The 51,429-nt window shown below is 42.2% G+C and overlaps 1 protein-coding gene across 1 annotated transcript; it reads left to right on the forward strand.

The window, feature by feature from the left end:
• Positions 1 to 13,747: 13,747 nt before the first annotated feature.
• Positions 13,748 to 36,069, forward strand: LOC123751155 (zonadhesin-like). The gene is made up of 2 exons (XM_045733255.1): positions 13,748 to 13,834; positions 35,266 to 36,069. Exons 1-2 carry the CDS (start codon positions 13,748 to 13,750, stop codon positions 36,067 to 36,069), a joined length of 891 nt encoding a protein of 296 aa, XP_045589211.1.
• The last annotated feature ends 15,360 nt before the right edge of the window (positions 36,070 to 51,429 follow it).

Genomic DNA, 51,429 nt, shown 5'->3' on the forward strand with positions numbered 1-51,429 from the left:
TGTTCGTGAAAGTTTTTAGTACTTGTCATTCCAGTCCAACAGCGGCATTGGCGTTATTTGGAGAAGACATGGAGCCCGTTGGCCAGACACCACCGCTGGAATACTAACATGGTCATGTCTAGACGATTCGTCCAGTGTATTGGAGGCCCAGGCTGGCTCGTTCTCCATGAAAACAAGATATAAATAAATAAATGAATCTATCTATCTATATGTATATATATGAATATATATTTTAAGATGAATAGGAAAACCAGGGATATACTGAACATCTTGTATCAGAATCTTTACTTTAAAAAACATAACGTTTCGAATACTTCTCGTATTCATCATCAGATCTAAAAGAAAAAACAGAAATCACAATCAAATAGCTGGTAAACAAAGAACTCATACTGAATATAATTGCCTATCAAAGAAAGGAAAATGCTTAAAAAACAAAACACTTAAGCGCACTTAAAGTGATCAATACAAATAAAACTTATTAACTGTCACATATATTAAAACTAATTTAAAATCCTTTAAACTACAAGATGAAATTTACAACTACTAAAACAATCCAATCTATTAAACTTACGTGAAGTGATCAGAAGTGAAACTTGATACCTAACACATAGATACTAAACATTATAACAAATATTTATATAAATACTACAAATCTACAAAAAATGAATGTAAAATACAAACAGAATAAAAAACAATTATAAAGTACTAACCAAAATCTTATAAAAACTCAAATATTAAATAAAATTAAATACCAAAAAATGTATTATATATCCTAAACAAAAGATTATATTAATGTACAATGTTAAGACTTGAAATAAGTAAGAAAGGGCAAAGACATGGTAAACTAAACAAAATTAAACTACCAAAATAAATTAAAAATCAAATTACAGGGCCTACTGTGCACTATACAGTGTACAATTGAACAGCTGAAAGGTTGCTATTTAACAGAGGACGCAGCTCCTTTATATATAAGGATTCCATTACTCTCAAATCTGACTGGCCATTCATACAAGTGTCCAGAATTTTAAAATCAGATTCCAGCAGAGAATGATCAAACTCATAACAATGGTTTCTAATCTCCGAAAATGCTGGTTTAGACAATGGTAATCCAGTCCTAAAAGATAATCCCCGGTGCTCAAGTATCCTAATCTTAAAGTTCCGAATGGAACTCCCGACATATCCAGCATTACAGCTGGAACAATTATACATATATACGACATTTGAGCACAAGGGGGTACGACATATATATATATATATATATATATATATATATATATATATATATATGTCGTACCTAGTAGCCAGAACGCACTTCTCAGCTTACTATGCAAGGCCCGATTTGCCTAATAAGCCAAGTTTTCATGAATTAATTGCTTTTCGACTACCTAACCTACCTAACCTAACCTAACCTAACTTTTTCAGCCACCTAACCTAACCTAACCTATTAAGATAGGTTAGGTTAGGTTAGGTAGGGTTGGTTAGGTTCGGTCATATATCTACGTTAATTTTAACTCCAATAAAAAAAAATTGAACTCATACATAATGAAATGGGTAGCTTTATCATTTCATAAGAAAAAAGTTAGAGAAAATATATTAATTCAGGAAAACTTGGCTTATTAGTCAAATCAGGCCTTGCATAGTAGTCTGAGAAGTGCGTTCTGGCTACTAGGTACGACATATGAAACAGGAATTTCCTTAAGTACTTTCGTATATTAAATACATCTTCAGAAGGTCCCTTCTGAAGATGTATTTAATATACGAAAGTACTTAAGGAAATTCCTGTTTCATTTTTCCTCCGTGGTCTGACATTGTCACATTCTTAATCACGTGTTTATTTTCGTGATATACACACACACACACATATATATATATATATATATATATATATATATATATATATATATATATATATATATATATATATATATATATATATATATATATGTCGTACCTAGTAGCCAGAACGCACTTCTCAGCTTACTATGCAAGGCCCATTTTGCTTAATAAGTCAAGTTTTCATGAATTAATTGTTTTTCGACTACCTAACCTACCTTACCTAACCTAACCTAACCTAACTTTTTCGGGTACCTAACCTAACCTAACCTATAAAGATAGGTTAGGTTAGGTTAGGTAGGGATGGTTAGATTCGGTCATATATCTACGTTAATTTTAACTCCAATAAAAAAAAATTACCTCATACATAATGAAATGGGTAGCTTTATCATTTCACAAGAAAAAAAATAGAGAAAATATATTAATTCAGGAAAACTTGGCTCTTTAGGCAAATCGGGCCTTGCATAGTGGGCAGCGAAGTACGTTCTAGCTACTAGGTACGACATATATATATGTATATATATATATATATATATATATATATATATATATATATATATATATATATATATATATATATATATATATATAAATATATGTCGTACCTAGTAACCAGAACATACTTCTCGGCCTACTATGCAAGGCCTGATTTGCCTAATAGGCCGAGTGATTTTCTATATTTTCAATAAATTGTTTCCAATTAGTTTATTTGAACTATTATTATTATTATTATTATTATTATTATTATTATTATTATTATTATTATTAAGAACATAAATTATTGATCTAATTGTGTTAGTTTGGGCTAGGTTAACATAGGTTAGATTAGGCTTGGTAGGGTTGGTTAGGTTCGGTCATATATCTACGTTAGTTTTAACTAAAATTTAAAAAAAATCTACTCACACATAATGAAATAGCTTTAGTTATTTCATTATGTATGAGTAGATAGCTTTATCATTCCATAAGAAAAAAATGATAGAATGATAGCTTAATCATTCCATAAGAAAAAAATATTGAAAAATATATAAATTCAGGAAAACTTGGCTTATTAGGCGAATCGGACCTTGCATAGTAGGCCGAGTACGACGTTCTGGCTATAGGTACAACATATATATATATATATATATATATATATATATATATATATATATATATATATATATATATGTCGTACCTAGTAGCCAGAACGCACTTCTCAGCCTACTATGCAAGGCCCAATTTGCCTAATAAGCCAAGTTTTCATGAATTAATATATTTTCTCTAATTTTTTTCTTATGAAATAATAAAGCTACCCATTTCATTATGTATAAGGTAAATTTTTTGTTATTGGAGTTAAAATTAACGTAGGTATATGACCGAACCTAACCAACCCTACCTAACCTAACCTAACCTAACCTATCTCTATAGGTTAGGTTAGGTTAGGTAGCCGAAAAAGTTAGGTTAGGTTAGGTTAGGTAGTCGAAAAACAATTAATTCATGAAAACTTGGCTTATTAGGCAAATTGGGCCTTGCATAGTAGGCCTAGAAGTGCATTCTGGCTACTAGGTACGACATATATATATATATATATATATATATATATATATATATATATATATATATATATATATATATATATATAATGTAAAGTAAATATACTATAAAGTATAATGCAAATATATATACTCTTAATGTAAAGCTTCAATGGTCCCCCAAGCCAATACACATCTGAAACCTTTTGACCCCCCTAAAGGATTCGATATCGGCCAGCCAGGGTCTCCGTGGCCCCGGCAGCCTGGAGCTGTTACCACTCAGCCAGCGACTGTCTAAAAGTATTAGGAAGTGGTGAGACCTACATATACCCAACACCCGGCAACACTCGTGGCGTTATTTGGTACAGATATGTGATCCAATCACTCCAACATGCTGGGGCCGCATGAGTATGAAGTGTGCGTAAAGCTTGATTGGTCACGGCTCTGGTGTTCACCAAAGTAAGAAATTATGCTTCATCAATAATGTGATTTGATATGTATTCCTACATATCATATACAAAAGGAGGATGGGCTGGTTAAATAATGACTAGAACAAGAACATATTTCGCTGTTCAGTTCTTTTGACAACCTAAATAGTTTATGGAATAGTGCAGTGGACATGCAACAGTCTTCTCTCTCTCTCTCTCTCTCTCTCTCTCTCTCTCTCTCTCTCTCTCTCTCTCTCTCTCTCTCTCTCTCTCTCTCTCTCTCTCTCTCTCTCTCTCTCTCTCTCTCTCTCTCTCTCTCTCTCTCTCTCTCTCTCTCTCTCTCTCTCTCTCTCTCTCTCTCTCTCTCTCTCTCTCTCTCTCTCTTTCGCGCGCGCTCTCTCAAGTGAGGGGTGTATGGAGGGAGGAGTGTATAAAGGGAGGAGTGTATGGAGGGAAAGAAGTATGGACTGGGGGAGTGTATGGAGGGAAGGGTGTATGACGAAAAAGGTATATACGGTTATACGATGGAACAGGTGTATTGAGAGACTGTTTTTATTAGGTCAATTTTGATGATGAGTTAGCGATAAGACGAGCTTTTATTGACCATTTGCTTACCGACGTTGTCCACAATATTGGGTGTAAATATTTACGTCCCCTTGGCTGACTCTTAGTAGGGGGGGGGTGAAGGGGTACTTGGTTGAGGGAGGGGGTGCATAGTGGGGGGATGCTTAGTGGCTGGGGGATGGTTAAGTAGAGCGGATGAGATCTTATGGTCAATAAAGAGCTTCTGGGGGGTCAGCTGATTATTAATGAAGACTCATGTGTAGTGATCAATAAAGAGAATGCTTTGTGTCAATTGGTCATCAATAAAGATGATCTAGTGTAGCGAGCTGGTGAACAGTAAAGATCAGTAGTACCGGTATAAAACAGTAAATATCAAAAATAATAAAAAAACAGTATCCCATTTTGGTGATCAATTAATTAAGATCTTGTGTGTTGATCAGAAAATATTATCTTTTGTGGTGATCGATTGGAATATCTTACACCGTGAACTGGTGATCATTGAAGAGGAATATATTCAGCTAGTTCATAATCAATAACAATGATCATTTATGATCAGCAAGTGATCAGCCAAGAAGCGTATGTAAGGTGGCCTGTTGATCAATAAAACAAGCACTGAAAATCGTATTGGTGATTGTCTGACGGGAACCTGGTGGATTAATTGTCCACAAGTAATGAGAGTTAATCAGGATCGTTGATCCCCAGTGTGGTTTACTCCCAAATGAGCTGATGAGCAATAAGGTTGTTTCTGGTGAAGGTATTCTCCTTAGTACAACCTACTGGAATTCTCCTATTGGTGATATAATCCACAGTATAAAACCACTGGAATCCTGGTAGTGGAGATATTCTCTACAGTACGAACCACTGGAATCCTGGTAGTGGAGATATTCTCTACAGTACAAACTACTGCAATCCTGGTAGTGGAGATATTCTCACCAGTACAAACTACTGCAATCCTGGTAGTGGAGATATTCTCACCAGTATAAACTACTGCAATCCTGGTAGTGGAGATATTCTCACCAGTACAAACTACTGCAATCCTGGTAGTGGAGATATTCTCACCAGTACAAACTACTACAATCCTGGTAGTGGAGATATTCTCACCAGTACAAAGTACTGCAATCCTGGTAGTGGAGATATTCTCTACAGTTCGAACCACTGGAATCCTGGTAGTGGAGATATTCTCCCCACTGCAGGTCTCACGTCGTCTAAAGCTCCCAACTGCAAGTGACGTGCCTGTTACATACGCAGATAGTCCCTCCCTGAATCACCCCAGAAGCAGAACAATCTCCCGGGACCACCGCCGCTATTCTGATAGACTGTGTTATCCACATGTGTTTCGAGTCGCTTGGTTAAAGTCCCAGGTCAGGTTCTAAAGTTCTTTGTCGACATTGTTTTAGATTTTCAGATATATTAAGTTTCCTTTGAAAGATGGGAATGCTACTTCCAGCGAGAGGTAATATCCTTCCAGTGGTGTGTGTAACACGGGTGCTACTTCCAGGATGAGGAGATTGGCAATATGTTAATATTTTCCAGGATGTTTTTCTTGGTATAATTTCGTCACGAGCTGCCTCGTTGTCCTCTAGAGAGGTTGGCATACAGCCTCGTTAGACCATAACAGGAGGCCTCTGTTCATGTCGAAGTGGTCGTTTTGTTCTACCTCAGAACACACTACTGAAGCAATAACTATTGCCTCGCCTCAGCAACTGCCCACTGAATCAATAGCTACTGCAGCAATAGCTGTTGACTCCTCTCAGCACGGGATACTTCACTATCGTGTCATCAGACTAAAGTTATGAAACGAATGGAGACGACTGACTTCTAGGTTGGAGAGTCTCCAGTTCACTACTAACTTAATGTTATTTTATAATTGACGTGCTTAAACATTTGCAATTTAAGTAATGTTTAATTGATGAGTTTTGGAATTTGAGTCAATATACTTGCAATTAGTATTGTTATTATTGTAGGATTGTCTGTGCAATTATTATATTTCAAAAATTATGAGAATTAAGATTTGTAATTATTATAATTTTCAATTGTTAAAAAATGTTTTAAAAATTTTATTGTTAAATTTTCAATTGATACATTTTAGCATTTATAATGAATATAATTTCAACTATTGGGTATTTACTTTTGTAATTCTCGGTATATATAATTTTCAATTGATGAGTTTGAACACATAAATAATACATACTCTATGTTAGAAATTGTAGGTTGCACCCAACCACAATTTTCTCGAGTGAATAATAAAGCACACAGAACATTTCATCAGTGAAATTGGTGTAAAGTATTTTGGGTATTCAGTTAAAGAGTTTACAAAGGTAAGTGTTATAATTTTGTTATCATTTTTCAGACTGGGATTTTATATATTCAAGAGTAATTTATTGTTACTGCTCCTTGTGTGATAGTGGTGGAGGTTGATAGTTATCAAAATTAGGTCTAGTTAGGCTAGGCTATAATAGATTACCAAAAGTTATGTTAGGTTTGGTCAAATTAGATTAGGTTAGGTAAGGTTGGCTCTTGTTAGGTCAGATAAGGTTAGGTTAGGTCAGGTTAGATCAGGTTATGTGAGCTTTGGTTAGATTAGCTAAAGTTAGGTTAAGCCTGTCCAGGTTAGTGACCAACCACTTGTGGTGGACGGTAGATATACGGTCTTACTTCATGCAGGTTTGCGTTCAATCCCCTTCTGTCCAAGTGGTTGGGTATCGTTCCTTTACCCCCGTCCCATCCCAAATCCTTATCTTGATCCTTTGCAAGTGATGTATAGTTGTAGTTGCTTAGTGCTTTCTCCAGATAATTACCTTACCTTACCTTGTCCAGGTTAGTTTAGGGTAAGCAAGGTTATATTATTTATTATTAGTAGCTTATTCTATATTAGTAGAACAATTAGCTTAATATAAGACTGGAACATGAAAAAGGATATGAAGCACCTATATTTTGGCTGCAGTGATAAAATATTCCCATCCTTAAACCTGATATCAAGACCAATATTTGTAATGTGTAATTAAATTTATGTGACACACGTGTGCTTTCAGTAAAAATTCTTAGGCACAGAAAATTTCTTGCAGCACAATGCAGTTAACATATTCAATATGTAGTATTTCAATTTTCATTTGTTTATTACCACGAGAGTCAAAATGAGATTTGTTAAATATGGCTTCAAATTTAATGATTTTACTAGACACTAGAGAGAGAGAGAGAGAGATAGAGAGAGAGATAGAGAGAGAGAGAGAGAGAGAGAGAGAGAGAGAGAGAGAGAGAGAGAGAGAGAGAGAGAGAGAGAGAGAGAGAGAGAGAGAGAGAGAGAGAGAGAGAGAGAGAGAGAGAGAAGCAGAGACAGATAGAGAGAGAGAGAGAGAGACACACAAACAGAGACAGGTAGAGAGATAGACAGACAAAGAGACAGAGTCACAGAAAGTCAGTCAGACAGACAAACAGACTGACAAAAAAAAATATTGTGTTGACGTAAAAGTGAAAACGAATGCGGGTCAACAAACATATTTCACTTCGTTTGAACAATAAAACGTTCGCTATGTTCGAGGCCGATACAGTCAGTATTGAGGTCAGGATATTGGAATTACTCCGTGACGCAGCTCTAGTGAACAGAGGTCCTGTGTAATAGTCTCAGGCGGTCCAGTGGATTATGGAGTTACATGCCGTCCTGTCATACCACCTCCCACTACACTCGCTTTTTTTACCGAAGGCCAAATATTTCACTGCATTGTGTGCAGTGACTAGAAAAATCCTTCATTAAAAACCTGAATTAGTTTCAGATACTAAATATATATTAGTCTAGTCATAGGCAGCCAATGAGTATTAATTGCTACTGTAGTTGGAGTGGAAATTGGTGAAATATATCCCCTGACTAGACATGTACAAAACGTTGCTTTCAAATGGCAGTTGCATTCATCAACTCGGCGAGGAGCGGATGGGTTCAACTGAACGTATGAGGAAATAGCACTGACAGATACAGATGACTATATAAGAGTGTCACAGGACTCAAACGAATTGGTAAAGACTTAGCTGTAGCACCAGTTATGTACAATCTCCACCAGTTGTGTACAATCTCCACCAGTTGTGTACAATCTCGTCGCTGGAAGGCAGAGGAAGGATTATGAACAAAGCAACAGAGATGCAACAAAAATCATGCAATGGGTAGCCGCCTCTGTACAAGAAAGGGGAGAAACTGTTCAAAGAATGGCAGATGCTCTTCATCGAATGGGAGCAAAACTGCTAATTACAGAAGATTTCAGTCATTGGCACATAGATTTGAAGGTAAGAAAGCCAGGAGGAGAACCTGATTTGTTTACATCAAAGTTGGTTAACTTAAGAGAACATGTTAATGGGATAACATGAGGAGGAGCCCGACTGTACCTTTTCTTCCCTCATAATAAGAATATGCAAGAAAAGGAAAGTTTTGAAAGGAGTCCAGAGAGATGGACTATTAAGTTAAAATATTTACAAAAGCCGAAGTTAAAATAATTCTAGACTAGGACATAAATTCTAGACACTTGGAATAGGTTACAAAAATCCCAAATCAGTTAAAATAATAATAATTTAATATGTCGAGGGACAGGAAGCCAGAGTGTATTGATACGAGTTAGGCTTATATCGAGGTAAAAGGTCGAATTACTGACCCCGCCCAGGATGCAACCCCACAACAAGCTGACTATCTCCTGAGAACCCACATACTGCTAGGTGAACAGATGCATTAGGTCAAAATAAACATGCCCAACCATTTCTGTCTACTTAATGAATAAAAAGCAGTGCTTTAAGACATGAAACCAACACAGAAAGCTTGGAAGAGGTAGAGGAAGTGCAAGAGAGACGAGAACCCCACACAACTAAAGCAGAGAACGAACCAAATATATTAGAATCAGAAGAGTTTTAGAGAAGCAAAACACGAATGATGTAACATTTAGGATAAGAGAACAAATGAAATATTCATATCAGAAGGAGAGCGTCTTTGAACTTTTAAGTATTTAGATTAGGTCATCGATGAGGTAGTTAAGCGGAAACTGAAATGCTCAAGGTACTAAATACACTCAGAAGATGTTCAGAAAACAACTTGAATACCTGCGACAGGTAGAGAGCAGACACCACAGGTAGAGAGCAGACACCACAGGTAGAGAGCAGACACCACAGGTAGAGAGCAGACACCACAGATAGAGAGCAGACACCACAGGTAGAGAGCAGACACCCTAGGTAGAGAGCAGACACACATGAGTGAGATGATATAAACAACAGGGAAGATACAGAAGATTAGAAAATCGTTGGAGCATCGAACCAGCATCCAGAGTCACCCCAGACGCGCGACTTAACCCCTGCACGACGATATGCCTGAGATCTACACAACCTGGAGACCAACAAACCTCATTAGGAATTTAGAGACACGGAAATGGTAACCAGTCGAAATTGCACATGTAGCCCTCAAGCATTCCGGCGCATGTTCGAGCCCACAGTCATGCTCAGAAGATTTTGTCATACGTAAATGTGATTTCATAGTGCACAGGAAATGTGTTTATAAAGGCAGTTTAGTAGATCTAAATGAATTAATATTTAGAGCCACAGACGAATGATTCCATTGGATGCTGTAAACCTCAGGTGAGGTAATTATCAGGATGTAGCTCTAATATAACCAGTCTGATCATATTCCTCTTGAAAGGGACACGAGAACAAGGAGGTGGAATATGAGATCGGGATGAAGGAATAGTGCCCAACTACTTCAACCATCGGGGATGGAACTACCACCCTGTCAGATACACGTCCTACGTTTTAACCACCAGTGCAAATGGATGGGCGAATCTGAAGGTTTGAGTACAGAATGTCTTTAATTTACCTCAAATGTTTCACTAGTGAGACAACACATGTTCAAAATAAGTTCCCGAGGAAGGTGCGCTCACAAAGATCTTCCGCAGTGTCACCTTTGTAAATAAATGGAATGAATGTAGGAGTGAAGTGGCACAGGTATACTTCACACTTTAATTCAAATGAAGATATCACAGTATCCACAGCACTCATGAAAGTCCAGATACAAGAGCAGAAACTCAACCCCCGCAAGCACAAATAGTTGAGTACACACACACACACACACACACACACACACACACACACACACACACACACACACACACACACACACACACACACACACACACACACACGAACAAATGTAAAGTTATGGAAATGGGACTAGAAGATAGGAGACCAAAGGGACAGTACACAATGACGGGGAACAGCCTACCTGTAACGACGCGTGAAAGAGACCTGGGGGTGGACGTGACACCTAATCTATCTCCTGAGGCACATATAAATAGGATAACGACAGCAGCGTACTCTACACTGGCAAAAGTTAGAACATCATTCAGAAACCTAAGTAAGGAGGCATTTAGGGCGCTTTACACTGCCTACGTAAGGCCAGTCTTAGAGTATGCCGCCTCATCATGGAGTTCCCATCTGAAGAAGCATATAATGAAACTGGAAAAGGTTCAGAGGTTTGCAACGAGACTCGTCCCAGAGCTACGAGGGATGGGGTATGAGGAGCGCCTGAGGGAACTGTGCCTTACGACACTAGAAAGAAGAAGGGAGAGGGGGAACATGATAGGAACGTATAAAATACTCAGAGGGATTGACAGAGTGGACATAGACGAAATGTTCACACGGAATAGTAACAGAACGAGGGGACATGGATGGAAGCTTGAAACTCAGATGAGTCACAGAGATGTTAGGAAGTTTTCTTTTAGCGTGAGAGTAGTGGGAAAATGGAATGCACTTCAGGAACAGGTTGTGGAAGCAAATACTATTCATAATTTTAAAACCAGGTATGATAGGGAAATGGGACAGGAGTCATTGCTGTAAACAACCGATGCTCGAAAGGCGGGATCCAAGAGTCAATGCTCGATCCTGCAGACACAACTAGGTGAGTACACACACACACACACACACACACACACAAACACACACACACACACACACACACACACACACACACACACACACACACACACACACACACACACACACACACACACACACACACACACACACACACACACACACACACACACAAACTCACACTCACACACGAAGAATAATGTGAAGTCAGTGGTATCTTAGACGGCGAGAGAATGGTGGAGACTGTAAGATAAGGACAAAGTTGGCGAGGCAAATCCCTTATCAGAGAACAGGAAGGCGCGGCGTCTCAATCTTGACCACCGTCTCCTCCCAGGAGATTGATACTTCCTCAACTGGTGGACGGTGGAATTTCTATTCACCAAGGCATAGAGACTCGTTCGATTCCCAGAACAAATAAAATAGTTCGATTGATATATTAATTAATTACTTCATAAAAGGTCCTCGTCCACTCTGGCGAGTAGGTTCAGCGACGACCTCACTTCATGCAAGACCGGTGTTCGATCCCACGGGACACCCCAGGCACATGCATAACCGAGAAAACCATGATGAGCCTAAAGGTATTTCAACCAGAATAACTACCAGACTACACCTGAGAGTGGTCGTTGGTCTGGGGCAAGGCCAGGATCTCATGGTCGATCCCATTACATTGCCTCAGTGTATATACTCATACACGTACCAGGTTCCTGTGTATTGTTTACAGTGTTCTTATATTCACTCACGAGGTCATGGAAGATAAACTGCATCAATACACAAATTATATACAAGATTCTAATGGTCCCTGAAATAATGATTAAGAGTTTAATGGTCCATGAAGTGATGATTAAAAGTCCAATGGTCCCTGAAGTAATGATTAAGAGTCTAATGACCCCTGAAGTCATCACTGAGAGTCGTACGGTCCATCACCAGTGAGGGAAGCGTCCCACAGTCAATCAAGAAATCTTGTGTTCAAAAATACGGAAATCTTCCCGTTGGGCTGAGAACGCTATTGTGTACAATGTGGCCACGATCAAATCATCATGAAAGCCACGTAAATCATATCATAAAAAAATCATAAAATGCACCAAAAAACAAATATATATATATATAGGATCTTGTGTTCTTGAACATCTGGGCGTTATACATTCATCGATGATCTAATCTGATAAGACATAAGTATATCTACCCAACGCTATTAATTTACAAATATGTGAAGAAAACCAGTTTATAGAGAGAACTATAGAAGATCTTTTGGGCCTGTATGAGACAGCTTCCACTAGTAAAGCTTTCCCCTTTTTCTCAAATCCTCCCTCTCTCTTCCTTCATCCTTCTTCTGCCCTCTTTGCTCCTTCTCTCAGAAAATGTATTAGGTACTAGGTACTGGTTACCTGAGACCTAATAGCCTATTACCGACTGGACAGTGGGTCCAGGCTAGGGTGAATACACATCATACAGACAGACAGACAGACAGACAGACAGACAGACAGACACACAGACAGACAGACAGACAGACGGATAGACCTTCTTATATAGATATAGATAGCACCTAATAATTTTCCTTCTGTTATACACTTTCATTTGCATAGTCACCAACCGCTTGGGCTTGATGGTAGAGCGACGGTCTCGCTTCATGCAGGTCGGCGCTCAATCTCCGACCGTCCAAATGGTTGGGCACCATTCCTTCAACCCCCCCCCCTCCCTCGTCCCATCCCAAATCCTTATCCTGACCCCATCCAAGTGCTATATAGTCGTAATGGCCTGGCGCTTTCACCCCTGATAGTTCCCTTCATTTGCATACTGCAATCATGTCTTCCCTTCGTTTTTCTTGACCTTTTTGCATTGGGTATTATCAATCTATTCTCGCCAGGGATGCTGCTAATGCCCAAGATTAACTATGTCAACTATCTCAGCTCATAACCGCAGGAATCTATAAGACCATTCTATAGCAGGGGGCCCAAAACTGAAGGCCATAATGTACCCGAGGACCATATTTTGTTATTCTCTTACCAATATGAAACACAATGCGGGCGCAATAGTGAATTGGGCTGTTTTGTACCATTGTGTAATTGTTTAATCTGTCCGCGTCTGGCCTAATGGTACTCTTGTGTAGTACTCAGACACGCCTTTAGCGAGGCACTGAGACGTGTAATGGATTTCCCCCTCACGCTGTTATCGTTTCTGACTTTGATCAAAACTTTTTTGTTATTGAGGGATTGGGTTCGTGTGGCGTGTTGGTCTGGTCTGGTCTGGTCCAGGTTCGGGCAGCCTGGTCCACGTTAGAGAAGTCTGGTCCGTTTCCCCCCACAAACAATCATCTGCAATTTTACATATTTTTTTACAATGTAAAATAAATGATTTTGCTAAAACGTTGTATAGTTACGATGTGTGTGTTTGCTAGGTCATGCTCGTGGTGATTGGTTTAGGTCCGGGGAAAGTGGTGTAAATCCGGAGAGTCCGGATCATGTCTGCTCCACATCCGGAGAGTCCGGATCATGTCTGCTCCACATCCGGAGAGTCCGGATCATGTCTGCTCCACATCCGGAGAGTCCGGAGAGTTCAGTCCATGTATGGAATTCGGTTTCAGGTCCGTGTGGTATTGCTCATATCCAGGTCAGATGGTCCAGTCAGCCACCAACATTACCCCGCGGCCAGATGTGAACCGTAGTGGTCAGTGGGTCTCGTAGACGGCTGAATGTCTGTCTGTGTGTGTCATGCGTCAGTGAAGGGGCTGGTTGTGATGGCTCACTGAAGAGACTGGTTGTGGTGGTTCAGTGAAGGGACTGGTTATAGTGGCTGAGTGAAGGGGTTCCTTTTAAACCCTGTCGTTTTTACCGACCAAGCAAACTCTACTGTCATAACTGTCCAGAGAACCTTGTTCCCTCAAACGGACGGGTATACCTTGTTGTTTTGACCGTTTTAAGAAACCTGTTGTCTTAACTGTCCAAGAAAACTGTATTGTTCTAACCTTCTGATAAACCCCGTGTTTACCGTCTAAAGGAAACCTTGTTGCTTACTAAAACAAAATAAAAAGTGGAGTTTTGATAACCTTGAGAGGTTACAACGATAATAAATTTATTATTATCTCTCTTGTCTACCAGTGTGACCACGTGTGGGAGATCAAGTTCCTCTCTCTCTCACACACAAGTAAGACTACTCTCTCTCTATCTCTCCCACACAAACAAGACTACTCTCTCTCCCACAAAAACAAGACTATTCTCTCTCCCACACAAGCAAGACTACTCTCTCTCCCACACAAGCAAGACTACTCTCTCTCCCACACATACAAGACTACTCTCTCTCCCACACAAGCAAGACTACTCTCTCTCCCACACAAACAAGACTACTCTCTCCCACACAAGCAAGACTACTCTGTCTCCCACACAAACAAGACTACTCTCTCCCACACAAGCAAGACTACTCTCTCCCACACAAGCAAGACTACTCTCTCCCACACAATTCTGGTCACATATTCCTGGTAAAATTTGATGGAGTAAATTATTTTTTGTAAACATTCCAGAAAATTAATATTGACTTGTCATCACGAATTTTGCGTTGAGAAACGGTGGCAAATTGCTCCGTTCTTGGATATATTGGTACAGCGATTGCCTCTCTTCTTGCAAGTCTAGATTCGATCCCCGATGTTCCTATATTGATTGGGCACCGTTCCTTCACTCCATCCTCATATTATATACCTTTCGTCATGTTAAGTGCAATACAGAGGAACTGGTTTATGTCTTTCTCGAGATAATTACGTTACCTTCTACATTATCAGTGTGTCCGTTATCAAAGAAAGGCAATTGTTAGGAAGATTTCTCTTCCTTATTAATCATATGTATAAAGCCATGAACAGCATGGCAATTACATCAGTACAATTACAGAGGAAATATGGTAGAAGACTAATCTTCAAAATATATATGAGCTAGATATCTGCCCAAGGTCGGGTAGTACATATATATATATATATATATATATATATATATATATATATATATATATATATATATATATATATATATATATATATATACATATATATATATATATATATATATATATATATATATATATATGTATATATATATATATATATATATATATATATATATATATATATATATATATATATATATATATATATATATATATATATATATATATATATATATATATATGACAATGTCAGACCACGGAGGAAAATGAAACAGGAATTTCCTTAAGTACTTTCGTATATTAAATACATCTTCAGAAGGAATCCTTCCTTCTGAAGATGTATTTAATATACGAAAGTACTTAAGGAAATTCCTATTTCATTTTCCTCCGTGGTCTGACATTGTCACATTCTTAATCACGTGTTTATTTTCGTGATATACACACATATATATATATATATATATATATATATATATATATATATATATATATATATATATATATATATATATATATATGTGTGTGTGTGTGTGTGTGTGTGTGTGTGTGTGTGTGTGTGTGTGTGTGTGTGTGTGTGTGTGTGTGTGTGTGTGTGTTGTGACGGAGTTCCCCCCCTTATAATTCTCCCACGCCTGCAGTAAGAGTCATGTCTACTTTTCCCAAGCGTTCTCTACGTTGCAGGCTACAATTTGATATATGGGAGAGAGTGAAGTGTTCTCGGAGAGCCGAGAAATTTGTGAAATAGTAATGTTTTGGCCTGTGGTTTAGGCCCTTTAGGGAGCCAAGATGGCGCTGGCCTCTCTGATCTCCCGCCAAAACCGTGTGACGTCAGTGGCACCGGATTGGTCACCGACAGCAATGTGGCACCGGGAGCCAATGAAAACTTCCCGTAGCAAAAGTGACGTCACGAAGGAAGGGGGTCCGGCCAGCGCGCCGGGCTGGCGCCATCAGTCATACACGACACGTCATAGAGGTCGGACGTGCGACGAGTGGTCCTGTCTGTCGGACAGCTGTTTCCCACTACCGTGGATTTACGCGTCATCGGAAGTTCGCCAGTACTCTGAGAAGTCTTCCCTAGTTCATGTGTTGAACCAGAAGAGGGAATTGACGGTTATTTGAGCAACAAGTGCTCCAGTCAGGTACTGTGCCAGTAGCAGTGAAGCCGTGCAGTGACGTATGTTGACGTCTGTGGCAATTCACCAGTTCGTGACAGCGTAGTGGCTGACAGAGCCACTGGGTAGCTGAGGAAGAGAGGACTATTTGGGGAAACCGGACGACTGTAGCTGAGACATAGGCGACAGCCGTTGCTGGGAGAAGACGACGGCCAGGAGACCGACTCCAACCTTCAAGAAGTCAAGGAGGAGGACGGACCTGCAGTGAGGAGGCACGGAGACGACGCGCTAAACGGTGGGACGACGAGAGGCTCCGGTAGGACACGACGACGTGTAGTGTGGGGGCGTTCCCGACACGAGGACCAGGAGCTACATCTCGACTCTCATCGGAGGATAGGGTGAAGTAGGTGGTTCTAGTTCCCTCCCCCATTCCCCTTTAGTTAGCTATATTATTTGGCTATATTATCTAGCCTGAAGATTTTATATGTCGTGAGCAAGTCTCACCTATGTCATGGTAAAGCACCAGTGTGCTAGACAGTACTATCAAGAGTACTTGTAATATTCATGTTGATTATTGGTGTGTACAGGCACCAGGAACCAGTGATAAATTTACTGTGTTGTGTATATCTTTCTATAGATTTTGATATGAACATATAGTGGTAAATTATATATAAGATTATGCCAGTATTTGGAGGTTAGGCTATGTGCCCAGAAACTATTTATTTTCCATGTATTGATGATTGATTTATATACCATATATATGTCTATGTTCATTCAGTGAATAATCATTTGTGAGTACAGTGAATTATTGCGTTATCGCCCACGAGAGAAAGTACTGAAAACTCCCGTGCTAATATTTCATAATATATTGTTGGATAAATAACAGTGTAAGACCATTACAGTGAATCATTGTAGAATTGATTGTAGAAAAGACTGTTTGAGCCTGAGTACAGTGTAACTAAGTACTTCGGTTTATTTGTGCCAATATCGAGTGTGCGAGTTTCTAGTAATATTGGAGAATTTAACGAAACAGCGAATCTAGAAAACAAGCAAAGTTCGCGCGGAGTGGCCACGCGATCAGCTGGGTTTTGACACTTGATGAGGAGGGGAGAGTGTTGCCCTCTTGCGGTCGCATAATATCCGTGGGAATTACCGGCCGAGTCAGGATCAGCTGATTTATAGATTATTGTGTGGCCTTGTGACATCTTTCATACATTTTAAGTAAAATACAAAACTATCTTAGTGTTTTTATCATCCCCTCCATTGATCTTGTGGCTATACTATACCTGTAAGCATAGAGTGATAACAATAAGTACCTGCCTGATTCCTGATCTTTAAGTGTGACCTTGCCAAGGCTACCACTGAATACACCAGTCCACTGAGGGTGTTACTGGCCACCTTAAACACCAGTTGGCGATCTTGTGTTTAACCGTAGAGCCCTATTGTTGGGGAGGGCACACGACAGTCGAGGTGAACGAGTCGTGTTCTCACTCTTTCTTAATAAGAGGCCGTTAAGATTGACTGGGAGACTCTCCTGGCGTGCAGTGGCGCCGTGAGGATCGAGGGAAGACCCGCAGGGCTACGGTGAGTTACCTTGAGCATAACTATTGCTCACCCCAGAGTAAGGGTAGAGAATAATAGAGAGGGTGAAAACCCCAACATTGGCGACCTCGCCAGGATACAGATCGGAGTAAAGGTTGCAGTGGTACTTGGCAGTGGTGTTAGAGATCAGGTGAAGGTTATCACTCGTAGCACAAGATGGAGGATGATAAAGTAGCGAGGTTTATTGACTCTAGAGACGAACAGGTGCTGGAAGAGTGCACCAAGGCACAGTTACAGGCTATAGCGGATCATTTTGGAATAAAGCTGAAATCTGCCCGAGTTGGTGAAAGAAGACTAGAGATAATGGCTCAGCTAAAGGCTCGAGACGAAGCTTTGGGGGAGGAACGGCCCCAAACACCTGCCAGTGAGGGTGAGCGCCTGAGTATTGGTGGAAGCAGCAGGGGATCCAGCGGCAGCAGGCACAGCATTAAGCTGGAAATAATGAAGCTGCAGCTAGAGGCACAACAGCGCAAAGAAGAGCGAGAAGCACAGCAGCGCAAAGAAGAGCGAGAAGCAGAAGCGCAGCTGAGGAGAGAAGAGGCACAGCAACGCAAAGAAGAGCGAGAAGCACAGATGAAGCGTGAGGAACGAGAAGCACAGCTGCGCCGGGAAGAACAGGAGCGAGAAGCACAGCTGCGCCGGGAAGAACAGGAGCGAGAAGCACAGCTGCGCCGGGAAGAACAGGAGCGAGAAGCACAGACGAAGCGTGAAGAACGAGAAGCACAGCTGCGCCGGGAAGAACAGGAGCGAGAAGCACAGCTGCGCCGGGAAGAACAGGAGCGAGAAGCACAGACGAAGCGTGAGGAACGAGAAGCACAGCTGCGCCGGGAAGAGCAAGAACGAGAAGCACAGCTACGCCGGGAAGAACGAGAGCAAGAAGTTAGGCTGAGACAAATGGAAATAGAAGCCAACCAGGAGGTGGAGCTGAAGCGAGCTGAACTGGGACTAGGTGCCCCTGCCCCGCCACAGGAAGACCGACGAGTGAGGGAACGAGACCTGCCGGTCTTTGTGCCTAGTGAAGCTGAAAGTTTCTTCGATCACTTTGAGAGAGTTGCTGCTATGAAGAGGTGGCCGAGGGCGGAGTGGGCGGAGTTGGTCCAAGGAAGGCTCACAGGGGAAGCTCGCCAAGCCTTCACCATGCTCGACTTCCAAGAATGCACTAACTACGATGCGGTAAAACGAGCTGTGCTCCGTTCCTTTAAGCTCACGCCAGAGTGTTACAGAAAGAGGTTTAGAGAATGTACCCGGTTGCCAGGAAAATCGTATGCGGAGACGGCGAGGGACATTGAAAGAAAGCTCCTTAAGTGGCTGGACTCTGAAGAAGCAAGGTCGGTCGAAGAGGTCAAGGAACTAATGGCCATGGAAAAGTTTATGTCCGTGCTCTCTCCTGAGATCAGGATGAGGGTAAAGGAGGCGGACATAAAGGACCTGAGGGCCGCAGCCGACCGGGCCGACATGCTAGAGGAAGCCCTACGCCCACGCCGAGAGGGACAGAACCGACCACCCGCATACGTCGGAAACGATCGGAGTTATAGAAGGACGGATGGATGGAGGGCAGGAACGAGTTCTCCCAAGTCCCATTTCTCAAGTTGGAACACCCGAGGAACAAAAGGTGCTGTAGAACCGATCAAGAAGAACCATGCGGAGAGCTCGGGAGCTGTTGTTGCGACCAAGGAGTCAACAAGCGGTTCGGGAAAGACACAGGGTGCGACGGCCTCTGGAGGCAGTGCTAAGGCGAGCGGTGGCGGATGGTCTCCGCCGAGGGGCCGCTGCTACAACTGCGGAATACCCGGACACGTCGCGCGGGAATGCAGACGCCCTAAGCAGCGGGGACACGTTGCTTTAGTGATGTTCGAGGACCAGAGGGCCGAGAGAGTGCGGGATGAACCCGCGCTGAGTGGGGAGAAGCAAGTTCACCCATTCGTGTGTCAAGGAACCGTAAGGATGGGGGACGCAGACCCCATCCCTGTGAAGATCTTAAGAGACACTGGGGCCGATTTTACCCTGGTGAGTGAGACCCTGTTCCCCGAGGGTTACGAAAGTACCAGTGTGGGGGTAGCAAGTGTGACCACTGTGGGAGGCCCAGTGAGGATGCCCCTACACCAGGTAACTTTAGATTCCGACTATGGCTGCCAGACCCTAGTGGTGGGAGTCTGTACATCAATGCCCAAGATGGAGGCGCAGGTCATCTTGGGGAATGACGCATGTGGAGGATACGTCCTCCCACATCTCGTGAAAGGCGAAGAGTACATAGAACAATACAGGAAGACAGGCGGAGAGTTGAACGTCTGTGGGGACGAGAAGGGAATCGCACCGGTGGCGTTCCCAGTTTGTGCTGTGATGCCAAGACGACGCGAAGAACAAGGAGGTTGTGGATCTGATGGGGCTGAGGAGACAACTGACAGCCTGAGAATAGATCGCCTCTTCATGGAACCCGGAGAACGAGCGGAGGGCGAAGATAGCCCAAATGGTGAGTTGCAGGTGACCCTTACCAGTTCTCTAGGGGTAGATCGCACTCGTCTTGAACAGTTGCAGCAGGAGGAGTTCCCCGATTTGATTAGTGAGGCCCAAGGAGGACGTGTTGGCCCTGAGAAGGCTACCCATTTTTACCTTCAAGACGGAATGCTGATGAGGCAGTGGAGACCTGTGAGGGTGGAGGCCGGGGAAGAGTCTCTAAGCACGAGGCGCCAGGTAGTGTTGCCGGCCCAGTGCAGAGCGGCCGTGTTGGACCTAGCGCACTCCGTGGACTCTGCAGGCCACCTGGGAGTGACTAAGACGCTGCGACGGATAAGGGATTACTTTTACTGGCCAGGTATGGACGCCGAGGTGAGACGCTATTGTAAGACGTGCTTACCTTGCCAGAGGGCAGGGAAGAGCCAGTCCGCGATACCGAAGGCCCCATTGATCCCTGTTCCGGCGTTTGGGCCTGCTTTCGAGCGTCTGCTAGTTGATGGAGTGGGTCCTTTGCCAAGGACGAGGAAAGGGAACACCTACCTAATGACAATAATGTGTACCTCCACCAGGTTTCCGGAAGCCGTCCCGATGCGACGTTTAACATCGCAAGGAGTAGCCAGCCAACTGCAGCGGTTTTTCTCGTGGGTGGGGATGCCCAAAGAGATCCAAACAGACTGCGCAAGCATTTTTCAGTCGAAGTGGTTCCGACAGACGATGGCAGGATGGGGAGTGACTCAGATTCGATCGTCGCCCTACCGACCGCAGTCGCAGGGGGCGATCGAAAGATTCCACTCCACATTGAAAACTGTGCTGAGAGTGTTCTGCGCAGAACAGGGGGCTGAGTGGGATGAGGCCATATACCCCGCGTTATTTGCCATACGCAACGCGGTGGTAGAGTCACTAGGATTCTCACCATTCCAGCTAGTGTATGGACACGAGGTGAGAAGTCCCCTGTCCATGCTGAGGGAACAATGGACACCGGCAGCAACCGTGGGAACGGTGAACGAATATGTCCAGAAGTTTAAAGAACGTCTCACTCTGGCTAAGGAACTGGCTGGGAAGCACCTGAAGGAGGCGCAGCGTAAGATGTCGGAATGGTACGACAAGAGAGCTACACAGAGGGATTTCCAGGTCGGGTCCCAAGTAATGGTCTTGTGTCCAGGTAAAGGTAGGGTGACCGAGTCACGGTTCGAGGGACCATACCAAGTGCTGCGACGGTTGGGTCCGGTGTCGTACGAAATTGGGAAGTCGAACAGAGCCCGAAAGAAACAGGTGTGTCACGTGGACCGCCTGAAACCCTTCTTCACGGTGGAAGGAGGAACCGCCAGGCAGGAAGGAACGATGACCCGGGAACCCCAGCAAAAGACAGTTCTGTGCGTACAGGTGGACCAAGAACTCCCGGAGGAGGAAAGGAAGTGGTCCAGGGCGGATGGCACCCGTCTCACCAACACTGAGAGTCTGGCAAACATCAAGGACAAGCTGTCACATCTGGAAGGGCAACAGAGAGCGGACCTGACGGACCTACTGAGGAAGAATGCCTCCCTCTTCACCGACGTGCCCCGACGACACCGGAGTGTGACGCACGAGGTGGAGGTGAGGGACGCCAGGCCCGTCAAACAGAGCGCGTACAGGGTGAGCCCAGAGAAGCGAGAGCTGATGAGAAAGGAGGTGGAGTACCTCCTTGAGAACGACCTTGCGGAGCCCAGCAAAAGTGAGTGGAGTTCCCCGTGCCTGTTGGTGAGGAAAAGCGACGGAACATACCGCTTTTGTACAGATTACAGGAGGGTGAACTCCGTCACTGTGGCGGATTCTCACCCCATGCCAAGAGTGAGTGACTGCATTGACCAGGTGGGCAGTGCACGGTATGTATCCAAGGTCGATCTTCTCAAGGGGTACTACCAGATCTCCCTGACTCCTGAGGCCAGGAAGATATCAGCTTTCGCGACTCCTGATGGGCTGTACCAGTACAAGGTGTTGCCCTTCGGCATGAAAAACAGCGGCAGCTGTTTCCAGCGAATGATGAACGAGCTGTTAAGGGGTGCAGTAGGATGCACGGTTTACATCGATGACATCGTCGTGTACGCCGACGATTGGAGGACGCATCTGGAGAGACTAGGGGAATTATTCAGAAGGTTAGAGGAGGCTAACCTGACAGTAAATTTGGCCAAGAGTGAGTTTGGGAAAGCTCACTTAGAGTACCTCGGTTTTGTCATCGGCCAAGGTGAAGTCACTCCAGTTGATAACAAAGTAGCAGCCATAAAGGAATACCCCGTGCCCAAGACGCGCAAGGAGTTGCTCAGGTACCTCGGAATGATAGGGTACTATCGTGGGTTCTGCCGGAATTTCTCCACGGTAGCGCATCCCCTAACCGAGCTACTCTCCAAGAATGTAAGATGGAGATGGGGAGAGGCCTGCCAAGAGTCTTTTGAAAAGACCAAGAAATTGTTGACGGAGGCCCCAGTATTGATATCTCCAGATTTTTCAGCCGGTTTTATCCTGTACGTGGACGCCAGCGACGTTGGAATAGGGGCCATGTTGGCTCAAGAACGGAGTGAAGTGCATAGGCCAGTTGCCTTCTATTCGAAGAAGTTCGTAAAATACCAGCGGGCCTACAGCACCGTTGAGAAGGAGGCATTGGCGCTAGTTATGGCCCTGAAGCACTTTGATGTATACGTGGGAGGAGGGGCGAGACCTGTCCTAGTATTCACCGATCACAACCCTCTCACATTTTTATACAAGATGAAGAATTCCAACCAACGTCTAACTAGGTGGGCGTTGTTACTGCAAGAATACCGGCTGGAGATCAAACACATCAAGGGGAAGGAAAACGTAGTAGCGGACGCCCTATCCCGCATACACTAACGAGACATGACTCTTATTTTAAGGGGAGGGGTATGTGACGGAGTTCCCCCCCTTATAATTCTCCCACGCCTGCAGTAAGAGTCATGTCTACTTTTCCCAAGCGTTCTCTACGTTGCAGGCTACAATTTGATATATGGGAGAGAGTGAAGTGTTCTCGGAGAGCCGAGAAATTTGTGAAATAGTAATGTTTTGGCCTGTGGTTTAGGCCCTTTAGGGAGCCAAGATGGCGCTGGCCTCTCTGATCTCCCGCCAAAACCGTGTGACGTCAGTGGCACCGGATTGGTCACCGACAGCAATGTGGCACCGGGAGCCAATGAAAACTTCCCGTAGCAAAAGTGACGTCACGAAGGAAGGGGGTCCGGCCAGCGCGCCGGGCTGGCGCCATCAGTCATACACGACACGTCATAGAGGTCGGACGTGCGACGAGTGGTCCTGTCTGTCGGACAGCTGTTTCCCACTACCGTGGATTTACGCGTCATCGGAAGTTCGCCAGTACTCTGAGAAGTCTTCCCTAGTTCATGTGTTGAACCAGAAGAGGGAATTGACGGTTATTTGAGCAACAAGTGCTCCAGTCAGGTACTGTGCCAGTAGCAGTGAAGCCGTGCAGTGACGTATGTTGACGTCTGTGGCAATTCACCAGTTCGTGACAGCGTAGTGGCTGACAGAGCCACTGGGTAGCTGAGGAAGAGAGGACTATTTGGGGAAACCGGACGACTGTAGCTGAGACGTAGGCGACAGCCGTTGCTGGGAGAAGACGACGGCCAGGAGACCGACTCCAACCTTCAAGAAGTCAAGGAGGAGGACGGACCTGCAGTGAGGAGGCACGGAGACGACGCGCTAAACGGTGGGACGACGAGAGGCTCCGGTAGGACACGACGACGTGTAGTGTGGGGGCGTTCCCGACACGAGGACCAGGAGCTACATCTCGACTCTCATCGGAGGATAGGGTGAAGTAGGTGGTTCTAGTTCCCTCCCCCATTCCCCTTTAGTTAGCTATATTATTTGGCTATATTATCTAGCCTGAAGATTTTATATGTCGTGAGCAAGTCTCACCTATGTCATGGTAAAGCACCAGTGTGCTAGACAGTACTATCAAGAGTACTTGTAATATTCATGTTGATTATTGGTGTGTACAGGCACCAGGAACCAGTGATAAATTTACTGTGTTGTGTATATCTTTCTATAGATTTTGATATGAACATATAGTGGTAAATTATATATAAGATTATGCCAGTATTTGGAGGTTAGGCTATGTGCCCAGAAACTATTTATTTTCCATGTATTGATGATTGATTTATATACCATATATATGTCTATGTTCATTCAGTGAATAATCATTTGTGAGTACAGTGAATTATTGCGTTATCGCCCACGAGAGAAAGTACTGAAAACTCCCGTGCTAATATTTCATAATATATTGTTGGATAAATAACAGTGTAAGACCATTACAGTGAATCATTGTAGAATTGATTGTAGAAAAGACTGTTTGAGCCTGAGTACAGTGTAACTAAGTACTTCGGTTTATTTGTGCCAATATCGAGTGTGCGAGTTTCTAGTAATATTGGAGAATTTAACGAAACAGCGAATCTAGAAAACAAGCAAAGTTCGCGCGGAGTGGCCACGCGATCAGCTGGGTTTTGACACTTGATGAGGAGGGGAGAGTGTTGCCCTCTTGCGGTCGCATAATATCCGTGGGAATTACCGGCCGAGTCAGGATCAGCTGATTTATAGATTATTGTGTGGCCTTGTGACATCTTTCATACATTTTAAGTAAAATACAAAACTATCTTAGTGTTTTTATCATCCCCTCCATTGATCTTGTGGCTATACTATACCTGTAAGCATAGAGTGATAACAATAAGTACCTGCCTGATTCCTGATCTTTAAGTGTGACCTTGCCAAGGCGTACAGATTCCTGAGCCTATTAGGCTCTATCATATCTACGCTTGAAACTGTGTATGGAGTCAGCCTCCACCACATCACTGCCTAATGCATTCCATTTGTCAACCACTCTGACACTAAAAAAGTTCTTTCTAATATCTCTGTGGCTCATTTGGGCGCTCAGTTTCCACCTGTGTCCCCTTGTGCGTGTGCCCTTTGTGTTAAATAGCCTGTCTTTATCTACCCTATCAATTCCCTTGAGAATCTTGAATGTAGTGATCATGTCCCCCCTAACTCTTCTGTCTTCCAGCGAAGTGAGGTTCAATTCCCGCAGTCTCTCCTCGTAGCTCATACCTCTCAGCTCGGGTACTAGTCTGGTGGCAAATCTTTGAACCTTTTCCAGTTTAGTCTTATCCTTGACTAGATATGGACACCATGCTGGGGCTGCATACTCCAGAATCGGCCTGACATATGTGGTATACAAAGTTCTGAATGATTCTTTACACAAATTTCTGATTGCCGTTCGTATGTTGGCCAGCCTGGCATATGCCGCTGATGTTATCCTCTTGATATGTGCTGCAGGAGACAGGTCTGGCGTGATATCAACTCCCAAGTCTTTTTCTTTCTCTGACTCCTGAAGGATTTCCTCTCCCAGATGATACCTTGTATTTGGCGTCCTTCTCCCTACACCTATCTTCATTACATTACATTTGGTTGGGTTGAACTCTAACAACCACTTGTTCAACCATTCCTTCAGTTTGTCTAGGTCTTCTTGAAGCCTCAAACAGTCCTCTGCTGTCTTAATCCTTCTCATAATTTTGGCATCGTCCGCAAACATTGAGAGAAATGAATCTATACCCTCCGGGAGATCATTTACATATATCAGAAACAAGATAGGACCGAGTACAGAGCCCTGTGGGACTCCACTGGTGACTTCACGCCAATCAGAGGTCTCACCCCTCACCGTAACTCTCTGCTCCCTATTGCTTAGATACTCCCTTATCCACTGGAGCACCTTACCAGCTACACGTGCCTGTCTCTCCAGCTTATGTACCAGCCTCTTATGCGGTACTGTGTCAAAGGCTTTCCGACAATCCAAGAAAATGCAGTCCGCCCAGCCCTCTCTTTCTTGCTTAATCTGTGTCACCTGGTCATAGAATTCTATTAAGCCAGTCAGGCAAGATTTACCTGAACCCTGAACCTGTGTGTGTGTGTGTGTGTGTGTGTGTGTGTGTGTGTGTGTGTGTGTGTGTGTGTGTGTGTGTGTGTGTGTGTGTGTGTGTGTGTGTGTGTGTGTGTGTGTGTGTGTGTGTGTGTGTGTGTGTGTGTGTGTGTGTGTGTGTGTGTGTGTGTGTGTGTGTGTGTGTGTGTGTGTGTGTGTGTGTGTGTGTGTGTGTGTGTGTGTGTGTGTGTGTGTGTGTGTGTGTGTGTGTGTGTGTGTGTGTGTGTGTGTGTGTGTGTGTGTGTGTGTGTGTGTGTGTGTGTGTGGTGTGTGTGTGTGTGTGTGTGTGTGTGTGTGTGTGTGTGTGTGTGTGTGTGTGTGTGTGTGTGTGTGTGTGTGTGTGTGTGTGTGTGTGTGTGTGTGTGTGTGTGTGTGTGTGTGTGTGTGTGTGTGTGTGTGTGTGTGTGTGTGTGTGTGTGTGTGTGTGTGTGTGTGTGTGTGTGTGTGTGTGTGTGTGTGTGTGTGTGTGTGTGTGTGTGTGTGTGTGTGTGTGTGTGTGTGTGTGTGTGTGTGTGTGTGTGTGTGTGTGTGTGTGTGTGTGTGTGTGTGTGTGTGTGTGTGTGTGTGTGTGTGTGTGTGTGTGTGTGTGTGTGTGTGTGTGTGTGTGTGTGTGTGTGTGTGTGTGTGTGTGTGTGTGTGTGTGTGTGTGTGTGTGTGTGTGTGTGTGTGTGTGTGTGTGTGTGTGTGTGTGTGTGTGTGTGTGTGTGTGTGTGTGTGTGTGTGTGTGTGTGTGTGTGTGTGTGTGTGTGTGTGTGTGTGTGTGTGTGTGTGTGTGTGTGTGTGTGTGTGTGTGTGTGTGTGTGTGTGTGTGTGTGTGTGTGTGTGTGTGTGTGTGTGTGTGTGTGTGTGTGTGTGTGTGTGTGTGTGTGTGTGTGTGTGTGTGTGTGTGTGTGTGTGTGTGTGTGTGTGTGTGTGTGTGTGTGTGTGTGTGTGTGTGTGTGTGTGTGTGTGTGTGTGTGTGTGTGTGTGTGTGTGTGTGTGTGTGTGTGTGTGTGTGTGTGTGTGTGTGTGTGTGTGTGTGTGTGTGTGTGTGTGTGTGTGTGTGTGTGTGTGTGTGTGTGTGTGTGTGTGTGTGTGTGTGTGTGTGTGTGTGTGTGTGTGTGTGTGTGTGTGTGTGTACTCACCTATTTGTACTCACCTATTTGTGCTTGCGGGGGTTGAGCTTTGGCTCTTTGGTCCCGCCTCTCAACTGTCAATCAAGTGGTGTACAGATTCCTGAGCCTACTGGGCTCTATCATATCTACATTTAAAACTGTGTATGGAGTCAGCCTCCACCACATCACTGCCTAATGCATTCCATCCGTTAACTACTCTGACACTGAAAAAGTTCCTTCTAACGTCTCTGTGGCTCATGTGGGTACTCAGTTTCCACCTGTGTCCCCTTGTTCGCGTCCCACCAGTGTTGAATAGTTTATCCTTGTTTACCCGGTCGATTCCTCTGAGGATTTTGTAGGTTGTGATCATGTCTCCCCTTACTCTTCTGTCTTCCAGTGTCGGAAGGTGCATTTCCCGCAGCCTTTCCTCGTAACTCATGCCTCTTAGTTCTGGGACTAGTCTAGTGGCATACCTTTGGACTTTTTCCAGCTTTGTCTTGTGCTTGACAAGATACGGGCTCCATGCTGGGGCCGCATACTCCAGGATTGGTCTTACATATGTGGTGTACAAGATTCTGAATGATTCCTTACACAGGTTCCTGAACGCTGTTCTGATGTTAGCCAGCCTCGCACATGCCGCAGACGTTATTCTTTTTATGTGGGCTTCAGGAGGCAGGTTTGGTGTGATATCAACTCCTAGATCTTTCTCTGTCTGTTTCATTGAGTACTTCATCTCCTATTCTGTATCCTGTGTCTGGCCTCCTGTTTCCACTGCCTAGTTTCATTACTTTGCATTTACTCAGGTTGAACTTCAACAGCCATTTGTTGGACCATTCACTCAGTCTGTCTAGGTCATCTTGTAGCCTCCTACTATCGTCCTCAGTTTCAATCCTCCTCATAATTTTTGCATCATCGGCAAACATTGAGAGAAACGATTCTATACCCTCTGGGAGATCATTTACATATATCAGAAACAGTATAGGTCCAAGGACTGACCCCTGCGGTACTCCACTCGTAACGTCTCGCCAATCTGAGACCTCACCCCTCACACTGACTCGCTGTCTCCTGTTACTTAGGTACTCCTTTATCCAACGGAGTACCTTCCCTTTCACTCCAGCCTGCATCTCCAGTTTTTTCACTAGCCTCTTGTGTGGCATTGTATCAAAGGCTTTCTAACAATCCAAACATGCAGTCTGCCCACCCTTCTCTTTCTTGCCTTATTTTTGTTGCCTGGTCGTAGAATTCAAGTAACCCAGTGAGGCAGGACCTGCCATCCCTGAATCCATGTTGATGCTGTGTTACAAAGTTCTTTCGCTCCAGGTGCTCCACTAGCTTTCTTCGCACAATCTTCTCCATCATCTTGCATGGTATGCAGGTTAGGGACACTGGCCTGTAATTCAGTGCCTCTATCCCTTTTCTTGTATATCGGGACTACGTTAGCTGCTTTCCGAATTTCTGGCAGTTCCCCTGTTGCCAGTTATTTGTTATAAACTATGGAGAGCGGGAGGCACAGTTCTTCTGCTCCTTCCTTTAGTATCCAAGGGGAGATTCCATCTGGGCCTATAGCCTTTGTCACATCCAACTCTAGTAAACGCTTCCTTACTTCCCCGCTGGTAATCTCAAACTCTTCCAGTGGTTCCTGGTTAGCTATTCCCTCTCGTATCTCTGGGATTTCTCCTTGCTCTAAGGTGAAGACCTCTTGGAATTTCCTATTCAGTTCCTCACACACTTCCTTGTCGTTTGTAGTGAATCCTTCTGCCCCTATCCTTAATTTCAAAACCTGTTGTGTGTGTGTGTGTGTGTATGTGTGTGAGTGTGTGTGTGTGTGTGTGTGAGTGTGTGTGTGTGTGTGTGTGTGTGTGTGTGAGTGTGTGTGTGTGTGTGTATGTGTGTGTGTGTGTGTGTGTGTGTGTGTGTGTGTGTGTGTGTGTGTGTGTGTGTGTGTGTGTGTGTGTGTGTGTGTGTGTGTGTGTGTGTGTGTGTGTGTGTGTGTGTGTGTGTGTGTGTGTGTGTGTGTGTGTGTGTGTGTGTGTGTGTGTGTGTGTGTGTGTGTGTGTGTGTACTACACCAGCAACTTTCCCTGTCCCTCAGTCCTCCCCACCATTCTCTCCTCACCCGTCCCCTCGTTCTCTCCACCATCCCCTCTTCCTTACCACCATGCTCCACTTCCCTGTCCCTTTGTCCTCCCCACCATTTTCCATTCCCCCATCCCCTCGTCCCCACCATCCCAAACTCCCACCTCCCTTGTGCCCTCGTCATCCCCACCATTCCCCCACTCCCTCGTCCGATGCCTTCCCAAATGGTCTGATGTTCCCACCAGGAAATTGGGAACATCAAGTGATCTGATGTTCCCATCACTGAAATATAAGAAAAACAGTTAAAAAATGAAATGAAAATATGAAAAAATAAAAAAACAAACCATGCTCACAAAATGAATGGTATGGTAAACAACACAGCTCAATTCAAACGCAATTCACACAAAATAATTAAAACAATTAAAATAAATCCAAATCTATGAAAAATCAATTTATCAATGCAATCAGAAACTTTGAAGTGGAATTGTAACATATTTAGTATAGGATGTGTGTTGCTCTTACATGCAACAGATGGCGCTGTTTGTCAAGAAAAACATAGTTTTACCTGTCACAGGTGTGGCACCTATACCTATTCTTACGAAATGAACCGTATGGTAAACAACACAGCTCAATTCCAACACAATGTTGTTTTGTTTTAATAAACAACACAGAAATCATCGATAGATACAGCGATAGCAGGCGGCTTAACATCTGTGAGGCACTACATATCAAAAAGTCATCACCAGCAATCAACAGCCAATTAATGCACAACTATATTCTACCCACTTTTAAACTCCGTACCAATATAGAAGCATCAAGAGGAAGTATGGGCCAATAGACCCTTTACAGTTACTTCCATTCTTTCCTCTCATTTATCCAATTTATACCCATTGCCCCGTGTTCTGTCTTGTGTTGATCAAAAGTTTGTTCACCTCATCCAAAACTGTTGCAACATATCACCTCACCCAAATGCGAGTATATAAGACAAGCTGTTCAATGTTAACATTGTAAGTAAAACTCTGTTTTCAGGTTACAGTTGTGTGTGTGTAAATTAAAGTCTTTGAAAATGTAATAAGTTATTACGAAACGCGTTCAAGCGTCGCGTCAGACTAGAAATAAAAAGGAATTTTGAAGAATTGATTTTTCCATTACCATCGACAGTAAAAAGAAACATAAGAAATATTGAGAAAATTCGTGTTAGAATTATTAATCTTACTTTTTCGGTCATATTTAACAACATATGTTTACAAGAAAGACTGCTACCAAAATATACTAATATATATATAAATATATGTATATTTGGTGCATGTATGCCTGGGAACCATTCAGGCTTGTTCGCATTTGTGTTCCTCACGTGTGCCCCAAAGAATAAGGTGATTTGATAAAATAGCATGCCCAAGATTACCATCAGAGTGCCGGCGGGCTGATGGGCAAATAGCCTCGGCTACCATCAGCTTTTGTCCGGTCGTGATGGTCGAGTGGATAAGGTGCCCTGTACACCAGTTGCAAAGTGCACCTGGTAGTATGGGTTCGAGTCACTTCTGGGGTGTGAGTTTTCAGTTATATATATATATATATATATATATATATATATATATATATATATATATATATATATATATATATATATATATATATATATATATATATATATATATATTTAAAATACGTGAAAAGGTACTGCGGTAATACCCAGCAGATGTAGTTTGCTTCAATGTAACATAAAGACATAATTTAAATAAAAGACAGCATTTGACTTTTGCGGTGTAAATATGACAGACAAGAATTAAAGTATCAGAAAAATACTCAAGAAAAATATAAACACTTTTAATATAATTAAAAATAATTACCTTCAATGCAAGACATACAGCTTGGCGTGTTCACGGAATCAATAAGAAACATTAATGAAAATGAACTCTACACTCGGAAAGAAATTGAAGCAATTTATATACTAACAAGGAGGCTACAGATAGAGTTACCACAACGTCACAACCTGGGGAATGATCACAGGTCAGTGACAGCTCGAGATGTTGACCCTTGAGAGCACCTGAAGAGACTAAATTGGGACACTGGTTGATGTTGTTGTTTAAGATTCAGCTACCGGGAACAAAATGTTCCAAATAGCACGGGCTATGGTGAACCCGTAGTGGACTTACCTGGCACAGGAACGGGGTTGTAACTGTGGAACACCCGTTGTTGTAGATTCAGCTACTCGGAACAAGTTCCAAGGAGCACAGGCTATGGTGAGCCTTTATCTTACCTGGCACAGGAGCGGGGCAAGTAGCACGGGCTATGGTGAGCCAGTAGTGGACTTACCTGGCACAGGAGCGGTGCTGTGTGGGACACCCGGGCCACTGGTATTTATTTACGTCCAATGACGTCACGTGTCTGTCAACGGTGGGATCGACAGAAAGCTTGCAGCTATAATATCACTTTACCAGGTGCGCAAGGCAGTTGACAGGCGTCTCACGCTCAGGTGATTTTATATTCACTTTATAGACACTTTATAGATACTTTATAGACATTTTTAGACGCTCAAGTATATACATCTTGAATGATGTTCACCATGTCATACATGTAATTGGAGGAAGCAGGTTATACTCGGCAATGAAGGGTAATTACGGGACAATATATATATTATCAGGGAGTTCTCGACAATTTATCAGAGGTATAAATACAATGACAGATTTGTGGAACATTTCAACAGCAGGGTTCTTAGCGCGGGCGAAGTTTGTCACCACTGCATTTCCAAGCTCCTGGGATTAAGGGGAGTTTGGAAACTGTAATTACGAGAGTGTGTTAAGCCGTGCAGCCAGAGCTGTGATTAAATCAAGTGAAGCTGTGATTATCTTACGATTGACCAACAGTTAGCACAGACAGGATTCATCAAGTATTTACGTAACCACTTACGAAACCTCTACATCTTAACTCAAGCATAGCAGCTTTGTTTATATTTATTCAGCAATTTATCAGCTCTGAAGCACTAAGAGGTTGTTTATAACAATAATAACTTTGGGTTGAGAAATCCCAGAGCTCGTAAACTGCTTAATAAATTAAAACAGAGCTGCTAAGATTAGGGAATTATGTACATAGCTCGTAAGTAGATCGAAATTCTTCATGAATCCTGGTCCAGTTTTTTTTTCAAGTTTCTCATATAAATATATATATATATATATATATATATATATATATATATATATATATATATATATATATATATATATATATATATATATATATATATATATATACACACATATTCTCCTCCCTCCGTGCCCATGAATGACATACACTCTGGCAACAAACTAAGGAGCAAGGGACCGTACTGTGGAGTAAAGTCACACCACCAACATGGAACCAACATTCTGGAGAATATGCGACCCCACATACACGATTTAAACCCTTGTAACTTACTAAGTCTGTGGACTGCATCATGACATGTCCAGGGAACCTTGGCGCTAGCCGGCCACGCCAGGCAGGGCTTGAGCGTTGTGTAGGAATACTGAGCCAAGAAACTGACGTGGAAATTTAACCACATAACGTAAAGAAATTTTATATATATATATATGTTTTTATTTTGTTTTAATGCTATATTCATCTCTCAAGTGACTCGGGTAATTTGTGGGTGGTTGGCTACATTTACCAGGTTCTGAGTAGCCGAGGGAATTAGAAACATATGTCATTAATTACTACCTAAAGTTCCCTGGATAGTATCTTAACAGACATATTGTTATGACGTCCAGAAAGCTGAGTGTATCTGTCTGTTGGCGGGAGCTGTGGAGTGTGGTTGTCACCTGAATGTTCTTGAGACTCTGACATGTGTCAAGAACATACTTGACACATTCTTGAAATATATGTGACCTATATTGTCAAACTTCTGGAATTGTTTGATAGTTGAAGGTCACTTCTTTCTCCATTAGGACTCTAGTGGAGACTGACACCGAAAAGTGAATGAACTGGTGGTAACGAGAAGTGTGTCGGGATTTCTCTCTCTCTCTCTCTCTCTCTCTCTCTCTCTCTCTCTCTCTCTCTCTCTCTCTCTCTCTCTCTCTCTCTCTCTCTCTCTCTCTCTCTCTCTCTCTCTCTCTCTCTCTCTCTCTCTCTCTCTCTCTCTCTCTCTCTCTCTCTCTCCCTCTCCCTCTCCCTCTCCCTCTCCCTCTCTCTCTCTCTCTCTCTCTCTCTCTCTCTCTCTCTCTCTCCCTCTCCCTCTCCCTCTCCCTCTCTCTCTCTCTCTCTCTCTCTCTCTCTCTCTCTCTCTCTCTCTCTCTCTCTCTCTCTCTCTCTCTCTCTCTCTCTCTCTCTTGACCTAAGATGTTAGAGTGCCTTGTACTGGGTCTGTGGTGAGCCTCTTGTTGAATCACTTGTTATATTATATATGTATTTGTTGTATTTGTAATTTGTAAAATATTTGTAATATATGTTATATATGTATTTGTGTACATGAATGTATATACAGTTCAAGTGTATGAAATATTAACAATTGTGTAACTAGTTTCACAACATTGTCACTTGCTGAGCTAAACGAACTCTGGGGTTCAGTTCCTGAGCCCAATATGTGCCTCTGTAACCGTTTCCACCGCCGCCCACGGGAAAGGTATGGGGTACATAATATAGAAATCAAATTAAATCACAACACCCTTGGAGCCCTATAGGGTGTTGTGATAATTGTGAGAAAGCACTAAGCCTGTATGAGTATCTATCACTTGGAAGAGATCCGGGGAGAGGATAGGTGCTGAAGTAGGAGTGTTGGAACAGGCCAAACTACTTTGACCATCGGGGAATTGAACGCTCTTGGTGTTGCTTTCCCGACCGGTTCAAATGAATTAACTCCTCTGACTTGGTAAATGTTATATGAGCTCGGTGTCTCTGTCTCAGGCCATTTGAACTTCCACGCAACGGCGGATTTCAAATGGTGGTAAATGCCTTGCTATACACGGGGAACCAAGACATGAATTATGTACTGGACGAACGTAAGCGTCCCTGGAACAATGTTGTCTAAATACCAGTGAGATCCAAAGCAATGATTATTTCCTCTTATGGACCATCCCATATCTATACAAAGTTAATTATTGCTGTATGAGACTTACAGTAGTATTAATCCCGGGAATTATAATTGCCACAGCAACGCAAAAACTCAACAGGTACATTTTAAATGGGAGGGCAGGAGAAACCTGGACACCAGCATCCCTAGATTAGACAATGCTCGGTTTCTCTCGTGCGTGTTGCCTCGTCATTGTGATACTGGAGCCATTTCAAGAAATTGGCAGTGTGAGTTACACCAGAAAAAAGTTTGTAGACCTAGTGTGTCTGACGTTAGGAAAGTAGAAATTCAGGGAGGTGTATTTACCCTCAGTGGTAAAGAAGCCGCCCCGCAGAGACAGACTGGAGGTGCACATAAAGCGTTTATCCGCTCATAAGATGATACATAAGTGTCAACCTTTTATGTATCACCTTAAGGCGCGAGAAGGGTCGCAATGTTGAGACCGATATCGTCTATTGGCTTCATATTCTGCCTGCTACTAATTGGGCTCACGTGGAAGTCTACTGCACTATTATTTACGAATGTTTGGACTAGACTGTGCAAGTCTCTGCAATTAAAAAACAAAATGTCTTGAGATGTGTTAATAATGGCCACAAACAGTTTTCACATCGCTCCTGTAATAATGATCTTATTAAAGCCTGTAGTTACTGACTAATTGATAGAAACACTAAATGAGAAATTCCGTCACTTGAAGCTGCCTTCCCTGGCAGCCTGTGAAACTGGTATACCTATGAAACACAGGCTGAGTACGTAACACTGTGCCACCAGACCGACTGTGCCACCAGACCGACTGTGCCACCAGACCGACTGTGCCACCAGACCGACTGTGCCACCAGGCCGACTGTGCCACCAGGCCGACTGTGCCACCAGGCCGACTGTACCACCAGGCCGACTGTGCCACCAGGCCGACTGTGCCACCAGGCCGACTGTTCCACCAGACCGCCTGTGCCACCAGACCGACTGTGCCACCAGGCCGACTGTGCCACCAGGCCGACTGTGCCACCAGGCCGACTGTACCACCAGGCCGACTGTGCCACCAGGCCGACTGTGCCACCAGGCCGACTGTGCCACCAGACCGACTGTGCCACCAGGCCGACTGTGCCACCAGACCGACTGTGCCACCAGGCCGACTGTACCACCAGACCGACTGTGCCACCAGGCCGACTGTGCCACCAGGCCGACTGTGCCACCAGACCGACTGTGCCACCAGGCCGACTGTGCCACCAGACCGACTGTGCCACCAGACCGCCTGTGACACCAGACCGACTGTGCCACCAGGCCGACTGTGCCACCAGGCCGACTGTGCCACCAGACCGACTGTGCCACCAGGCCGACTGTGCCACCAGGCCGACTGTGCCACCAGGCCGACTGTGCCCCCAGGCCGACTATTCCACCAGACCGCCTGTGCCACCAGACCGACTGTTCCACCAGGCCGACTGTTCCACCTGGCTGACTGTGCCACCAGGCCGACTGTTCCACCAGGCCGACTATTCCACCAGACCGACTGTGCCACCAGACCGACTGTGCCACCAGACCGACTGTTCCACCAGGCCGACTGTTCCACCAGGCTGACTGTGCCACCAGGCCGACTGTTCCACCAGGCTGACTGTTCCACCAGGCCGACTGTTCCACCAGGCTGACTGTGCCACCAGGCCGACTGTGCCACCACGATAGAACAATAATCACGACGTTTGTTTAAACTACATGGTCCTGCTTCATAGTCTATTCAAAGGACATTGGGCACATTGTTGTTTGAATGACGCAAGTTCAGTAGAGGTTAGGTCACCCCACTCTTAGGTGGGATGAGAAGACTTTTCAACTGGATTTTTTCGAGTGTTGAGACAAGAGTGTGAGTTCTGCACCAAGCAGCCAAAGCATGAACCATACACCAAAGACGACCTGGACAAACTGCAGGAATGGTGTAGAAAGTGGCTTCTAATGTTTAACTCAAGTAAGTGTAAAGTAATGAAATTAATAGAAGGACGAACACAAGATACCATCTGGGAGGTGAAATTCTGCAAGAGTCAAATAGGGAGAAAGATCTGGGGGTTGATATTACAGCGAACCTGTCCCCAGAGGCCCATATCAAATGAATATCATCAGCGGCATATGCTTGATTGGCCAACATCAGAACTGCCTTCAGAAACTTGAGTAATGAATCATCCGAAATTTTGTATACCACATATATCAGACCATTCCTAGAGTATGCAGCTCCAGTCTGGAGTCCATACCTAGTTAAAGACAAGACAAAGATAGAGAAGATTCAGAGGTATGCCAACAGACTGCTCCCAGAGATGAGAGGTATGAGTTACGAGGAAAGGCTACGGGAATTAAACCTCACATCCTTGTAAGACAGAAGAGCAAAGGGAGATATGACCACCACTTACAAAATTTGCAGAGGAATTGACAGGCTGTACAAAGACAAACTATTTAGCATTGGCGGATCTCGAACAAGGGGACACAGGTGTAAGCTTAGTACCTAAATGAGCCACAGAGTCATTAGATTTTTTTTCAGTGTCGGAGTGATTTGCTCCGACATTCAGCAGCTATTCTCATAGCTCATGGTAAACCTTGCATCCGAACAAATGGAATGCATTCGGCAGTGATGTGGTGGAGGCTAACTCCATACACAGTTTCAAATGCAGATATGAAGGAGCCCAATAGGCTGAAGAAGCTGTACATTACTTAATTGACAGTTGACAGGCGGGACCAAAGAACCGAAGCTCAACCCCCGCCAGCACAGCTAGGTGAATACAACTAGGTGAGTACCAAACAGCCAGACAAGATGAACCATACACCAAGCAGCCAAGCACAACGTCGCACTCACTTGGCTACCAAAGCCTCTATAATTAACCTTGGAGTCCAATAGAGCATTTCTGTCCAGCTTCGCAGATAATTAAGTTGAGACAAGCGCAGCAGAGAGATTATTATCAGGATAAATATATTGTCTATTGTCAAATCTTTTCTAAATTCAGTCTCCGTGGTGTAGTGGTAAGACACTCGCCTGGCGTTCCGCGAGCGCTATGTCATGGGTTCGTATCCTGGCCGGGGAGGATTTACTGGGCGCAATTCCTTAACTGTAGCCTCTGTTTAACGCAACAGTAAAATGTGTACTTGGATGAAAAAACGATTCTTCGCGGCAGGGGATCGTATTCCAGGGACTTGCCCGAAACGCTACGCGTACTAGTGGCTGTACAAGAATGTAACAACTCTTGTATATATCTCAAAAAAAAAAAAAAAAAAAAAAAAAAAAAAAAAAAAAAAAAAAAAAAAAAAAAAAAAAAAAAAAAAAAATTGTTTGATATCTTTATATTGTTCTGCATGTCATTAAATATTAAATAACCATTAACACTAAAACTCTCTTTTAGAGAGTTTTTTTGCTAAAACTGTCACGAAAGGAACTTCAAACATTAATGACTACGGCTAAATAAGAAATATACCATTCTGCATCTGTAGATATTATTGTACAGCAGCTATTTACACTGCGAAAAGTCACTAACATAAATTTGGTTAAACAAGGATATATTTGTCCTTCACCAGTGGGTACAGGAGTCCTGTTAGCAGGCCAGCCCGTCCTCAGAATGGACTGTTTCCAGTCCATTTCTTGGAGGGGATCTCCACCCTGAAGACAGGTAGCTTGCCCTTCTCATAGCTCATGGTAAACCTTGCATTGTGGGTATATATTTATATATTATAGACAATATATTTATCCTGATAATAATCTATCATCGGCGCTTGCTTCAACTTAATTATCAACAACTTCAACAAGTCAACAACTTCTCCCAGGGCCGATATTCGTTGTTGCTGTTGTTGTTTTAAATTAAGGTACTCAGAACGAAATGTCCATGTAGCACGGACTATAGTGAGCCCGTAATTGAGTTCGGTTATTCGCGATAACTTTATTACCCTGATATTTGGATCAAAGTTTTAAATGGAGGTGGGGTTTTCTCCTTTACCCCGTGTTTTTTTTTCGTTTTTGTTCTAGCGCACTGGTCTTGTTTAGTCTTGATTCACTAACCTTGTCTTGGTGGCAGATGTAGATGCAGAATGTTCACTAGTGAATCCCATTCTTCAACTGCTTTCCTAATCATTGAAGCCGCTGTGGAATTTGCATCTAATGCAGCTGCTGTCGTAGGATTAATGTTGAGTATGATGCGCAGGGCTTCAGTAGCTTCACATTCTAGTAAATAATGCAATAGTGGCGCCTCTGCGTCTGTTCCACAGATATGACACTCTTAACTATTGGATTCATTACCTCCCAGCAGCACTTTTAACCAAGTCTGTGTATGACTACTGCAATGTCTCTGGATATATTTTGCCAGGCTTAAAAAGAGTAGTACCCAGTGGCTTGTTCGTACCACATCGCAGTGGGACTTCCTTCCGCTTCTCTGGCTTTGTGGCGACTTTTGACAGTTGACTGCGAAAACACCATACTTCTTGAGTATTTTCTTCTTGATTAGCTTCTTAATCTGTGAAAAACCTGGAGTTATATGTAGGATTTCTGTGATGCTTTGTATATTATCTCTATGCTGGCTGGATAACAATGCCTGGAGCGATGATTTGGAGTCGGTATGAATGATGTTAATTATTCTCAATTGTATAATTTATCACCTTCTTCAAGGCATATAATTCTGGGCCGATATACCTCGCGAGGCGAAGATATACTTCGCTTAACGAACGTCCCGTTAAAAGGTCTTAAATATCTTTTATGCATAATTACCGCACCTCACTGAATCAAAGCTGACCTTTCTCTAACACAAAATACTTTGTTAATAAGTGACTGTTTTTCATCTAAACCTTTCCCAGTGTTTTAACACTTCTCTCGGTCAAGCGTTCGACAGAAATTCTGGACAATTTGAGACTCATTTTCCAGTAATAAATGGCCTCTCGTGCGTGCGGGTCGCATCACGTCTCTAGCACCCTCTAATGAGAGAAATAGTATTAACAAATATTTTCTGTGCAGCAAGTACACAATTTTTGCTTCTTTAGAGACATCTTTGGATGTGAAACCCGAGGGGTTCCGGGGTTCAATTCCCAGGCAGGGCAGAATATACAGCTAGGAATTTTTTCTTTTCATCTACTGCAACTGTTCACCTAGCAGTTAATAGGTGTGCCCTGATGCTAGGTAGTTGTTTTGGGGTTGTATCCTGGGAAGGTCAATGATTTACCTGGGGGAGGGGGAGGGGGAACCTGTAGTTTTACCGGATAGCAGGAGAGAATATTTGCCAAACTGTTAAGGGTAAACTGTAGAATCCTTTAAATTTATTCATTACGTTAAATTTTTAAGTTACCAAGAGACTTTTCAGTTTATTTTAATATTTTGTTTGCAGAACATGAACACACCGAGAAAAGTTTCGAATTAACAAGAAAGACAAATTGTCCATGGAGTGCTTGTAACACAGCCCGTTCTCTTAATTAGCACAACGCATTTTGACGTATAATTTATTTATGTCTAAAAACTCTTGTAATAAATATGTAGCGGCTCGCGAAATTGACGTGATGTCCCGCTTTATGTTCGCGGGTCCACGGGTCGATTAGGTTCAGGCAGTTTAGTACAACAATTTAGTGACGTTGGGAACACTCGTGATAACGGCTGGGTAAATTAAATCAAACTGAATGCATCTTAGATAACCCTCTAGTTTAATGTCTAGACAAACTATTCACTAACGACCATCTTAATCATATCCCCCTAGACGTTTCACATAAGTCTAAGATAAACGCTTTGTTACACCCTATTAAATCACATCCACTGAGAGTCTCGAGCAAGTAAAAAAACGAGTCGTTTGTTCGAGATCATCTTTTAATCACTCACATAAGCCAAGGCTTCATATTCACAACAATATGTTTCAACCATCTTTGGCTTCGTCCCACGTCAACTCTCTCACTTACCTGACTTCCTTCGTGATTGGTAAATTAGCCCCGGACCCCAAGCCATTATTTGGCACAGTTACCGTGTCAGGTGACACTTGGCAGTGTGCGTGATACGTGTGGGTCAGGTATACATAAATGTTATGTATTAGCCAGGTAAATATGCAGTTAGGTGTAATGCAAGAGTGATATATATATATATATATATAAATAAATATATATATATATATATATATATATATATATATATATATATATATATATATATATATATATATATATATATATATATATATATATATATATATATATATATATGAATGGAAATGTTCGTTTGTCACATAATCGATAATCTCCGAAAGTTCTTCACCGAAGGCTTTGAAATTTTCACACAACGTTGCATTCGCATCAGAGCGGGTTTTTATACACATATTATATAGCTGTCATGTCTGTGACGGAAAAAAAAAAACATTTTTTTTTAAACTGTGTTTTTTATGTGTTTTTCATGAGAGGAAAATCTTCAAAACCTCTTTACCGATTGCTTTGAAATTTTGACACAATGTTGCATTCGAATAGGCGCGTCTTTTTATATGCCTACTATATACATGCCTCACCTGTGACAGGAAAAACTTAGTTTTTTTTAAATACAGTGCCATGATGGACGTAAGAGCAACACACGCAGTAATCTCCAAAAGTTCTTCACCGAATGCTTTGAAATTTTGACACAACGTTCCATTCGAATACGCACATGTTTTTTATATACCTACTATATAGATGCCACCCTTGTGACAGGTAAAAATATGCGTTTTTTTTTAAACAGCGCCATCTGTTGCACATAAGACCAACACACGCTATACTACATATGTTACGATTCCATTTCAATGTTTCCGATTTCATTTATAAATTGAATTTTCATAGATTTCGATTTTTTTTTCATTTTGATTTAATTATTTTGTGTGACATTGCATTGGAATGGAGCTTTTGTTGTTTACTATACCGTTCATTTCGTGAGTATAGTTTATTTTTGTATTTTTTCATTTCGTTTTTTGAACTGTTTTTCTCATATTTCAATGATGGGAACATCTGGGGCCAGATTCACAAAGCAGTTACGCAAGTATTTACGAACGTGTTCATCTTTCCACAATCTTTGATGGCTTTGATTACATTTATTAAACAGTTTACATGCATGAAACCTTGCCAATCAACTGTTGTTATTTTAATAAACAGCCTCCTGGTGTTTTGGAGCTCATTAACTGTTTAATACTTGTAACTAAAGGCCCCAAACAATGAGAAAAGATATACCGGTTAGTAAGTGTTAGCGTAACTTCGTGAATCTAGCCCCAGAACATTTGATGTTCCCAATTTTCTGATGGGAACATCAGATCATTTGATCATTAGATGTGGAGTGGGGAATGGTGGGAAGGACGAGGGGACGGGAGTGGGGATGTTGGAGGGGGGGGGGGGGGGGGGTGGCGGGGAGGGGCAAATGGTTGGGGAGGACGAGGGGTCAGGGGAGTTGAGGATGATAGGGACGAGGGGAAAGGGGGAATGAAGAATGGTGGGGAGGACAAGGGGACAGGTGAGTAGGGGAAAGTGGGGAGGACGAAGGGACGTGGGAGGGGGGGAATGGTAGTAAGGACGAGGGGACATGGGAGTGGGAGATAGTAGGGAGGACGAGGGGATTTGGAGTTGGGAATGGTTAGGAGGGCAAGGGGATGCTGGAATGGGGGATGATGGGGAGGAAAATGGGACGAGGGAGTGAGAAATGGTTGGGAGGACGAGGGAACGGAGGAGAGGGGAATGGTGGGGGAGGACTGGGAGACAGGGAAAGGTTGATGTGGCTCAGCAACGCGTGGCCGGGAACAGGTAGTATATATATATATATATATATATATATATATATATATATATATATATATATATATATATATATATATATATATATATATATATATATATATATATATATATATATATATATATATATATTATTAAATATGACCGAAAAAGTAAGATTAATAATTCTAACACGAATTTTCTCAATCTTTCGCACATTTCTTTTCACTGTTGGAGGTAATTCAAAAATCAATTCTCCAAAATTCATTTTTATTTCTAGTCTGACGCGACACGAGCACGTTTCGTAAAACTTATTACATTTTCAAAGACTTTAGTTTACAAATACACAACTGAATAGAACTTAAACATCTCCGATTTTGTTTATATCTACATTTGAGTGAGGTGGATGGGGTGAGGTGGTATTAATAGGGTATTAATTTCATCAACAATTAATTATTATTAATTTCATTTTGTTGATGAAATTAATACCCTATTAATGCCACCTCACCCCATGGTATAATACGAATCAATGGGCATGAAAACATAAGAATGAAAGTAACTACATAAGGCCAATACTTTCATTTGCTGCTTCTATGTTATTTCGGGGTCTTGAAGTGGGTAGAATACAATTATGCATTAATTGGCTGTTGATTGCTGGTTTTGACTTTTTGATGTTTAGTGCCTCGCTGATGTCGAGTCTCCTGCTATTATGAACTGAGTATAGGATACTCAACCTGAGTATCTCTCAGGTTGTGAGAAAAGATCATATGTTCCTTGATGGAGCCCTGTTGTTTGTGTATTCAATTGCCTAGAAAGAGACGTTGTTGTCTTACCTATATACTGAGATTGACTATATATCTCCCCCCAAAGAACTATTTATCAATTTTAATGAACTCTATATTAAAAATGAGCTTGTTCTACTTTATATAATAATATTATTATATAGTAAAGCTCTACATATAATTATAGCACAGGTTTGGATAAGTTACGTGCTTAGGTTCTGTTGACGAGCAAAGAGAGTGAAGCACTTTCAGTGTTCCTGTGTAAACAGATGTCATCAACCAAGCACTTTTCGAGAAATGATTGAACGCCCCTAACAAAAACCAAATAGCAAACGGAAAAGGTTAACCCAGCAGCCAAACTCCTTGTTTTTAATGTAAACGGTTAGCACACGACACACAACTGATGACGTTCGAACACTCCTCAAACAGTGCTTCGTTGATGTGTTCTGTCCGAGCGCGTCGTTGTAATTGCTTCACCCGCGTTCTTCAAATAAACAACACTCGCCAACAGAACCAAAACACCTAACTTAACCTATGCCTAACTGTGCACAGAACTTTAATATCTAATAATATTAATAAATAAATATATGAGAACAAACGTATTTTTAATACGTTAAACTCGAACTATGTGTCTTGGAGGGGAAGAGCCACAGTGTTAACGAGCCTGGCCTGAGGACAGGTTGAAATACAGATTTTCGCCAAAAGAACGTATTAAACATCTAACCTAATATATGCATAACTACTATTATATACAATATATAAATACTGATATATAATTTTATTCATTCAAATTTATGAAAAATCCTATTTTGATTACCTACGCTAAAATTGCCGATTTCATCTTTGGAGTCGACCGCAGCTTGGACGAGCCTAGCCTAAGGATGGGTTGAAGAATCGCTGCTTCACAGGCTGGGGGATGGGGGGAAAGTTACATACAGTTACAGTTAAGTTAATTAAGTTAATTTTCAATATTAGTTCCTAACCTCATTTGACATGAGCAGTTAAAGAGATTATATATATCGCTATAAGATTTTTGGGGGAGAGAAAGATGGAATTTATTAGAACATTTGACATACTGGAGCGCAGATGAGGTAATAAGTTATTAAATTATCGGCCAAGTTGTCAGGTAAGTTATCAAGGTGCTCCCAAGGACCTGTAACAGTTGTTACAGTTGCTGTTGGTTGGAGTTAATGCGTCTTTAGCTTGTAGTGAATCAATTATTAATGGATTTAATTAGCTTTATTCGATTGTACAATAATTTCCTTGTTAATTTTCCTGCTATAATTTCTAATGAAATGATATCAGGAAAGTTTAGAGGCATATTAAATTTTGGTTAAAATGCTTTTTTACCCTTTTTGATATATTTTGATTATGTTGCAAATTTTTATCAAGGCACATAAAACATCTTTATGGTTTTATTCTGAAAATTCTCACTCTTTGTCTGTCTGTCTGTGTGTCTGTCTGTCTGTCTGTCTGTCTGTCTGTCTGTGTGTCTGTGTGTCTGTCTGTCTGTCTGTCTGTCTGTCTGTCTGTCTCTCTCTCTCTCTCTCTCTCTCTCTCTCTCTCTCTCTCTCTCTCTCTCTCTCTCTCTCTCTCTCTCTCTCTCTCTCTCTCTCTCTCTCTCTCTCTCTCTCTCTCTCTCTCCCTCGCTCTCTCTCCTTCCTCAAATGCTTTTCCATTTGATTGCAAGGGACGTATACAATTTTCACCATCCTATATTACACCAACACTTGTCACGTGACCTGGCCAATAAATAATACCACCAAAGGCCAGACTCACCTCCACGGCAATAATAAAAGATTAAATTCCTCGCGGCCGCCCCGCCGGAGACGCCAGATTTATTCCCACAGTTATACATACGACCAGCTATTTGTTATCGTTTTTGTAACGCCTCTCTGGCTATTATTAACTTATTGATTCCTCCATATAGATATATGCTTTAACTATGCCGTTTGGCTCTCGTTCAGGGCCCCAGTAGCACAGTAGTCTACAGTCGAACCTCGCAATCGAAGGACCAGATTCATTAGTTGGGTAGGACAGGAAATGTTGGGAACATCTTTTTTTTTTTCTTCTGCACCTAGTAGTAAATAGGTACCCGGGAGTTAGGGAATTGTTGTTGTTGTAGGTTGCATCCTGGGAAAGGTCAATAGCTGACCTAATTGACCTTATGTCTGTTCACCTGGCAATAAATAGGTAGCCGAGAGTTAAGGAACTGTTGTGGGAAGCACCTGGGGAAAGCTCAGCATGTGGCCTACTGGGGACTTCGATAAGACTAAATACAGGCTTCCTGTCCCCGACAAAGTGAATTATACTGCTCTGTAACCTTTTGAAATGTATGTAATAATTCTCTTCCCCTCGTATGACTTCCCTCATTAAGAGATGTTTTTATGAAATTTCACATATATTTCAGCTTTTTATGCGGTTTCTGCTTCTTATGAGATTTCGGGTTTTTATGAGGTTACTGGTCACCCTGACTGTAGCACCTGGTCACCCTGACTGTAGCACCTTACTGGTCACCCTGACTGTACACCTTTAAACAAACATTCTCTGACAATTCTGGTAGTTCATCTGTAGAACGCCGGACTACTAAGCTGATACAAACAACCAGGCAGGAACGGTCGTAGTGTTATCTTATCTTGGGGTTATCTTGAGATGATTTAGGGGCTTTTTAGTGTCCCCGCGGCCCGGTCCTCGACCAGGCCTCCACCCCCAGGAAGCAGCCCGTGACAGCTGACTAACTCCCAGGTACCTATTTACTGCTAGGTAACAGAGGCATTCAGGGTGAAAGAAACTTTGCCCATTTGTTTCTGCCTCGTGCGGGAATCGAACCCGCGCCACAGAATTACGAGTCCTGCGCTCTATCCACCAGGCTACGAGGCCCCCCGAGGTGTGGTTTGGTGTTGACCAAACCACACACTAGAAAGTGAAGGGACGACTACGTTTCGGCTCGTCCTGGACCATTCTCAAGTCAATCGATTTGAGAATGGTCCAGGACGGACCGAAACGTTGTCGTTCCTTCTTTTTCTAGTGTGTGGTTTGGTAACATTTTTCAGCGACGTTATTGTGACTCCTCGCCTGCACTGTCGTAGTGTGGGAGGGTTACTAGTGTGGGGTTACTGCTCCAGTGTGTGCCTCCGCTGGCTGTTCTGCTTCAAATTCTTCCCGGTCTAGATCGTTAAACCCGACGAAATATTTCCTCGTTGTTAGTACTAAATAACCACTTGCCACTAATTTTCAGTTGACTAGAAAGGATATTTAAATCGAAGTACTTTATTCATAAATGTTTGAATATTTATAGTTGGGTTAGTTTTACACAAAATTTACAGTAAATTACTTATCTAAGAAAAGTCATAATAATATTATAACATGCAATATCTCTAACTATAAAGTCTATACTTGAGATTTACATTTACCTTTAGAAGCTATATTTATAACTGATTGTTAAAATCATTACAGAGGTCTAATTCAGACTCAGAATTGATTTCCGATTTCCGTGTTGATTGAAGTGAACACTTCAAGACCCCGAACCTACACAGAAGCAAGAAGATAAAAACCACAATGTACACATTGATTCCTGTTCTGTGTTTTATCACCCCAAAAGTTTTAACAGAGTAGGTAAAACTGACTTTACTTATTCATTTGTGTCCTGTCACCTCACCCAACCAAAAATGAATATAAGCATGAAACAGAGTATGTAAAATTGTCTCTGAAAATGTGTCTTGCGCAACGCTTCATATATGTCTTGAAGCGAAACAATATGTATTCTATATGTATATAGAAGTGTCTTGCGAAACATATATATATAAATAAATATATATATGTATATATATATATATATATATATATATATATATATATATATATATATATATATATATATATATATATATATATATATATATATCATAACATTCATTGAGGTTACTGGATGGGTGATTCGCATCAGACAAAAGGATATCATTCGTTTATCAAGTATTTCTTCAAGTGTGTGTGTGTGGTGAAGGAGAGAGAGGGTTGAATACAAGGCCTTAAAAATGAGATTGCAACGAATGCGGGGAAGAACTTCTTCTTGACGGTAGGTGCAGTTTGCCTGAAGGGTTTGTCCTCCCGATGACTGCAACGAGGAAGAACATACCAAAGATTCGTCTTGAACATTTCCTCCGTTCACAATTAAGCTCACCATGACCAACATCAACAGCCCGGTGGTGCTTCGGATCTCATAAACTGCCTAATAATAAATGTAAAGAAAAACCACCAAAGATTGAGAACAAGACGCACAGGTTCTTCAGTAAATGTGCAAATTCTTGATGAATTATGCCCCTTGAGCGTTAAACGCCAGATCTGCGTTACCGATTAACCTCGTTATCTTACCGAATACATTACATGTTTGTTTACGCTCTTGACCCCTTCGTCAAAATTAGGCTGGATCAGGGACATTAAAGTCAACACAATATTGACCCTTCCTTGGACGTATGGTCATCAGGTCCCGTAGCTCTGGTGAGATGTCGAGATTCAGACGTTTCTAGTTACGTAAAACCGCTGTATTTTTTACGGAGTGGTAGTGGAGACAATGGGATACACGATGAGCCAGTGTTATCTGTCTAGGCTAGGATTCATCAAGCAATCTCTAGGTTAGGATTCATCAAGCAATCTCTAGGATTCATCAATCTCATTTAAGCCATAATAGCCTAAGGCTGTGAAGTGTCAAAACTCGTATAAACTATTATAATAAATTTAGACTACAGCCGCTATGATTGAGAAGAGATGTATAGGTTTCGTAAGTGAGCGCTTAATTGCTCGCTGAATATTGACCCTGAATGATAAAGTTCAGGGTCATAAAAGGGTCACTTTTTGCACTTATAAAACACGTTTGGGTGTTCAGAGAAAACGTACGATGGCGAACCAAAATAAAATCGAGTTTCATAATAAAAAAAAAATCTTGAAAACCAAAAAGAGTGCTGCCAAAGACGGTGATAAATACACAATTAAATCACTATAACGTGACATCTCTTTAAGGGAGGACAACGTGACGATCGAACCATCGCCATGGTAAAGACGCGTATATCAGGGAGTTAACCATGATCAGCCATGATATACGATATCATGCGGGTGGGGGGATGATATATACACATCAGGAGGGTGACCAGCAACCCCGGGACGCCGGTTCGATCCCGTCGTCGCGCTTCAAAGAGCTCCTGGCGAGAGTAAATATTTGTGTTGACGTCAACTTTGGAAGGATAAATTGCTCACCGAGAACGCTCACTGCTGCGACTGACACACCCACAGGTTTCTTTTTTTTTATATATAAGGAAGAATAACACATTCTTCAAGAAATTCCTGTAAAACGAGAAGTCAAGATGTTATTATCTTTTTGGTTCTCGAGAAATTATCTCTGGATATCATTGTTTCCCCCGAGGACATAGAGAAAGTGTGTCTTTGACATGTTGTTTTCTGACGACTTTGTTTTCTTAAGGGTTACAGCAGTCTTCGAAGCGGTTACTTCTGTCATCGTAGTGGTTATATCTGTTATCGTAGTGGTTATATATGTTATCGTAGTGGTTATATATGTCATCGCAGTGGTTATATCTGTTATCGTAGTGGTTATATATGTCATCGTAGTGGTTATATCTGTTATCGTAGTGGTTATATCTGTTATCGTAGCGGAGATATCTGTCATCGTAGTGGTTATATCTGTCATCGTAGTGGTTACATCTGTTATCGTAGTGGTTATATCTGTCATCGTAGCAGTTTCATCTGTTATGGTAGTGGTTATATCTGTTATCGTAGTGGTTATATCTGTTATCATAGTGGTTATATCTGTCATTGTAGCAGTTACATCTGTCTTCGGAACGGTTACATTAATGTCTTCGTTGTGGAGGAAGTTAATATGTCTTCGAAGTGGTTATATCTGTCTTCATAAGAGTCACATCTGACTTCGTAACGATATACCTGTCTTCTCAGCGATTACATCTGCCTTCGATATGAATTACTCTTCTCAATTACTGTTTCTCTTTGAGCATTTGATATTGATTGGTTTTCATTTACTGGCAAGAGGGAGACAACTATTGGCTTAGCCTCAAGAGTATTCTAAGTTCAGGCCGTAAAAGTATACAAATCACAGATCTTTATGTAGTTTAAAGTTCTGTTATGATGTAAAAAATAAAAATTCAGTTCATCTCAGCAGTTGAAATAAATAGACCAATATATAATTGACAAAGATTACAGAACATTCCCCGACAAAAGAAACAAACACAGAGTATTTACAAACACAGAGTATTTACAAACACAGAGTATTTACAAACACAGAGTATTTACAAACACAGAGTATTTACAAACACAGAGTATATACAAACACACATTATTTACAAACACACAATATTTACAAACACAGATTATTTTTTACCAACACACAGTATTTTTTTACTTACACACAGTATTTACAAGCACACAGTATTTACAAACACACAGTATTTTATACAAACACACACAAGATACTATGCAAATAGAAATACACGACTAATTGTTTTCACACAGCAGCACACAAACTTTTAGAAACTGCAGAAAAAGCCTACTGCAGAATAAGCCTAACCACATAAAACTGTTTTGAACTGCAATGATTAAATTACATTCAGGAGTAAAGTGATCCCGCTCGTGAAGTCTTTTGTCCATTCTGTAAGATCAGTTGTTGCACAGTTTTGACATTTTGACAATTTAAAAAAATGAACCTAATCACTACAACAACAAAAAAATTCCTAGGTTTGTATTATGAAAAAACTATAAAAGTTGAAGTGGAAAATGTCTTATATATGTTAGGAATACTTTACTCATCACCATGTGTAGCACGGGAACACTTTACTCATCACCTTGTGTAGCATAGGAATACTTTACTCATCACCTTGTGTAGCACGGGAACACTTTACTCATCACCTTGTGTAGCACAGGAACACTTTATACAACACCTTGTGTAGCACGGGAACACTTTACTCATCACCTTGTGTAGCACAGGAACACTTTATACAACACCTTGTGTAGCACAGGAACACTTTACTCATCATCTTGTGTAGCACAGGAACACTTTACACAACACCTTGTGTAGCACGGGAACACTTTACTCATCACCTTGTGTAGCACAGGAACACTTTACACAACACATTGTGTAGCACAGGAACACTTTACTCATCACCTTGTGTAGCACAGGAACCCTTTATTCAGCGTTTAGTGTTTACTCAGCTTGATGTGCTTGCTGGGTCGATCTAGGCTCCAAGCCCCGCCTTCCGAACGCTCTTAGATTAATGTCATTACTTATTTCTCACGCTCTCGTCATATTTAATATAACAATTTGAATCGAATTAGTTTCAGCGACTTCTACGTCTAATTTGTTCCATTTATTGACGGATCTAACACTGAAAAAGTACTTCCTGATGTTCTTGTGCCTCATTTGTGTCTCAAGGTTCGATCTAAGACCTCTCGTTCGGCGTTTCCTAGCTCTGAACAATGTTGCTTTGTCAATGTTGTCAGTTTCCTTTAGAATTTTAATTGTGTCCATGTCATCCCTATCTCTCCCATAGTCCAGTGTGGCAAGGACGTTTTCCTCCCCTGTCTCACAGTCTTTCCTTTTAGTTCAATCCTTTCAGCTCAGGAATGAGTCTCGTTGCATATTTATGAACCTTTTCTAGTGTCTCGTTGTCCTTTTACAGCTAAAGGTTCCATGCTAGGGATGGATATTCAAGTGTTAATCTCCCTTTCACTGTGCATGGGCCCCGGAAAACCTCATGTCCAAGTTTCTGAAGGACACACGGACTTTGGCCAGTATGCCATACGCAGTTGCTATTATTCTGCTAATGTGGCCTTATGGCATCAGATTTGCAGGTTATGTTCGCTTCTTTGGTTATTCTCCTGTGTGTGTGTTTGTGCGTGATATAACAAGAATACAATACTTCATATAGAAGAAGCACCTCACATCAAATACCTTCATCCAAATATCAACAAAAAATAGTATTATAAAAAATTAAAAAAGTGAAATTTAAGTATAAAGTGGGAGTAAAGAAGAAACTGCGGAATATTTGCTACAGTGTTTTTCAACAGATCATCAGATGCTCAATTTTGAGCAAATAATAAATACAATTATTTCAAGCCAACACAAAAGTGGTTTGGTCTCACTTTAGTCACGAGTGCATCATGTGTAGAGCTGGCTATTTACTCAACACAAGCACATCATTTCACTCATACCTGATATCGATGAAAACAGAACGAGAGCAGTTTTCTACTTTCCGTCGGGAAACAATATCATTTTTACCTGTACCCTCTTTGCACTCGTATCTTCTAGAGAACATGCCATTACAAAGGGCCTCGTAAACAGAACGTTTACCCTCATAGCCATTCATATACGTCATCCTTCACTGCCTGGGAGGCAGCGTAGTGCTGCATTTGAGCGGTCATTCATACT

Source organism: Procambarus clarkii, chromosome 22, assembly GCF_040958095.1.
Source record: "Procambarus clarkii isolate CNS0578487 chromosome 22, FALCON_Pclarkii_2.0, whole genome shotgun sequence".
Lineage (NCBI taxonomy): Eukaryota > Metazoa > Arthropoda > Malacostraca > Decapoda > Cambaridae > Procambarus > Procambarus clarkii.

What these genes read in the sequence shown, in the direction of transcription:
- LOC123751155 (XM_045733255.1), top strand. Translation starts at nt 13,748, where the DNA reads ATGTCTGCTCCACATCCGGAGAGTCCGGAGAGTTCAGTCCATGTATGG. An exon ending in GTGGTATTGCTCATATCCAG is followed by an intron (nt 13,835 to 35,265) that starts GTCAGATGGTCC and finishes CTGTGCCACCAG; the next exon opens with ACCGACTGTGCCACCAGACC.